Consider the following 72,089-nt stretch of genomic DNA (forward strand, 5'->3'; position numbering starts at 1 on the left):
TTTGCAAGAAGGGATGGATATTTCTCGAATACAAGCCCATGCCCAGAACTTAGAGGGACAACAACAACCACAAAAAGGTGATCGCAACGGTGATAGAAGACAAAGCAAAAGGGCTAGATCTATGGGCACAGGCAGAGATTATAGAGGGGGATCGAGGCAGACCTATTCCCGACATTCAGGCCAGTCAGCGACTAGTGCGCCTCCACGATTCGCGGATAGGGGATTTGATCACTCTTTTCCTTCAGGACAGGGTCAGAGTTCGAGAGCTTCGGGTTCTCAGTTTGGGGGTGATTACAGTCAGAGGAGACCACCTGTTCCACGATGTAGTCGGTGCCGGAAATTGCACTCAGGGCCATGTCGCCAGGACACAGATGCTTGTTATGTTTGTGGACAGACTGGGCATTTGATGCGAGATTGTCCCTCGCGGTATGGTAGAGGTGGGGTTCAGCCCACAGGCTCAGCAGCTGGTTCTTCGTCAGTACGCCCGGTAGGGCAGACCCCCCAGGTGTCAGCAGGCCGAGATAGAGGTAGAGGGGCAGCATCTACTTTAGGTGTCACTCAGCCCCGTGTATATGCTTTAGCCGGAATGTGGTTACAGGTACATTGTCTATATTTTCCCGTGATATGTATGCATTGATAGATCCGGGTTCTACATTCTCTTATATTACTCCATAGGTTGTTGGTTGTATTGGGGTGAAACCTGAGCCAATCAAACCTTTTGAGGTATCTACTCCGGTTGGTGATCCCGTGATAGCAAGACAAGTGTATAAAAATTGTGTAGTTGTGATATGTGATCGCCAGACCACAACTGATTTGATTATGTTGGAAATGATATATTTCGATGTAATTATGGGCATGGATTGGTCGGCGTCATGCTATGCTAATGTTGATTGCCGATTAAAAGTGGTTCGATTTCGATTTCCGGGAGAGCCTGTGTTATACCTCGCATTTCCAGTGCATGAGTATGGCATGTACCTCATCGTAGTAATGGGGTATCGGAGACATCCCAGGATGCTTTGAAAGGCACAAGCCATGGAAAGTACGTAACAACGAAGAAAACGGGTGAATTACGATCTCGTAAGTCGTAATCGGGAAAAAGTACTTTGAAACACGAGAACATGGTCATTATTAGTGTAATAAGTGATAAATACCATGTATGGATAATTTCTGAATATTTCGAGATCGAGCAAATTGAAGAAAATAAGTTCGACGAAAATTTCAGAAACGCGAGACGGGTTTTAGTCAACTTTGGAGGCGCATACCTCATAGTATATGTGGAGTTTTAAGGTATTTCAAAATCCTAAAATGAAGTTCGTTGAATCTAGTTTGTAATGCAACAAACCGTTCATTGATAGGACATCAGAATAGGGAATTATAGACGTTACAAACTGAACTGTCGATGCAGAAATAGCATTCCCGCGGTACCGCTACAGTACTGCAACAGTACCGCTACAGTACTGCAACAGTACTGTAGCTACAGTGAAACCGACTTCAGCATTCCTTTTTAAGGGACAAAAATCTCATTTTTTTCAGCACAAAAGTTCCCAATATTTCCAGAAAAATTCAGCAACAAAAGATCATTTTTTTATCTTGTGGATAGAGAATTGAGAGAGAGGTTCGGGCACTGTTCACGGCGGGGCACTGTTCACGGCGAACTGTTCACGGGCTACTATTCATGACGGGGGTACTGTTCACGGCGTCACTATTCACGGCGCTACTATTAAGGTAAGGTTTAATATTTTCCTACATATTTTAGAAGATGATTAGTCTTTGTATGAATTGGTGGATGTGGAAGAAATTGCAAGAGTTGTGTATGTTGATATGGAAGTGGAGTTTGAGACGTATGGGGCCAATTTAAACTAGCTATGGTAAATGAAGTTTAATTAGCAGTGTGGTTGTTATTATCATGGATTATATGGCGAAAAGATTAGAAAGTTAAAGTTGGAATTTTGTTGATGTGAATATGATGTTGTTTTCGTTGAATTGAAGGAATTGAAGATATGATTGTATCCGTATGTTGTTGTTGGTATTTCTGTGTCAACAGGAGGGCGATTGAAAATTTTGGATAGGCGAATGTATAGGGGAAGTGCTGCCGGATTTTCGCTAGATTTTTAGATAATAAAAAAACCCTAAATGGGGATATATAAACTAAGATATAGGTTCAATAAGAAATGGGTTATAGAATTGTGGACTAGAAAATATAGTTACTAACGATAACGTTACTTTTATATAAATAGGCTAAAAGGGCGACGAGGCGAAAAGGATCCACGACTAAGTCACTGACAGGTATGTAGAGCCTACCTTTCTTTCTTTTGGCATGACCTTTATGAAATGAACAAATAACGTATATGTATGATTCTAAGGAAAATTCTATTCTTAGCGCCACTAGGATGGCCGATGTCTTTGATTTCCATAAGTACTCCATATGGTTTGAGATGTATATACATGACGTTCAAAGATTTTAGTGGGTATATTTCCGAATGTTGTTCGAAAGAAAATCGATATGACTAAAGTCTTTGATGAATATTTTGATACTTAAATATGATCTTAAGGTCCCTATTTGATTTGGTCCAAAACATTATTCAGAAGTTTCCTAATATGAATAATACTTGAATTTCGAAATATGGCTTAGGAAATGTTTTTAGAAGGTTCCGTACTTCAAAAGCTCGTAACTTTCGTAGACTAACTCGGATTTACTTGAAACGTGTTTGTGGTTTACTAATGATTTCAAGAAAACTAGTTTTGTACTAAAGGAAACATAAAGTCGATTTTCAAAACCACTCCGAAGGGAGTGCGAGATTTTATTATTTAGACTTTCCAAAAACCACTCCGAAAGGGGTGCAAGATTTTCAAGCCTAAGTCACTAGATGACTTCATGACGTAGCTAAGTGTGCTATATGATATATGGCCTCAGCTCGTGCCTGAGTGAGCTATGGCCTCAGCTTACACCTGGGTGCGCTATGGCCTCAGTTTATGTCTGAGTGTGCTATGTGACACATGGCCTTAGTTTATGTTATGGATTTTCTTTAAAAGAGATTTCCATACATTTGCATATTTACATTCATGCCCGAAGGGGCCACTATTGATGTTGAGCCGGAAGCGGCTGCCCGAAGGGGCCATTATTGATATAGAGCCGGAAGCGGCTGCCCAAAGGGGTCATTATTGATATAGAGCCGGAAGCAGCTGCCCGAAGGGGCCATCATTAATTTTCCGGAAGCGACACGTGTGTTGCATTGCATTATTCACTTAAAGGAGGTGTGTTAGATTACATTACTTATTTTGAAAATGTTAGTTAGATTGCAATTATTTACTTGAAGCCTGCTTGAGATTTGCGTACATATTTACGTTTCTTCCAGCGAAGGCTGCAGGTATTGGGCTGGTTATGATTTCTTCTTTCCTAAATTATGCGATGGTTATCATTTATTCCCGCTTTACATATTCAGTACATATTCCGTACTGACCCCCTTTCTTCGGGGGCTGCGTTTCATGCCACGCAGGTACACCCAGGTGAGTAGAAGATTTTGCTAGAAGGTATTCCAGCGGGATTGGCGAGCTTCATCTCAGTTCGGAGTATTGCCGAGTCGAGTACCTTTGTTATGGTGTTTTGTATGTGTTAGAGACTTTGCAGACAGTGTCCTGTGGATAAGGCGTCGAGAAGTGCGAATCATTTATAGATGTTAAAAGAGTATGTATTTTTAGATGATTTCAGTTGGTAAAAAGTACGTAATTGATTGAAAGTTTTTTTTATAATTTGTATAAAGATAATGACCTCTATTTGGAAAAGTTTCATGTGCTTAAAAGTTTTTGAAATGACAGGTTTTCGTAAAGCGAATGTTTAAGGGTTCGCTCGACTCTGAAGGGCGTCGGGTGCCGATCATGCCCTATCAAGATGAGGGTGTGACAGCCTGTGCTTGAATGGCAGGGTAATGCAGCATCTCCAAAGGGTAGGTTTATTTCCTACCTTAAGGCAAGAAAGATGATAGCCAAAGGCTATATTTATCATCTAGTCCGGGTTCATGACACCGAGGCAAAGTCACCAACTTTCGAATCCGTTTCGATAGTGAATGAATACCCGGATGTGTTTCCAGACGAACTTCCTGGTCTTCCTCCAGAAAGAGAGATTGACTTCGCCATTAATGTGTTGCCGGACACCAAACCTATTTCTATTCCTCCGTATCGAATGGCTCCGGCAGAATTGAAGGAGTTAAAGGCGCAGTTGAAAGACTTGCTTGAAAAGGGATTTATTAGACCCAGTTCATCACCGTGGGAGCACCGGTCTTGTTCGTGAGGAAGAAAGACGGATCTCTATGAATGTGTATCGACTACATGCAATTGAACAAAGTGACAATAAAGAATAAATATCCTCTCCCAAGAATTGATGACTTATTCGATCAATTGCAAGGTGCCAAGTGGTTTTCAAAAATAGATTTGAGGTCGGGTTATCATCAAGTGAGAGTTAGAGAAGCGGATATTCCCAAAACGGCCTTCAGAAGGAGATATGGCCACTATGAATTCCGAGTGATGTCGTTTGGTTTGACTAATGCTCCGTCCGTGTTTATGAACTTGATGAACAATGTATTCAGGCCTCTCTTGGACTTATTTTTGATAGTATTTATTGATGATATTCTGGTGTATTCTCGCACGAAATCAGAACATGCAGATTATTTGCGAATTGTTCTTGGCATTCTTCGAGCCCGAGAATTGTATGCAAAATTTTCAAAGTGCGAGTTCTGGCTAAATTCTGTGACATTTCTGGGCCATGTTATTTCAAATGATGGCATTCGAGTCGACACTCAGAAAATTAAAGCTGTGAAGACTTTGCCAAGGCCTACAACGCCTACAGAAGTTCGCAGTTTTCTGGGTTTGGCGGGATATTATAGAAGATTCGTAGAGGGCTTCTCATCTATTTTATCCCCATTGACGAAGCTAACCCAGAAATCAGCCAAATTTCAGTGGAATGATGCTTGTGAGCACAGTTTCCATGAGTTGAAGGGCAGATTGACCTCAGCTCCAGGCTTAATACTTCCAGAAGGGTCAGATGGCTATGTGGTATATTGTGACGCTTCCGGTGTCGGATTAGGATGCGTAATGATGCAGCATGGAAAGGTTATTGCATATGCTTTGAGACAATTACGGAAACATGAAAAGAATTATCCAACTCATGATCTCGAATTGGCTGCAGTTATTCATGCCTTAAAAATATGGAGGCATTATTTGTATGGTGTGCATGTTGATATCTATACAGATCACAAAAGTCTTCAATATATTTTCAAGCAAATGGAATTGAATCTGCGGCAGAGGCGGTGGTTAAAACTGTTAAAAGATTATGATGTGATCATTTTGTACCACCCTGGAAAAGCGAATGTAGTAGCCGATGCGCTTAGTCGCCGATCAATGGGCAGTTTATGTGAAGTCTCTCCGGAAAAGAAAGAGATAGTTCATGAGCTCCGCCAACTAGCTAATCTTGGAGTGCGTGTGATTAATTCAGGTAATGCAGGGATTGGCATTAATGATCCCACAACTTTGTCCTTGGATAAAGAACGACAATATGAAGATCCCCAATTGAGTCGTTACAGGGACACATCTCATGGAAAAGAGAAGTCTTCATTTGAAGTTTCAATGGATGGAATTCTTAGATACCGAAACAGGCTATGTGTGCCGAATGTTGCAGAATTGCGCCAACAAATTCTAGATGAAGCACATTGTTCTCGGTATTCTATTCATCCAGGTGCAACCAAATGTATCATGATCTCAAGGTGATGTATTGGTGGAATGGCATGAAGAGAGACATAGCCGAATTTGTAGCACAGTGTCCAAATTGCCAACAAGTAAAAGTTGAACATTAGAAGCCAAGAGGCTTATTGCAAGCAATGGAAGTCCCTACTTGGAAATGGGAAGTGATCAACATGGATTTTGTTGTTGGGTTACCTCGTTCCCGTGGCAAGTATGATTCCATATGGGTGATCGTGGACAGGTTGACGAAAGTAGCCCATTTTCTTCCGGTTAGAACTACCTACTCAGCAGAAGATTATGCGAGGTTATATCTCAAGGAAATTGTGCGACTTCATGGTATCCCATTATCTATTATTACAGATAGAGGAGCACAGTTTACATCCAAGTTTTGGAAGTCCTTCCAAAAAGGTCTAGGCACTCAAGTAAAGCTTAGCACGGCATTTCATCCCCAGACCGACGGACAAGCCGAGCGTACTATTCAGACCGTGGAAGCTATGCTACGAGCCTGTGTGCTGGATTTCGATGGTCGTTGGGATGATCATTTACCGCTAATCGAATTTGCATACAATAATAGTTATCATTCCAGCATTCAAATGGCTCCATATGAAGCTTTGTATGGAAGAAAATGTAGATCCCCAATCGGATGGTTCGAAATAGGGAAGCACAACTAGTAGGCTGTCACACCCTAACCTTGCTAGGGTGTGATGGGCACCCGACCCCATATTCGGAGCCGAGCGAACCCGCTAACTCTTATTACATACACAATCTCTTTGAACTCTTAAATCAAATAAGAATGACATACATAACAATGCTTTCAGAAAATTTCTTTTTCATCGTTCTCAAATCAAACAAAATCTGTAATCATATAGGATTTATATCATAACACAGAATGACACATCGGCTAATGGAGCCGCTTACAAAACCGACCTCCTATATCCACGACTCTGTCTGCAAAGTCTCTAACATCAATCAGAAATCATAGCACATATACTCTGACTCGGCAACACTCCAGGGCAAATGGAGCTTGCCAACTCCGCTGAAACATCTTCTGTAATGACTTCTACTCATCTGGGTGTACCTGCGCGGCATGAAACGCAGCCCCCGAAGAAAGGGGGTCAGTATGGAAAATGTACTGAGCATGTAAGGCAAGAATCACAGTAAAAGAATCATAACTAATATAAAGGATGCAGAAACATATACAATATCCAGAATATCAGAACTCTTGCCTTTAGAACATCGATCATACATATCATTATCACATAGCGTACCCGGCCCGTTATGGGACTCGGTAGATAAAATCATGTCATCATACTTTCATATCATCATGCATGCATATACATATACATATATATATATATATATATACCGTACCCGGCCCTCTAGTGAGGGACTCGGTGAATGAAATCATGTCGTACCCGGCCCGTTAAAGGACTCGGTGGATAGAATAATGCATGTGAACATCATATATCATATACATACCGTACCCGGCCCTCTAGTGAGGGACTCGGTGAATCAAATCATCATATGCCCTCTTGGCCACCATAACATATCATCATATACATATACCGTACCCGGCCCTCTAGTGAGGGACTCGGTGAACAATGCAGTGGAGTGCGCACGATAACATACCCGGCCCGGGACTCGATGAAAGACATATTGAGGCGTGCACGAGCAGAGTAGTGAGAAACTATATGCATATAAATCAAGACTCGATAGATAAGCATACTTACCACCACCTGAAAGCTCAGAAACAAGTTTCGGGTCAATCCGACTTAGTATAAGAAAGTTACGAACGTTTGAAGTACAGAACCTTCTACGAATGTTTCAGAAGCCATTTTTGGAAAATCAAAGCAACAATCATATCAAGTACCTTTCGGATATCGTTATGGATCAAATCAAATATAGCTTTTGGAATCATATGTACACCTCAAAATATATCAAGGACTCAATGGAACAATCGAACGTGCTAGCATTTGAAGATCAAAACTTTAGTCATATCAATTATCTTTCGAATGCCATTCGGAAACATATCAAACAGAACTTTGGGCATCATAGATACGCATCCAAAACCATATGAAAAAGCTTATGGAAGTCAAGAATATTAGCCATCCTAGTGGCTCTAAGAATAGGAGTTTCTTTGAAATCATACATATGCGTCATTTGCTCGTTTCATAAAGATCATGCCAAAAGAAAGAAAAGGGTAAGCCTTACATACCTGTCCCACGTCCAATTAGTTACGCTTATTCATCCAAACTTGCTAGTCTACATTTAAGAGAATTGACATAATCATTAGACTCATCGACATATACTTGTCTTAGTCTTTCAAATGAATTCGTTTATAATCTGCCGAAATTTCGGCAGCATTTCCCCTGTAAATACACCATCCCCGAGAATCTAACTCAGCCAATTTTATCAACAACAATCCGAGAATTCAACTCGGCCAAATTATCCACGACAGTATCAACAATCACATCTCCAACTTCAACAACTATTTCAAAATATATTCTAACATTAACAACCTTCGTCACACAATTCAACGACATTCCATTTATATTCAATTCAATCACATATAATCAAGCCAATACCAATGATCTCATATTCAAGTGTTAATCCGAGATCATTCTAACATAATTCAAGAATACTTCGAACCATTCACATAATGTTCCAAACAACCCAATCAACATTTTACATCGCCCGAAACCTTCCAAATTCAACAAGAACAATAACAACACATTTCTTTTTTTCAAATTCAATTACAACAACCCAACTTACAATCTTCCAAACACATGTCTCCCCTTCAAATTCATGAATTATATTTACAACCTACACATTAGCAACTCTATTCTTATAATTATAAGGAACCATACTAATATCACATCAACTTCTTCCATAATCCACAAACGATTATAACTTCATTTCCAACCATTAAATCCTCATTTTACATCATAGAATCTACCACAACAACAATTAAAATACTAAGTAAAATCAATTCATCACATCTCACCAATTCAACCCTTATTCGGCCACATCCATACACATGCATATTTCATGAATTCCATCCATTTCTACATACAACAACATGCATAAACCATCCATAACATACATAAAAGAAGATTGAACCTTACCTTCCTCTACTTGTCTTCTTACTTGACTAGGGTTTGTAAATCACCCAAATGAATGCTTGGCTTGCTCCAACAACCATTCCATGTTAAAGAGGACCTTCCAATTGCTTGGAATACTAGGAGAAACAATTTTTCGCAATCAATTTCCATGGAGCCAATTTTCTTGGCTAGGGCCGAATGCCCTTCTCTTCTTCTTCTTTTCTTTCTTTCTTGAAGTTTCTTGATTTGGAAGGATGAATATGCCTTATTTGACCACTTATATATATATAAGGCTCCTATAAATAAGAATATGAACACATGGCCATGGGTGGGACCCACTCCCTTAAGCCACACGGCCACAATGGTCCATTCAAGAACTTTCTTGAATTGTTGTGAAATTCCCATTTTGCCCCTAGCCTTTCCACAATATTACCATGAACCATTTTGCGAATTTCCCTTTTTACCCTTAGCCTTTCTCAATATTTCCATACCAATAATATTCATAAGCAACTTGTGTATTAAACAAGATCAAAATATAGCCTTGCCCTTAACTTCTCGCAATTATCTTGGATTGTCCTATAACATCCTTCCCCCCTTTAGAACATTCGTCCTCGAATGTTCAACTGATCTTATGGGGTGTCATAATACTTCGGGAGGGTTCCTTCTCATAGTTGTCTTTTTCTTCATGCTCATTCTTTATCTTTTACCCTATTTCCTTTATAATCGAACTCCTCGGTCTTTACATGAGTCCCCATGCCGTGTCATGGGTTTTCTAATCCGCTGCGCCAACTCATTATCCTTGTCCTCCCCAGATCATCTCTCCTCTATTATTGTTTCGTCATCACACCTTAACAGAAGCCATGTCTTTGGCGCACAATCTTCACTTCACGATCCAATATGGCCACAGGCTATTCCTTACTCTTATTTTATCTACAGTGTTGCGGCCTCACTTACCATGCTATAAATGTCCATCGGCTTTTGGTGTTCACTTTTCTTTGCCCCCTGTTTCTTTATGTCTTTGTCACTATCCCTTTTAATCTTTCATTCCAAATATTTGTCCAAAGACGTATGTACGTAATGTTTCTTTACCATTTATCATCCTTCGCAGTTCAGTTACCCTTATGGTAACTTATGATCCGATTTCACTTAACTTCTTGGTTTGCAACATCTTTGAGTTCTTACTACAACTTTTTCTTTACTTCTTTCCCTCACATTTCTCGACACGAGTACACTTGTCTTTGATTTCTTTGTATTGGCGCTCGTTTCATCCATCGTCCATTGTCTCCTTGTATGGATTCCTTAGAAATATGATCGAGCATCGCTTCACATCGATGATTCATATAAGTTCATAGCGTATATTATCATGCTCCGTATAATTAATGGTCCATGAACTATTTTCTTGTATCCAATGAACTCTTTCATTTCATTCATAGACACTGCGTTCTTTCTTTCTCTCAAAATTCCCAGGCTACCAGTCGTTGATACTTTCGTTATAATAGTCATTGTCGTCCGAAATATCCTTTGAATCTTATCATTTTCTCCGTTGTCCTTTATGAACTTAGCTCGTAGCCATTTTCTTGCTCTTTTCATTTCTCTTTAAAACATATCACTGCGTACTTAGGAACGGCGCTAGTTTGCCCGATATGAGGGATTCAAATCATGGTATAAACATATCATGATTCACGTTGGCAAGAAGAATTCTCTTAAGGTATCTTTCATCCTTTCACTTTATGTCGGCCTCACGGTACACTCATTGTCAATTCGTTTCTACTTCTTCCATATATCCTTTTGATGTGCCGACATGTTTCGAACTCTGGTCCCAAGCTAATAAATTTCCTTTCTTGGCGCTTGAAAATGTTGTGATTCCTTTTTAGGCCTAATATAATATGGTCTCCCCCCCCCCCCCCCCTTTAAGGGGGCTCCTTATACGCCAACAATCCTTTTGTGGAGTCTTCATTTATACCTCATTCCTCATCTTTCTTTCCAACCCTGTGCATAACATATCTAAACTTTTTATCCTAAGTTTTTCTTTTACTTTCTGTCTATATCATCATTTTGTCCACATTTCCATACTCTTTCACCCACTATTAATCCTCTCACCCATTTAATTCACATACTCGTAAGTCTTCTTAACTATGCATTAGTGTTACAGTTGTGCATCCATGTTTTTCGAGCGTCCCGCTATTTTTGCTCTTAGCACAAAATCCTTACGGTTTATACTCTCTCTATCCTTGCTCATTGAGCCTTTAACTATACTTATGACACTATGACCGAGCGGTCTTCCATGCACATTCTTTATTTTTCATTTCATTTCCTCTAAGATCAAATCTTTCAGACCTCACATGAACCCTCATTCCCTATCATTAATTTCCTAATCCACAATGTCGTCCCATCATCCTTATTCTTCTCTCAATACGTAATCGAGTTCCTATTATTTTACTCCCAAACATTCTCTTCTTCCTTCGACTATCTTTCGACTAACCCGTTAGTACACTCTTCCTGCTTTCATCCTTACCCTTCCTTGGGTTTCTTCCTCCTCGAACACTCTTCTCCTTTTGCCGTTTGTGGCATCGGCTCTGAAGTTCATGAAGTTTTACTTTAAACTCGCAAGTTCGTTCTATTCTTGGGTCATTCCTTCGGTAGAAAGCCCCCCTTCATGCCCGAGGCAACCACATTAGTTTTACCATACATTTATCCCTTTATATACTTCTCACCTTATCATCATCGCAAGGCCTAAGCATTCTTTCTCTTACTTCACATCCCTCGTCATAGTCACTATTCCATTAGCCTCACTTATTGAAATTGGTTCTCGAACCTCACACATTCTTCTTTTGTTCCATATGACCGCACTTTATCCTTTTCACATGCCTATCTTTGAAGTTTTACCTAAATCGTCTCGTGCTTTGCCTGTAGTTTCTTTCAGGGACTTCGCTCACTGAGGTTTCTTACCTTTCACCTTTTTCCGACATTCTGATCTCGCTGCCTTCCATTTACTCACACTCTTTCCTTTCCAAATATCATTGTATTAAAATTGCCAATCTTAACCTGTAGTAAAAATAATAGCAGCTTATCTTATAACGCTGGTGCCATTTATTTTTTTCTTGTTACTTGAACTTCGGTACCCTAACTCGATTGAAGCCTTCCATACCGCAGCACCGGTCGCTGGGACACATATCACATGCCCACCAATACATTCACATGTGGGATATCGTACGCATTCATACACATATATATAACTACTACCAACTTGACCACAAAATACTTCCAAACGCTATTCAAGCCTATCCTAATTCCAAAGCTGTGAGGTACTCTCTATCTTTTCACCAGTCTAGTCTGCCTCGTCCCCCGCGACCTCTTATGGTCTCCAACCATCCCATATACTCTAATTTCCCTCAGGCTATTCTAGCTTTTCATTTGTCTCTTATGTCTCAATCTATAGAATTTCTTGCACACTTTCCAGGGGGTCACCCATCCTAAATTTTCTCCCACCTTGGCACGCTTACCCCCGAAACTCCGATGGAATCCGGTACCTTAATGCTAATATAATCGCGCCCACTTCTTCGCATGACCTTTATTACATGATCTGGAGCGAGTCGAAGTCTTACAGATTCCGAGACATTTTCGTAACACGTCCTTTCCTTTTACAATTACTATTTTACCCTTTTCGATCCTCAATATTCACCTTTCACCTGTGAGTATGGTTACCTTTTATCCCAGATTTCCAGATTCCCGATGGTGGGGAACATACCTTCGTCGCCATTACTTATAAGTACTCAGGTATCAGTCTGTTCAGATTTCCACTCACCATTCTTACCTGATGATCCACAGCAAAACTGATTGTCGACTTTCTCTGAATTCTCTAGCAGACATTGCTCTTACTAAACCTCGAATGTTATCCATTTTAATCCTTCAGACCGCTAATCATCTTTCTCACAATCTTTTTTTTTTCACGCCATGCCCAAAGCCGTAGTTCCTCTAAAATATTACATCCCGCTTATTGTCTATTTACGATGTTTCCTTTCCACGCTCTTCCTGTTAGGTGTTCCAGATCAAATAACCTGATTTTGAAAAATTCTGACCAGGTCTCCTTTACCATTCTTACTATTCCGAATCTGTACATAGCAAATATCGACAATGCCTCACAGGGCATACAGTCATACGACATATTCCAGCCACCCAGAGCCTCCCAATTCCAAGTAACAGAACAATTATATCAAGGCTTACCTCTATGACCTTCCATATCGTTACTCGCCTTCTTCCGTCGTATGTAAGGCTTATATAAGGAATCTCATTTTTCTTATGACTTGGCTCTATCGCACGATCTAAGACAGAAAGAAGGTCAACAATCCCTAGATGCCCCGCAGCCTCCTGTTTATAAATGTGGCCGGCTTCACACCCATAAATAGGACTCTACTGGACACGACTTTGCAGACAACCCCCAGGACAACCTTCTCTGATACCACTTTGTCACACCCTAACCTTACTAGGGTGTGATGGGCACCCGACCCCATATTCGGAGCCGAGCGAACCCGCTAACTCTTATTACATACACAATCTCTTTGAACTCTTAAATCAAATAAGAATGACATACATAACAAAGCATTCAGAAAATTTCTTTTTCATCGTTCTCAAATCAAACAAAATCTGTAATCATATAGAATTTATATCATAACACAGAATGACACATCGGCTGATGGAGCCGCTTACAAAACTGACCTCCTATACCCACGACTCTGTCTGCAAAGTCTCTAACATCAATCAGAAATCATAGCACATATACTCTGACTCGGCAACACTCCAGGGAAAATGGAGCTTGCCAACTCCGCTAGAACATCTTCTGTAATGACTTCTACTCATCTGGGTGTACCTGCGCGGCATGAAACGCAGCCCCCGAAGAAAGGGGGTCAGTATGGAAAATGTACTGAGTATGTAAGGCAAGAATCACAGTAAAAGAATCATAACTGATATAAGGGGTGCAGAAACATATACAATATCCAGAATATCAGAACTTTTGCCTTTAGAACATCGATCATGCATATCATTATCACATAGCGTACCCGGCCCGTTATGGGACTCGGTAGATAAAATCATGTCATCATACTTTCATATCATCGTGCATGCATATACATATACATACATATATATATATATATATATATACTGTACCCGGCCCTCTAGTGAGGGACTCGGTGAATGAAATCATGTCGTACCCGGCCCGTTAAGGGACTCGGTGGATAGAATCATGCATGTGAACATCATATATCATATACATACCGTACCCGGCCCTCTAGTGAGGGACTCGGTGAATCAAATCATCATATTCCCTCCTGGCCACCATAACATATCATTATCTCATCATATCATCATATACATATACCGTACCCGGCCCTCTAGTGAGGGACTCGGTGAACAATGCAGTGGAGTGCGCACGATAACATACCCGGCCCGGGACTCGGTGAAAGACATATTGAGGCGTGCACGAGCAGAGTAGTGAAAAACTATATGCATATAAATCAAGACTCGATAGTATAAGAAAGTTATGAACGTTTGAAGTACAGAACCTTCTACGAATGTTTCAGAAGACATTTTTGGATAATCAAAGCAACAATCATATAAAGTACCTTTCGGATATCGTTATGGATCAAATCAAATATAGCTTTTGGAATCATATGTACACCTCAAAATATATCAAGGACTCAATGGAACAATCGAACGTGCTAGCATTTGAAGATCAAAACTTTAGTCATATCAATTATCTTTCGAATGCCATTCGGAAACATATCAAACAGAACTTCGGACATCATAGATACGCATCCAAAACCATATGAAACAGCTTATGGAATTCAAGAATATTATCCATCCTAGTGGCTCTAAGAATAGGAATTTCTTTGAAATCATACATATGCGTCATTTGCTTGTTTCATAAAGATCATGCCAAAAGAAAGAAAAGGGTAAGCCTTACATACCTGTCCCACGTCCAATTAGCTACGCTTATTCATCCAAACTTGCTAGTCTATGTCACACCCCGACTTTACTAGGGTGTGATGGGCACCCGACCCCATATCTGGAGCCGAGCGAACCCGCTGACTCTTATTACATAGATAAACTCTTGTATCAATTAAGAAATAAATACATGGTAAGCCCTCCAATATTTTTTTTCATAAGTAATGTCTATCATCATATGGGACCCGCGACATGAAATGTAATAACATTGTGACGGTTGAAGCCGTCTACCAAGCTGACACTCTATACTCATGACTCTGTCTGCAAAGTCTCTAACATTGAACAAACACCATAGCTCATATACTATGACTCGGCAGCACTCCAGAACAAGTGGAGCCCGCCAACTCCGCTGGAACATCTTCTATGATAACTGTGGCTCAGCTGGTGTACCTGCGCGGCATGACCGCAGCCCCCGAAGAAGAGGGTCAGTACGAGTAATGTACTGAGTATGTAAGGCATGAATAGTGACATAATAAAGGAATATACAGTATGAATAATAACGGAATAGACATATGGAGCTTATCTTGGGACAGAAGTAACCTGTACATATGAATGCCTTTCAGGCAGATGCCATGCATACTTAGTCTTTTTTTCAGAAAACAGTACTTCTTATTTACATGTACAGAAAACATAACATTTCATAAAACGGTGTTCTTTATTTACATTCACAGACGCCGAGTGCATCGGCTCTCCCACCCCCCTCCCCAACAGTGTCCCAACATATTATATATATATATATATATCACATATACAGACGCCGTATCCGGCTCTCCCATATCCCGCGTCCGGGCATCCCGCGTCTGGGACGAAATCTAGCTGAATCAGGTGGTGATGTAACAGTGGCCCTTCCCCTTTTCCTCATATACATATACATATACATATTCACATTCATATACATATGTCATACAATTGGCATGCATGAGAGCCCAAAGAAAGTCATGTGTCCATCGGAGTGACGTAAGGTCGGTGACCTCCGATTACATTATGGAATAATCATGATCGCCTTGTCTCACCTTGAAGGAACGAGTATTTTAAGGCGAGACTATCAACGGAGAATAGTGTTGAAAGAAACATAGAATGAAATCATGGACGTCATAGAAATCAATTCATCGGCTTTGGAATCTTTAGAGGATGGTGTCATAACCAAGGAATAGAATTGAAATCAAGAACTAGTTTGATACTTTCATATTCATATTGGGTCCTTAGCTTAAGACTCTTAGTCATGGAATCATTCTTGTCATACTTATCATAGACGTATTCTCTTCCTTAGCATCATCGTTATCATGGTCATCATAGACATATTTCCATTAAAAATAGTACAGTACTTATCGTTTGATAATTGGAACAAGGATCAAAAGCTTCCTTTGGATTCTACTCCAAAATGAGTCAAACGGAGCAATAGGGAAAATCCGGGAACAATGGGCCCATCTCGGGCCGAATGAGGTAGCGTACACCATTTGCATATATTACAGGTCATGGCGTTACTTGTGAGGGTTTCAAGGTAGTCGGGTCTTATTTATGCAAGTCCTAGAGGTTTAGGAAGTTTTTCCAACATTTCACACAATTTTTAATTCAATTCTACTGAATGAAAAAGGGGAAACTTTAGGTGCGGATTCCGGAGAATAGAGTTGTCCCCAAGGCTCGTATCCGACCTATTACATCTAAGACATGCCATAGAAGGAAGAGTAAAGCCTTACATACCTTTTCTGCTTCTTATGCGACTCCAAATTCACGTTCCAAATCCGCCAAAATCTACAAATTGGTCATGTTTACCAAAACTTGATTAGAGCCTTTAGAAGTTGATTCTTTAAAGTAACACTTTGTCTGCCGAAATTTCGGCAGCATTTCCCCTGTAAATGTACCAACCCCGAGAGTACGGCTCGGCCCCAAATCGATGACAACAATCCGGGAATTTGACCCGGCCAAACAAACAACAATACTAGCAATTATCCCGGCAACAATTCAATCAAATTCACTTCAATTCAATTCAATTCAATTCAATTCTCATAATCTTTCAACAACTTAATCAACATATATAATCAATCCAAAACCATACAAACATGATTCCATAACATTTCCAACAATCCACAAAATTTTCCAACACAACCCGAAACCTTCCAAGTCCAAGGAAATATCACAACACATTTCTTTCTTCAAAATTCACAAACTACACCAACAAACCACACTTTAACAACATTATTATCATAATTACAAGAAACTACATTTGATTCAAATTGGCTTACAAAAACAGCCCGCAACAACTACGACACCAACTTGGATCATTAAACTCTCATTTACATCACATAATCCACAACACAACAACCCAAACATACTAAATAAAATTAGTCCATTCTTTGACATGCAAAACAGTCCATTTTCGGCCACAACAACTACACCCCTATTTTCATGAATTTCCATCCTTTTCCATACATTGCAACAACAACTAACATACTACATAGAATTAATCCATTCTCTTCCAAATCACACTATGACCACACTGCCACAACTATATATACACGAACAACTATTCAACATCCATATTTTCATAATTTTCATGAGTTTCATTCGCTCCTACACACCACAACATACACAACCATACATAACATATAAAAGAACATTAAGTTCTTACCCTTTTTCTTCAATTTCCCACTTGGCTAGAATGTTGATCTTGCAACAATAAATGTTCTACTTGTTCCAATGACCTCTTCTCCTTGCTAAGGACCTTCCAATTAGTAGAGAGTAATTTTTTGAGAAATTTTTCCAAGGTTCTTGTTTCCTCCAAGCTTGGCCGAAATTGGCCCTTTATTTTTCTTCCAAAGTGTCTTTTTTTTTTTCTTTGTTTCTCTTGAAATTTCTAGAGTTGTAAATGATAAATTGTCTTGTTTTTTCAAGACTCATACATATATATATATAGTTATAGTGGCATGTGAGGGGCACATGCCTCTCTCTAGATTTTTCTCTTCTTTTCTTTTTTTTTCCATTTTTCCTTTTCTAGAGTTTTCTTGAAAAAGATGACTTGGTTGGCTTCTCTTGCAAGCTTTGTCCATACATGTACATAATTAACCCCCATTAAATAAAAATGTGGACATATAGGGGCATGCCACACGGCCAAGGGCCCTTCAAGAACATTCTTGATATTTTTTATTTTTTTTTGTGAAATTCCCATTTTGCCCCTATTCTTTCCGCAATTTTACCATGAACCCTTTTGCGAATTTTCCTTCTTACCCTTGGCCTTTCTTAACATTTCCATTCTAGTAATGTCCATAATTGATATTTATAACCAACTTGTACATTAACATAATTTTTGAAAATAGCCTTACCCTTAACTTGCCACGACTACCTTGGAATATCCGAACGTTTAAAATACGGGATATAACAGTCTACATTCAAGAGAATTTACATAATCATTAGACTCATCGACATATACTTGTCTTAGTCTTTCAAATGAATTCGTTTATAATCTGCCGAAATTTCGGCAGCATTTCCCCTGTAAATACACCATCCCCGAGAATCTAACTCGGCCAATTTTATCAACAACAATCCGAGAATTCAACTCGGCCAAATTATCAACGACAGTATCAACAATCACATCTCCAACTTCAACAACTATTTCAAAATATATTCTAACATTAACAACCTTCGTCACACAATTCAACGGCATTTCATTTATATTCAATTCAATCACATATAATCAAGCCAATACCAATGATCTCATATTCAAGTGTTAATCCGAGATCATTCTAACATAATTCAAGAATACTTCGAACCATTCACATAATGTTCCAAACAACCCAATCAACATTTTACATCGCCCGAAACCTTCCAAATTCAACAAGAACAATAACAACACATTTCTTTTTTTCAAATTCAATTACAACAACCCAACTTACAATCTTCCAAACACATGTCTCCCCTTCAAATTCATGAATTATATTTACAACCTACACATTAGCAACTCTATTCTTATAATTATAAGGAACCATACTAATATCACATCAACTTCTTCCATAATCCACAAACGATTACAACTTCATTTCCAACCATTAAATCCTCATTTTACATCATAGAATCTACCACAACAACAATTAAAATACTAAGTAAAATCAATTCATCACATCTCACCAATTCAACCCTTATTCGGCCACATCCATACACATGCATATTTCATGAATTCCATCCATTTCTACATACAACAACATGCATAAACCATCCATAACATACATAAAAGAAGATTGAACCTTACCTTCCTCTACTTGTCTTCTTACTTGACTAGGGTTTGTAAATCACCCAAATGAATGCTTGGCTTGCTCCAACAACCATTCCATGCTAAAAGGACCTTCCAATTGCTTGGAATACTAGGAGAAACAATTTTTCTTGATCAATTTCCATGGAGCCAATTTTCTTGGCTAGGGCCGAATGCCCTTCTCTTCTTCTTCTTCTTCTTCTTCTTCTTCTTCTTCTTCTTCTTCTTCTTCTTCTTCTTTTCTTTCTTTCTTGAAGTTTCTTGATTTGGAAGGATGAATATGCCTTATTTGACCACTTATGTATATATATATATATATATATATATATATATATATATATATATATATATATATATATATATATATATAAGGCTCCTACAAATAAGAATATGAACACATGGCCATGGGTGGGACCCACTCCCTTAAGCCACACGGCCACAATGGTCCATTCAAGAACTTTCTTGAATTGTTGTGAAATTCTCATTTTTCCCCTAGCCTTTCCGCAATATTACCATGAACCATTTTGCAAATTTCCCTTTTTACCCTTAGCCTTTCTCAACATTTCCATACCAATAATATTCACAAGCAACTTGTGTATTAAACAAGATCAAAATACAGCCTTGCCATTAACTTCTCGCAATTATCTTGGATTGACTGAACGTACAAAATACGGGCTATAACATAGGCCCCGAATTGATTCAGCAAGCGGTGGAAAAAGTTAAGGTGATCCGAGATCGATTATTAACAGCCCAAAGTTCACCAAAAATCTTATGCAGACAATCGCCGATGAGACTTGGAATTTCAAGTTGATGATTGGGTATTTTTGAAAGTATCGCCAATGAAAGGGGTGATGAGATTTGGCAAGAGAGGGAAGCTAAGCCCTAGATACATTGGACCCTATAAAATTATCCGCAAGGTGGGTCATGTAGCCTATGAATTGGATTTTCCTCCGGAGCTTAAATCAGTTCATCCAGTCTTCCATGTTTCGATGCTCTGCAAGTGTGTTAGAGATCCCACGAAGATTGTCCCGGTAGATGATGTGCAAGTAACAAAAAAGCTAACCTATGAAGAAGTGCCTATTGCAATTCTAGACAGGCAAGTGCGAAGGTTTCGAAATAAAGAGGTAGCTTCAGTCAAAGTCTTATGGCGAAACAACAATCGGGAAAAAATGACTTGGGAAGCGGAAGCGAGTATGAAGTCCAAGTACCCGCATTTATTCCAACCCCCAGAAGAGACTCAAGATGGCACGCCAACAATATAAGGTAAGTATGCAATAAATGAAGTGTAATAATTAGAGTATCTGCACACCCCTATTTCTATCATTACTGAGATATTATATCCCCTGCTTTCGAGAACTTTCGTAAGTCTTTCTTAGAATTTTATTGTGTTGTGGCCTTGTGAAGCAATGATATATTGGGTTGTTGTGACAGGATGGTAGCGCCGTATTACAGGGGAAACTCTGGCGAAATTTTCGTAGAATCCCGAGTGTTTAACATTCGAGGACGAATGTCCCAAAAGGGGGGAAGAGTGTTACACCTCGGAAATTTCCCCGTGAACGTACCACGAAAGTGAAATACGGACCGTAAAGTGGTATACCGCCCGTAAACCACCATGTCGTATTTCAACTCACAATACTTCAACTTTATGTCAAATGTTTAAATGGTTAAATACGACTTGGAATACGGACCGTAAATTGAAATACGGCCCGTAAACTGCGATCGTAAATCACCATGATCCTCAGCATACTTTTCTGGTTTTGATATGCTTAAATACGACCACGATATACTGCCCGTAAACTGGAATACGGACCGTAAACTGGGTTTACGATCACTGTGCACTTCAATCACTGTTCATTCCGGATTAGATTTTAAGTCATTAAAAGGAGACCTAAGCTCATTCAATTCATTTCATTTCCACGATATTTCTCTCTAGAAACCTCTAGAATGCTCTCTACTCTTCATCACAAGAAAACCAAAGGAAATCCATGATCAATAACACCAAATCCATGAAATAAAGTGTATGAAACCTAGCTAAAGTTCATCTCTCTCAAGAAAACCCAAAGGAAGTGAAGTAGGGTTTTGATGCTAGAGGAGTAATTCCATCCAAGGCTTGTTCAACCATCATCTAAGGTGAGTTTCATGACTAAGCCATGTTGTTTAAGGTATTGGAAGGTTAAGATACTTGAATTGTAAAAAGACATAGGAAATGGGTCATTCATGAGTGAATAGTGTCATGGTTGGATGGTAGTTGGGTTGAATCATGAATGTTGGGGTGTTGTGATTATGAATGCATTATAAATGACATTTAGACCATGAAACAAGTATTACACATGAGAAACGCGATAGTAAGATATAACCATAAATGTGGAGGAATTGAAGAGAAATGGTGGATTGTGGTCAATGTCTATGAATGATGATTGTTGATTGCGATATTGTGAATGTTGTTGTGAACGTGTGGGAGTTGATATAGAATATGGGAAAAGTAGTATAAACAAAGGAAGCACTGTCCAATTTTCCCTAGAAATAGTAGCGCGTCCTTATAGTCGAATTAACTAACGTTGGCACGAATTCTCTTGAAGGTGGAACGTGACATTGAAGGAGAACAAGCGAACGCTAGGCTAAGTAAACGACAAAGGTATGTAAGGCTTATCCCTTCCTTCAAAGGCATGAATCTTTCAAGCTTTCCATGATTCTCCTATATGATGGAGCTTATGAGTCCGTAAATATACCAAATTACATACGAGCATGATAATGATGATAATGAGTTAAAATATAGAGATTCGATAGTTCATGATATGATGATCCCATAACGCTGATAATGTCATTCTTGTTAACACTCACCTTATTTGTTATTTCCTTCAAGGTGAGGCAAAGTACTTATAAATGTTCATAATATAATCGGGGGTTTACGACCTTACGTCACCCCGACATAGCTATGGTTGTCTTCAAAGTCTAATGTATGCTTCTAATACTAAATGTGAAATGATGTAAAGTCATGGTATGTTTATAAGATGATCAATAATGCTATATTATAATATGCCTATGTTATGTAATGAATATGTCAAGCTATGATAAGATTGTGATACGTTCATGGGATGTGCAATAGTGATGGGTAATAATTGATTTTGTGATGATGAGATTCCACCGTGCCTAGATGGCCGGGCATGTCACCGCTAAGGCGGGCAGCATTTGGTTCCACCGTGCCTAGATGGCCAGGCATGTCACCGCTAAGGCGGGCTGCGATGTTACACCGGGCCTAGAGGGCCGGGCATGATCACCACTAGTGGGCGGCATATGATGGTTATCCGGAGGCGGGATAACGACGAGATATGTGATGCGATGAGATATGTGATGTGACGAGATATGTGATGTGATGACATATGTACCATGATTATGTAAAATACGATATATGTAAAGAAATGTATTTGCTTATGGCACTCTTGCAGGGTATATCTTTCTCTTATGGCTCTTGATCCTCCTATCATGTTTATTTCATTCTTGTCTTACATACTCAGTACAATATTCGTACTGACGTCCGTTTTCTTTGGACACTGTGTTCATGCCCACAGGTAGACAGGGAGGCGAGCTCGAGCCAGACTCGTAGGAGCTGTTAGCCGATTGAAAGCACTCCTTTGTTCCGGAGGTGCTTGGTTATTATTTTGTGTATATTTGTATATGTTGGGATCGACGGGGTCCTGTCCCATCTATGCGTTTTGTACTTCAGTAGAGGCTCGTAGATACACGGTGTGGGTTATGTGGTCTGATAGGGTCACTATGGTATAATTGTATATATATTATTTTGATAGCCTAGAGGGCTTATGTATATAAAACTATTTATGTTTACAAATGAAACATGACTTTCTCATGATTCGAATGTAAAAATCGATAAAAGAGTAGTTAATGAGCATGATGAGAAGTAGAACGAGTGGTGCTCGGTGGTTAGCCCCGGGTACCCGTCGTGGCCCCTAGCTGGGTCGTGACATATGCATTTGATGATATTTTGAGTTGTGAATTAACTTGAGTTATAATTATTAGCATGTTTTGAGCATAATCTTGTTATGAAGGATAATAATGATGTTAAGGAATTGTCGTATACAAGTGTATAAGGGGTTATATGAAGTTGGTGTTATGGATTGATTATGAAAACAAGTTTTGGGATTGAATTGAGTATAATTTGAATGTAATATTTTGATTATGGAATTGTTGTTGTTTTATTGTGGTTTTGGGAGTTGGTTTGAAGATTGGAGGAAGTAGAAGATATAGGGGAAATGCTGCCCAAATTTCGTTAGTTCGTTAATTGTACTAGTTTGAACTTAAGAATGTTTTCAAGACTTAACCTTAGTATGAATCCTCTTGAATGTAGATTTTGCGGACTTGGGAGGAGAACGTTAAGTAGTTAAGAAGACATAAAGGTATGTAAGGCTAACCCTTTCTTTCTAAACACATGACTCCCTTATTGTGAACCCATACATGATATCCATAATGTCCTATTTCCCAAAAATTGCTAGAAACTCATAATTCTCAAGGTTCCTATGGTAATGTTAATAAGTGTTCTCTATGATGATGATGATGATGATACCATTTCTAAAAATACCAAAGCTTATAGTTCTTGATGTTCTCGTGATATTATTGAACTTGTTTCATGATTATTGATTTTATTCATTGTTGTTGATCTCATCTTATAATAATTGTTCTTTCAAGGCGAGATATAGCGATGAATGATGATTCCATAATAGAAATCGGAGGTTTACCAACCTTACGTCCCTCCGATAGATTTATAGCTTTTATTTGGGCTCTCATGCATGCTTTATATATATATATATATATATATCTGTGTGTGTGTGTGTGTATTTTCTCACACCACACCGCGTTATAGTTGGTTGGGCAGGCATGTAGATGTGCACACCACTTCAATGGCAGGTTATGATGATACCCCGGACGCGGATGATATGATATATGGATCGCGCTGCACGTTCCACAGCACTAATATTTATGGATTGGGTTGCACGTTCCGCAACACTAATATTTATGGATCAGGCTGCATGAATGACATCCGCCTTAAAAAGGCATTCAGAGGCACAAGTTGATCTCTTTTATATTATGTTATCTTCATACTTTCATTATGTTGTTACTCATGCCTTACATACACAGTACATTATGCGTACTGACGTCCTTTTTGTTGCGGACGCTGCGTTCATGCCCGAGGTAGACATGGAGATGGACCAGACCCCTAGGTTGCTTCATCAGCGATATTAAGGAGCGCTCCATTTGTTCAGGAGTTCTCCATTTGTTCTGGAGCTACAGTTCAGTTGGTATTGTTCTTTCGTGTATATATGTATGTATGGACAGGGGGAGGGGTCCTGTCCCGTCCTTATTATGTTATGCACTCCAGTATAGGGTCGTAGACAGATATGTACGGTTAGAGGTTCTATGATCATCTTAGTCTATACTTTGTTGTACCATCATATTTTGATAGCCTTGTCAGCTTATGTACTTGAGATCAGTTTGATGACATTTATACATATATAGTTTTGGGCTTGTGTCCCTTGCAGATTATGACATTTACGAGTTAGCTTTACGGCCCACTAATATATGATTATGAGATGTAAGTTTTGAGGTGCTCGGTAGGTTAGCTCCGAGTGCCTGTCATGGCCCTCCGATTGGATCGTGACAGCCTTTGAAAACATTGTTTGAAACTTGGTTAGCAAGTAGTAACACCTTATAATATTGTCTTGTAAATATTAATAATGTTAGCATTTTAAATTTAGAATTTAAATTAAAAGAATTGTCAAAAATATATATTTTTGGCCAACCTGTTTTGATAGTTCTAAATGAAATGAACTATCAGGACTAAATCCTTACGAATTGCACATGTTAAGGGTCATGTTAATAATTACTCTGGGTGTTTGCTTTCCTGGTACAATTTGTGAAGACGCACGATGATATCTGTACTCATTGCTCTACTGATTAGTTGTCACAACAAAAGAACCATAAAAGAGGGATGAATGAAATAGGGATACTTTCTTTTTTTGGTGCAATAATAATAATGATAACCTTTATTAGAAACTAAAGGTACTTGCTACTTGCTAGCCCTTTGTGGTGAGTGATCTCACACTTGCTGAAACAAATTAGAATGGAAGACGGGGGTGAGGAATGCAGCGACCGCAGCCAAATTTCTAAAAATAAAAATAAAGAAAGGGTTTTTATCTAGGATAAGAGACAAAATATGTTAATTTCTTACAATTTTTAAGGATATTTTAATGATAAAAATAAGAGAAAATAGTCAAATGCCCCCTCAATGTATACTCGGATTAATTATGACGCACCCAACCTTTGCGGGCAACCTATTATCCCCCGGGCCTTATTTTTTCTGTATCTTTGTACCCTTTTTCAGCTGAGGTGACACAAAAAAGTTAGATGACCAGTTGCACAAGGGAGAGTGTTGCACACTCTCCGCCACATCGGCGCCACGTCAGTGCCAAGTTGGAACTTTCTAAATTTTATTAAACAAGTATTAAAATTTTATTTTTAATATATCTTTTTATAAATATACTCCATCTGTTTCAATTTGTTTGAACCTATTTCTTTTTTAGTCCGTGCCAAAATGAATGACCTCTTTTCTAATTTGGAAAAAAATTCACTTTATGAATGATTTACAGCCACACAAATTTTCAAATCTTATTTTGAACCATAAGTTTCAAAAGTCTTCCCTCTTTCTTAAATGTCGTGCCCAGTCAAATGGGTTCATATAAATTGAAACGGAGGGAGTATGTATTTTTAATTAATTTTTCCTTTTTTTTTCTATCTCATTTTTTACTTTTACTCCCTCCCTCTCTTCTTTCATCAAGAGCCGCCGCCGCCGGACTTCATCGCCGGCGAGCGGCCACTGTCCCAACGACCCCCCTTCCTTCATCTCCTTCTCTCCACTGCTTGCACCACTGCGCCAATGACCCCACCCCTCCTTCCTTCGTCTCTTTCTCTCCCTCCTGCGCCGCCACCACCACCGATGAGCAGCCACTGCCCCAACACCGCATCCGGAAGTTGGTGTTTTTTAAGAAAATAGAAGAAGCAGGCCCGTGGAAAAGAAATTTTTGAACCCAAATAGGTTGATTTCTTGAAAAGGTATGTATGATTGATGATGAAATTGAATGTGTGTGTGTTAATGGAGCAAGAAAATGGGTTAAATATGTGTGTGTTAACGGAGGAAGAAAATGGGTAGGTTAATTTCTTGAAAAGATATGTATGATTGCTGATGAAATTGAATGTGTATGTGTTAATGGAGGAAGAAAATGGGTTGAATGTGTGTGTGTTAATGGAGGAAGAAAATGAGTTGGTTGCTATCTTGAAAAGATATGTATGATTGATGAAAAAATTGAATGTGTGTGTTAATGGAGGAAGAATATGGGTTGGTTGATTTCTTGAAAAGATATTTATGATTGATGATGAAATTGAATGTGTGTGTGTTAATGGAGGTAGAAAATAAGTTGATTGATTTCTTGAAATGAAGAAGGCGAAGAAGGGTTTAGTCATGAAAAAAGATAAAATTAATGGAGGGTTTCATGGTTAATTAGAGGTTAATTAGTGTAAATATAATTAATAAAAAAAATCAAATGAAAAAAAGAAAGGAAAAGAATATAAAATTAAAATTTAGAAAGTTCCAACGTGGCACTGACGTGGCGGAGAGTGTGCAAAAATATAAAAAAAAATAAGGTCATGGGGTAATAGGCCCCCCGCGAAAGTTGGGTGCATCATAATTAATCCGAGGGCATTTGACTATTTTCTCATAAAAATAATAATGTACTCCATTCATCCCCAAATAGTTTTCAGATCTCACTTTTGAAGAGTCTATTTGATTAATTTATGGTGCTAAATTAAATTAGATTAACTCTATATTTTAAAACTAAAATTTACTATACGTTACATTTCTTCTAATACTATTATGGTGAAAAAATAATTTTAAAAATGTTGGTAAAAAATCATATAATTTGACTCTCAGAAAACAAAACGTGACAGATAATTTGAGACGTAGGAAGTACTTCTAGTAATATGTACCATTAGTCAGTCTATGAACATCTACAAGTTTTTTTTTTTTTTAAAATAAAATAGGCTTACTCCAAAATTACTCAATTTTGTATATATATGCTTAATAAACCAAAATAATTGGAATTGCTTGTTGCTCCCTAGAATCTTTTTATATTCTTCAAATATCTCTCTCTCCTCCTTAGTGCCATTGAAGTACTTTAAAGGGCATGTAGTGATATTTCTTTATTGAACAGTTCAGCCAACAGTTATGGCAATAGTCTAAAAATTTGTTAGGCCTCATGATGAAATTTGAGCTGATTGAACTCTAGAAATGAAAAACAATGTATCTCCATGCTCCCACAAACCTACAGGTCCTAGTCATGTCTCATTCCTTGTCTATGTAAAATAAATAAAACAAAATATCATCTCAATCTATCTTTTCAGAATATTTGGTACATTCATCAATATTCTTTTATCCAATTTTCATAACTTAAAAGAATTTCAATTTCATTTAACTATTCAAACGTTAAACAATGATATGATGTTTTCTCTATCAAACTAATATTCTAATTAGTACTTAATACTCATTCTATTCCATCTTATGTGATACTATTTAATTCCTTATTAGCTTGGTTCTAAAATAATACTCCCTTCATTCCATAATAAGTGGTGTTTTAGGCTTTTCATTTGTTTCAAAATAAGTGGTGTTTTAGGATATCAAGAAAAAATTGATCTTATTATTCCAAACTTACCCTTATTTATAATCAAGAATCATTAAATAGCTTTTTTTTTCTAGGCATTAATTAGGGATAAGTAAGTAAAAACACTAATAATTTTTTAAGAGTAAACAATTTCTTAAGGGGTGTGCATAAGCTAAAAACACCACTTATTATGGAATGGAAGGAGTAATATATTATCGTATTTGAAAGTAATATATCAAGAAGAAATTGATCTTATTCTTCCAAACTTACCCTTATTTATAATCAAGAATCATTAAATAGCTTCTTTTTTTTCTAGGCATTAATTAGGGGTAAGTAAGTAAAAACACTAATAATTTTTTAAGAGTAAGCAATTTCTTAAGGGGTGTGCATAAGCTAAAAACACCACTTATTATGGAATGGAAGGAGTAATATATTATCGTATTTGAACGTAATATAACTTTAAAATTTTCATTTTCCCTTAATGACGTATTACTTTTATAGCTATAGAAATTTCATGGCGTATAGTTCCAAATATATCTTTTTCTCCTAAACTTTCATTCTAAGATCAACAGCTATTTAAGGTGGATCTAGGATTTAAAACTTTGTGGGTTTCCACAATGATATCAAGTTAAAACAGAATAATAACTGGATTCATAATCGAATATTATGATTATTTAGTGTATTAAATTATATATGTATATAAAGCTTGGGCTAAAGCTACTGGGTTCTCGTGAACTCGTATATTGTATTCTAGGTCCGCTCTGATTGTTAAATATAAATGTTAATGACGGGAATATAATTCTTGCACTAGTATAATTGTAATCGTACTGTACAAGTCATGAACTTAATACGTAATTTAAACTCCGTGGACATCCAAAAGGGGTTTCCTAAATAAGTGTAAAATGGTTAGAAGTTAAGAAAAACAAAATACTTATTTGCAAACGTGTTCATGAATATAATTTGTTCGAACTGATGTGATATTGAATTTAGAATGGACACTACCTGTAACTAGATCTAGTTATCTATTTAATTCAAAATTGTTTTTACCCTGTCAAATTATATGAACTTGCCACATTAATTTGAACATTTGCAATGTTTGAAATAGTTTTCAGTTAAACATATTAAGTGAAAATAGATAGTAAGTAGTTATTTTTTATATCAATATATGATCTCAATCTTGAAAGACAAATATAGTAGTAGTAATTATTTTTAAGTTGTACACCTTTTTGTTCTTTACGAGTCTATTGTTTAATTAGTCCATAATTTATAGGAGAGCTATATATGCATAGATGCATCATCATATGGCCATGAAAACAAAGCAGACATTCTATTAAGCAAAACAAGATTAGCTAGTTACAAGAGGACACGTCAAAAAGCTTGATAATATAACATGATATCGCTAGAAGTGACAACTTAATCTTGCATGATTGAAACTTGAATCCCTCTTGGAAGACATGAACCTTTGAAACCACTCTCATGATCATTAGCTCCCACCATGTCAGTACAAAGCTTGATAATCACATTCTCTTTCTCTTCAACCATTTGCAAGCTCGTTTGAAAAATGTCTTTTAGCCATTCATCAAACAAGCTGTTGAGAAATGAACGACATCCCTCAAATACCTTCTCCAGCACCATTTCCTCCAAGCAAAAACTCTCAACTATTTTCTTACTCCCACATACTTCCTCCAATGACCTTCTCATCTTGAACATGAACACCTCTCTCATTCTCTTGTCTTGAAAAGAATCGCGCTTCAAAACAAGGCGGTTCTTGATGAGGTCGAATAAACCAAGTGGTGGATTTTGTTGATCAATGGCTGTATCGCGAGTCAAGTCACTTGAAATGGGGCTAAAGTCCTCAGTTTTAACTTCGTTTTCATCATCCTCGTCGTCCTCTTCCTCATCGACCTCGTCTGCTTTGATGTTGAGGTCAAGGGTGTTTGAGCTCAATTGCCTTGTGAATTCCTTCTTCATCTTCCCATTTTGAGCAGCAATATTTGAAGAGACATCTTCCATTACATTGTTTCTTGGACTCTTGGTCTTGTTAGGCAAAGACAATTCCCACTCAGCTTTTCTCTTATGATCAATACATACTGATCCAGGATTCATGACACTCCTTTTGCTTACCATTAGTTTCATCTGAATTACAGACTCTTTGTAGTACTCTTTTCCATCATTGAAGTGATCAGTTGCATCACTAGTCCTTGCTAAGATGAACAAATGACTAGAGCTCCCATTTTCATAGGCATCTATAAGAAATTTCAACAAATCTGAATCAGCAAAATCAATATCTTCCACTAGGACAACAAGCTTTTCATTATTCCTTAAGGACTTGTTGAGCAATTCAACATGAGACATGTTTTCCCTCTTTCTCATGTCGATGCACAAGAGCAAGTCATCAGAACCAAATGCTGATTTTGCTATCACTCGAGCCAATCTTTGTTTCCCGATCGAGTCATTCCCCTGAATCACCAACCAATTCTTCTGCTTCTTCATTGTCCTGAAATCCATCAATGCATCCACAATAGCATCCATGTTTTCCATTTGCCAAGGCAAGTTCTCTTGCAACATTTTGATCATCTCTTCATCAACGTTACCGATATCAGAAAGCTGTGAATTCCCAAGAGCAAGTGTGATTTTCACTTCTTTCCCTTCCCTGATTTTAAGAGAATCCAAGTTTGGCTCAATTTTTGAGTTCCCATTGCTGAAACTGAATTCGATATGGCACGACTGTTGTCTTCTGAACCTTGGCACAGTGCTGGCTCCCTGATTAGGCTTCAAATTTGGAGGATCACTAAATGAAATTGATTTGGAATCTGTTATTATGCTGTTCTTGTTAGGCCACCATGGGTACAATGAATTATAAGAGTAATTCTTCCCACTGCTATTGTATTCATTGCACAAAACTGAACTTGTTTGTCTTTGATTAGGCTTCCCTTGATGAAGATTTTTGCACAACCTGCTCCACTTTCTTTTCAACTCAGCCACATCATCCTGAAAACCCCCATAAAGAAGAAAATGGACAATAAGATAATGTATTCACACCCACCCACCCCCCCCCCCCCCAAAAAAAAAAAAAAACAAACAAAACACACACAAAATCAACACATTGTTGTCCCATTTTATATGACAATATTACTAGTTAAACATGCTCCCTATAGAGTACAATTGTTTCAAATATTTTTATTGTGAATATTTTAATTTATTTAATAAACTTGTGACTTGAAATATATGTTTGTTAGTTTCTATATACATAGATTTTATTTGAAAATTGCTGAACCAATATCTGAGTCAATGTTATAAATTACATGCTTTGACTCGTCATTATTCTTTTGACATGAGGGGAGCAAGATATATATATATGTGTGTGATAATCAAAGTAAAGGATAAATTGGAATAATTGTAGGCTAATAGGTGACAATTGTAAGATGTGTACCTTGTTAGTTGTATCAATGTCATGTGGTTTGAGCCAATCAGGCAAACCCTTGTCAGAGTCCTTAGTGTCACATGTGATAGAATACAATGTAGAATTTTTGTGCTGGCCAAACTTTAACCTAGCTTCTCTTTCATAATTGGAGGTGCATTCTGCACAACAGGTGACTGCATCTTGTTCCTCCTTGCTAGGAATTGGCTTTTTCTCAAACATTTGTTGAGAGAATGGTATTCTTGGTTCATAGACACTGCAAAATCAGGAGAATAGTTGTTTAATAGATGTATCAATATATGTGATATTTTTCGTTTTTCGAAATTCAAAGTACGTAAACTTTGACCGACATTTTATAATGTATTTTTTCAAACATATTCACATGAGAAAAGATGCAACTTCAGTAATTTTCATATAGTTTTTGGATTAATTTTAAAATATTAAGTTGATGTAATCCAATTTAGAATAACTCCCGGGAAGCCAAGTGTACCACGTAAATTGGGAAGAGGGAATACTTCCCTCATTAAAAAAATGACATTATTTCTTTATTAATCCGTTAAAAGAAAATTATATCTTGTAAATATAAATTAACTTTTGAACTTTTTTATAGAGGGTGTAATAAGTTTAGGGCAGTTCAAATCTCCACTAAATTGAAGTGGAAGAAAAAAGAAGGAATTAATTACATGGTGCATGACAAAGCTGTAGTATTTGAATTAACAATCCCGGACTCCATCATAAAAATTAGTGTCACTTCTTTCCATATGAAAAAGAAGTCAAAAAAGGAACATAATTCCCTTGAAACCTGAAAAAGGCTACCACCAACACTACAAACATGGTTGGGACAAAAACCCACATACTGCAACATCACCTGCTAAACACTGAGTAAAGGAGGTAATTATTTACTTTTGTATTTCAAATTTCATCCTCCCCCCTTTTGCCTTTTTCACATTATGAGTTAGAGCATTACAGCATTTCCAGCAAAAAGAACAAAGAAAAAAAAAAAAGAAACAAGAAAGCATGCTCCTAAGTCCTGCTAGCTTTTTGTTCAGTATTCAGACCATGAAAACACAACAAAAACAAATAAGGAAACAAAATAGTGCATCAAAACTAACCAAATATAGTGCATTATCAAATTTATGATTATCGAGAAAGAAGACAAAAAACTCACCTTGTACTATTGAGACTTAAGCCTAGACCACCAGATGGAAGAGAAATTGGTTGAAGAGACCATTGAATATCAAGAGGAGGTTGTTTCATTTGACACTTCATATAAGTTTGATAATTTGCTGTACCCACCAACCAAACCTTTGCATTTGAACAAGAAACCAACCTTCCTATCTCAGCTACAAGGTGATCAACTGGACTATAATTATTAACAAAACTAGTCTTAGCAATAAGACTTTGATCAACTGTCCATTTCAAGTCACCTGTGTAGATAATGACTCCTCCTCTACTTCCTGTAAGAGATTCCACTTTCCTTTTCAGGTCTGATATGTTCAGTTCCACTTCCTCTCTTTTCATTAGCATTAGTGGTGCTGATGAGAACTGAAATTTGATAAAGTGAACTTCTTTCAGTTCCTCAGGCACATCTCCTCTTTCCACTTTTCCCATCAGTTCTTCAACAACCCCTTCTGTACCTGAATCACCTACTATCACACTGTTCCTCCTTTTGTTCACCAACACATCTATTACCAACTTAACATCTGATGAAGATGCTGTTAATGTGTTAAACTTGTGAGGTGAAAAGAGAATAGGGTTTTGGTGGGAATTCAAGAAACTATTTATAGTAGGTGGAGAGCTAGGTGTGGAGTAAATTCCACCACTAGAGCTACTATTATTGTAACACTGAAAGACTGAAGAATTAGCTGATTCCTCTATGTTGGTTTTAATAACAGTACTCGAGAAACCAGCTTCTCTCATAACCCTACTAACACTAGGGTCATCTAAAATAGACAAAATAAGCTGGTCTAACTCAACCTTAATAGCTAAAAGAGGCTGCTGTTGCTGTTGCTCAATGCAGCCTCTTCTCTGATGCGCCTGCGCTCTTTTGAGCGCAGCGATTAAAGCATTAGACAGACAAGGCTGGCCATGAAGTAGTGGACCAGGACTTGTTGGTAGCCTATTAAGTGCCACATTAAAACACAACTCAAGTGCTCTACACTGAAGTGGATGATGAGAAGAATAATTTGGTTGTGATTTGAGACAAGCTCTTCTAAGAAGACTGACTCTTGAACTTAACAAAATAGCAGCAACATGAAGAGGTGTGACTTGTGCATGGCCTCTTCTTCTGGCCAAACTAAGAGAATGCTTCAATACTGAAGCAGCCTCAGTTGTGAGGGTCTGTTGCACTGCACTACCTGCTCCTGTTCGCATAACTTAACCCTAACCCCACCCCCCCTACACCCCCCCTCGTATATTACAAGGTAACCTATCTTGCCTGAGAAAAAACACACTTTCTTTCTATACACCCCCTCTCCCTCTACACCCCACTCTAATGAAAACTTGGTTTTGTTTCCTCTTACTATTTGTTTTCTTGTCACTTCTTCTTTCTCTTAAGAAGAAGTATATATGCTTGAAGTAGCTAAGCTTTGTTTGAGTTTTGGTTCTTTTTCTTTTCGTTTGAAGTGAAAAGATATACAAGGGCACAAGGGTTTTATATAAAGAAGCCAAGACAGATCATATCTTCGCCTTTAAACTACTAGTTGTACTATAGTAGGTTTTAGCTTTTTCGTTTCTTTTTATTTTATTCCTTTATCTAAAGGCAATTTAGTTGCGTTTTTGTTTTTCCAGAGTCCGTTGCACTAATATTTTAAATTAAATTGAATTCGATCAATTAAATATTTCAAAACTAAAATTTAGATATTAAAAAAAATTTAATACAAAAAGTGTTACTATAAATTTTGGTCAAAGTTTACATAGTTGAACTTCAAAAAACAAAAAATGCCGCATAAATTAGGACAAAAGGAGTATTACCCATCCATTTAACTTGGAAGCTTTTGATAGGACAAGCTTGAGCCATTTTTATTCAATTTCACATAGTTTGATGGCATTTCTGACCCTTTTCCCTATTAAATATACAATGATATTTGTGACGTAGTTATAAAATCATGTTATTAAACGTAAAATTAAAAATGAAGTTATTTTTAAATAAAGTTTTTCTTAGAACGAATCTAAAGTTTCTTAATTATATTTCTTTCTTTTTTTCTCTCCTTAGACCATTTTCCTTTATTGAAGCTCTACTTTGCTACTTTTTCTTTCAACAGTTGTTAGTTCTAAGCTTTATGACCGAATGGGCTGTACTGTTTCTAAAGATAATTAGCATGAAAGGTTACTTTTATTTAATCATTTTTTGCATGGGTATAGGGAACTGTGTCAAGTAATTCTATGCAGTAATTATTTTATAATTAAGCTGCGTTTATCAGAGAATTTGATACTCACAAGATCAAAAGCTGCAGAAAGAGAAAACAAGATTTCGATCGATCTCTTTATGTGCATGCTTTTCTCTCTACCAAGAATGAGACTATATTATAATCCTTCCCAATTTATGTGTATCTATTTGACTGGACACGAAATTTAAGAAAATAGAGAAAATTTTTAAATTTGTGGTGTTAAATGAGTCACATGAATATTGTGTGGCTTTAAATCATTACATAAGGTAAATTGCTTCCAAATATAGAAAGAAATCATTCTTTTTGGTATAGACTAATAAGGTAATAGATTCACATAAATTGAAACGGAGAGAGTAATATAAACAAAACCTTCAAGATATACAAGGAGTTTAATTTCACCTCTTAATTATACATAAATTAGCTAATGAAATGGTAAATTTAAAAAATGTCTTGAAGTGGGAGCCTAGCTCTTTCAAACACTATTTATTCTTTGAGTAATCTATTTAAAGAAAAACTTTTTTTTCTACTTGAAAGAGGGGAGAGAAAGAGAAGGGCAGGCAGAAATTCAAATAAAGTAGTAAAGGTGAAAAGGTAGGAAACAAAGAGGAAGAGTATGTGATGAACGATAAAGGTGAAAGTGATGATTTTTCGCCTTTTTCATGTTTATCATTTGTTTCCTTGCATATAAATGAAATCAAAAGTGCCTGATGAATTAATTGAAATATTTATTAAGGATTTATTATATTTAAAACAGATTGGAAAAGAAAGAAAGAGAAAAAGAGATGTCACGCCAATCCTCGTAGAGAGACAGCGTTTTATTCCCCAAGTACCCAAAAAGCAACCCTCTGTCTGCTATCCTACCTAAGCATTATTGCTCTCTTTTTCAGTCCCTTTCTCCCTCTCTCTACTTTGCATGACTGATATTAATCCTATTTTGTCTTCAACAACCCACTTCAAACACCATTTTTTTTTTTATTAATCACAAGGGCAAACAATGTATCTTTAGGGTTCATTTCGTTGGTGAGGTAAAAATAATAATTTCAAAAAAATGCGAAATTATTTTATGTCACATTTGATTATGAGTACTAATTAGTTCCAGGACTATTTTATCTCCTTATTTGTATTAAAATGTGATATTACTATCCCATATAAAAAGTGGGATCAAATAATTTCATAAATATCTCGATTGGGAGAAATGGATTGTTGGTCCTTTATAAACTTTATTTAGTTTTACGATATTTTTACAAGAAATCTTCATTTTTTTACACATAAGAAATCTGAATAAAAACACATAAGAGATTTAAAAAAGTCATTTTTTTCAATGCAAATTGTAAAAGGGTAAGAGATCCTATTTTTACATAAGGGAGAGGGGACATCTTGTATAGTTTCTTGTGTTTTACTGAGAACCGGTCTTCCAACAAAAAAAAAAAAAAAAAGGCATGCATAGTAGAGTTACGAACTTAAGCTAACAATAAATGTCTTTCTTGGCCCATCCTAATTGGTTATCATTTTTTTTTTATTCAAGAAATTGCTCCAGGAGTCTCCTGAGGGACTTCGTTATTCATTTTTTGTTCCCGTTTTTTGTATATGGTGCGAGCCGAGGGTTTATAAGAAACAGCCTCTCCCCTATTTTTACATAGGGGAGAGGGGACATCTTGTAGTAGTTTCTTGTGTTTTACTGAGAACCGGTCTTCCAACAAAAAAAAAAGGCATGCATAGTAGAGTTACGAACTTAAGCTAACAATAAATGTCTTTCTTGGCCCATCCTAATTGGTTATCATTTTTTTTTATTCAAGAAATTGCTCCGGGAGTCTCCTGAGGGATTTCGTTATTCATTTTTTGTTCCCGTTTTTCGTATATGGTTCGAGCCGAGGGTTTATAAGAAACAGTCTCTCCTCATAAGGGTAGGGTAAGGCGTGCGTACATCCTATCCTCCTCAGACCCTCATTTGTGGGATTACATTAAATAGACGTTTGGTCCTGCGATTTGAAATCATAATTTAATATTTTGATTTTAAATTAGCGTTTGTTTATGAAATTTGCACAAATTTCAACTTCAACTTCTTATCATGATTTCAAATTCCAAATTTCAAATTTTCCAAAAAGCAGAATCTGAGATTCCAAATAGCCAAACAACTGAACTATTAAGATGCTCCTTATTTTTAAATATATATTGCTATTGACATTTTTACCTTTCTACTCTTTCGCTTCATTTCTAATCCGTTTTCATCTGCAACTTCTTACCAATGTTGCTACTACGCATCTAATCATCAACTCGATCTCTAAATTGCGCAAGATTCATAATTGAAAATTTGTCCAAGAGCATCAAATGGATTCCTCCGTTACAAGTGAATTTCACCAAGAATATCCTAGTTATTCAATTTTGGAAACTTGAAACTCTTGTTGGAGTTCCCCAATAAAGAAACTATTGTCAAAGTGTAGTGTCATATATAGTGCCTATCCGTAGGTTTATTTCCTACCTTAAGGCCAAGAAAATGATTGACAAGGGGTGCAGCCTTGCTTATTTTGCAAGAGTTATTGATATAGAAATTGAGGCACTAACTCTTGAGTTTGTGCTGGTTGTTAATGAATTTCAGTTGTCTTCTCGAATGAATTTCTAGGTTCAACCAAAAAGGTTATAGATTTTGGCATTGATGTACTTCCAAACACACAACTCATTCTCCTACAAAGCTAAAAGAACTAAAGGAATAGCTAAAATATTTTCTTGATGTAACACTCCGTAAAATTCGGGCTAGATTTGAAGTCAAATTTCATAATGGATTGACCCGAACTATGTTAATTGTATGTGAATATGTGGGTAAGTGAATCTTAAGCATGTATCAAGTGTACAAAAAGGTTGGAGTTGAAGAGAATCAAAATTGAAAAACTGGGTCAAGAAATGGTTGACTTACAGACCGTATATCACTATATATAACCGTATATCAACTGTATCCACCATCTGTTGAAAGTACTATAAGCTGAAAAAGTTGGGTTGAACCGTAGGTCCAACATACGAAACGTATATTCCACATACGAACCATATATTAGTCGTATATTCCAGTAATCAGTCGTATATTTCACTGAGAGCCGTATATCATCTATATATCATATGTATACCTATCGTCCTAGGCTTTAAGGTTTCCATACGGCCCACATAAAAATCGTACATCCCCTATAAATCATAGCTGGTGGTTGTAGGTAAAAAATGATGAGAACTCTATAAATATGAGAACTTTTGGAATTTTTCATTCCACTTAATTTTTGGCTAACTTTTGAGAGAGAAAACACCCTAGAGCTTCCTGAAATCATCTATGGTGAGTTCTTACTCAATTCTATTATTAAGTTGAACCAACAAGGATTAACGCTAGAATCATCATTCTAATACTTAGATTTCAAGAATCGAATTCAAGAGCGATTGAGGGGAATCTTCAAGAGGTAAGTCAGTTGGTTAATTACTGCTATTAGAGGATTAATTGGGGTTCATCTAGCCTATTGAAAGGCGTTGTTATCATTAATTGATTCTCAAATTTTGGTATGAACATGAATTTGACCTAAAACCTAGTTCTTCGAAATGGGTGAGAATTCATGTAAATTGATCAAGGTTCTAAACTTTATCATCATAATTTATCATAGAGCTATCGCTGAGTGTTGTGGAACACGTTTAGGGAGTTTTTAGCGGGATTTGATGTATGTCTCTTTTTAAAATACTTTTGACTACAAAGTTAGTTTGAATAGGGCTTTATGCGGGTGCTGGACAAGCTCGCATCGAGCCTTCATACTTTGATTTTATTTACTATAATACATGTATAAACACTTGTTTTTCCTATAAACGGAATTGTTGAAATCTCATTTAAAGTAATTATCTTTAACATGCTTTTTGCTCTATGAACGAGCCATTGACTTTAAACATGATTTTAATAACCTTGTAAATGGTTTCTAAAGTGATTCATGGTTTTTGATATACCCCTATTTACGGGATGATGAAAATAATTAATGATGAACAGTTCGGCTATCATGCCATGATTTATGATTCGAGTTTTATTCCATGATTGTTATTATTTATGCTTGGACCTGTATTGACAGCCTTTCTATTCGGGAGGATGGATAGCTGTTATAGATCCTAACGCATCGCCTTCGGATAGCCTTGCCACTAGGGAGGATGAGTGGCCTCCATGAGTTGGTTCTTCAGTGCATCACTTTTGAGCATTACTTGGGCCTATATTGGCATTATGAATTGGGCCTGTATTGGCATAATTGATTTCATTTTCCATCTGGTGGCATATGAATAACTACTTGACTTGATATTTTCCTTGATTGACATGATAAAATGCTTTTGAACATGATGAACATAAATTGACTAATTCTTTTACTGAATTTCATGATTTACTTGTCACGCCCCAGTTCTGGAGGGGCGAGATCGACACCCGGTGTCTTACTTGATCGAGTGTACCAAATGCAACTCAAAGCTCTAGACGCAATCAAGCATACTTAGGCCCATAAGGCAAAGCTGCAACTCAAACTATACCAACGTAGGCCGACAAAGCTGTACTTAGAATAAACTGCAAATAGTGACTATCTCAACTACAATGGAAAAAACTCCAAAACATATATAGATAAACGGGCCGAAGAGGCCACCATGAGTGCTGTAAAAGTACAACTCAAAAGAGACATTTTAAAGGGTCGGCAAGGCCGCTAAATTGACAACTGTTTTTATAATAACAAAATAGGTCTACATGCCTTTTAGGATAGAAATTGTATTGTGGTTGGGACAGGGCCTCGGCCTACCCATACTGCCTGTACAACAAAATTCTGGACTTGGCAACTCCGAATGAAGTGGAGCTTACCAACAAGTTGATGCTCGGCAGGCCTACTGCGGGTGTCTCTTTCTCTGACCATCAGAACCTGCGGGCATGAAATACAGCGCCCCCGGCAAAGGGACGTCAGTACGGAATAATGTACCGAGCATATAAGGAAACTAAATAACTGAAAGCTAAAACTGAACTGATATATGTAACAACTGAAAGTACTGAAAGTAATGATAATCCGAGTATGTACTTACCTACTCCTGTCTCAACTCACACACCAATGCAATGCAATACATATATAGCTACCCGACCGCATATAGGGTTCGGTAAGTGTGTGACTACCTGACCACGAGGGCTCATTAAGTGGCTACCTGACCATGTAGGCTCGGTAAGTGTCTGTCCGACCATGTAGGCTCGGTAAATGTCTACCCGTCCATGTAGGCCCGGTAAGTATCTACCAAACCTTTATAGGCTCAGTAATGCAGTGCACTGTGTAACTGTAAACTTATGAATGCATTCTCCTCTGTATCACTAAGCAAGGAATAAGTATGAACTGAATGTACCCTCTCATTTCCCACTGTCAAAGAATAAGTATGAACTAGAATGTACTTCCGATAAGGGACAATCATAATACATCTCTAAAAGAAAGGGACTTGAATAGAATATAATACTTTTTGCTGAAAACTCTTCTTTAAAACACTTCTTTTTGAAAAGTCGTTTTGGAACTAAAGTCATGCCAAAAGAGAGAATGAATAGCCTTTACATACCTTATAACAATCTGTCCAATAACCATATTGAAATCAACTCGTCGCACCTTAATCTACAACAACGATAATGACGCTATTGTTAAGCTATGAAAGATACAACTATCGTACAACTAACGATAAGCTTATTCTATATTAAAACTGGTAGCATGTCCCCTGTTTATAACATTTCCCACTTCCTATATTGTAGCAACAACCCAAACAACAACCAGTAGCTACACAGAATACAACCAATGCAAATGATACGTCGAGCGGCACGATCCGTTCATGTCTAATGAGACTATATTTTCAGACCTTTTCTCCTTACCTTATTTTTAAGGAGCAGGTTAATAATAACAACAACAATATACTCAGTTACTCCTACTAATTTTCACCCAGAATGCAATAACAAAGCGACCTCATAATAGCCCAACAAGCTACAACCACTCGTAACTAATTTTTAGGTTGTTTCTGCACAATTTCTTACTCCCACAACTTAGCTAAGACTCAAACAAGCTCAACCACAATATACTTGAGTCAATCCTCAGATGTTCCAGCCATACAACATAATAAGAATCACTCTAAAACAGTGTGTAGCGCCACAACAACCCCAACCTGATTTCCAGCCTCCTACTTCATAAGTTCTTTACCAAACAGCTTAGCTAGGACTTAGATAAGCCTAAATACATGAAGAAGAGCGGATTCCTCACCTACTTCAGGTTCTTGATGAGTAAAAAATGGCAGCAACTTGCCTATGAGGAGAATCAGTCTCCTTTACTTAGATTCTTCAAGCTTGGAGATAGTCTTTCAACTTGAATTGAAGAAAGGAAAAGAATTACTTGAGAGTTATTTAGGGTTTGGGGCTTATTTATGTAGATGGAGTTGGAGCTTCCATGTCTTCTCTTAGGGTTTTCTTTGGCTTTTCTATGTTCTGAAAATTGTGTGGAGAGAATGAGAGAAATCATCCCTTTAGAGGTGAGACAAATCATCCCTTTAGAGGGCTCCTTTGGCCTCCCGACCTCTTGCCTTTTCCTTAGAATAAATGGTGGCCTTTCCTTTTAGAAAGTAGGTGATGCACCTACTTGCTTAGTTAGGTTGATACTTGCTGAATCTTATCATTTTCAAACACGTGTCTCGTCTTTGCTTGATAATTGTGACACGGGTTAAGCTCAAGCAAGTAGGACGAGTAAGCAAGTAGCTCATTTTTATTTGTCCAAAATCCCATTTCTCCTCCAAGTCATATTCACCTTGACTCATTTATAATTTCAAAGATGATCTCATTTCTAAGCTTACGTCAAATCACTCATGATGCAACTTAGTGTATGAAATTACGGGATGTAACATCCTCCTCTCCTTAAGAACATTCATCCTCAAATGTAAGGGTATACATGAGGGAACTAACTCTTATGAAATTTTCTAAAAATTTTGACAGAGTCTCTTCTAAAATACTGACTGGGTGGACTGCCTTTAGCTCTGAGGGTAGATCTTGCTCGTAGGCTACTTGGCCTATTCTGCGAATGATTTTGTAAGGCACGATATATCTTGTGCTTAACTTTCCCTTCTTGCTAAATTGCATTACGCCTTTCATAGAAGAAACTTTTAGGAACACCTAGTCATCTACACAAAATTCTAGGTCATGATGACAAACGTCTGAATACAACTTCTAGAGACTCTGAGTTGTCAACAGTCGCTCCTGAATAAGTTTCACCTTCTCTACGGCCTTCTAGACCAAATCTGGTCCCAAAAGCTCTGTCTCACTTACCTCAAACCACCCAGTAGATGATCAGCACTTACGTTCACAAAAGCCCTCATAAGGAGCCATCTTGATGCTTGAATATTAGTTGTTATTATAGTAAAACTCTACTGGAGGTAAGTGGTCCTCCCAACTTCCTTTAAAGTCTAACACACACTCTCTCAACATATCCTTGAGAGTCTAAATTGTGTGCTCTGCCTGGCCGTCTGTCTGGGGGTGAAAAGTCGTACTGAGATTCAGCTAAGTCCCAAAACCTTTCTAGAAGGATCTCTAAAAGTTAGCTGTAAACTGGGATCCTCTATCTGATATAGTGGACATTAGCACACTGTGGAGCTATACTATTTCCTTGATATACAACTTAGCATAATCTTTAGCCGCATACGTAGTCTTTAGTGGCAAGAAGTGGGCTGATTTTGTCAGCCTATCAATATTCTCCCATATAGAATCAAACTTCCGATAGAAACAGGGTAAACCTATAACGAAGTCCATATTAATAGCTTCCCATTTTGATGTTGGAATCTTAATATTCTGAGTTAGCCCACCAAGCTTTTGGTGCTTAATCTCACCTGCTGACAGTTGGGACACTGTGCCACAAACTTAGCAATATTTCTCTTATGTCATTCCGCCAATAGACATCCTTGATGTCGTGATACATCTTGGTTGGTCTTAGGTGGATAGAATATCAAAAATATGTACCTCTGCCATAATTTGATCTTTAAGGCCTAATACATCAGGAACACACAAACGACCTTGGTATCTCAGTACTCCGTCTTCTCTTAGCTCAAAATGTGACTTCTCGTTCTTCTGATCTTGTTCTATGTACTGTACTAGCAAGGGGTCCTTATACTGCCGCTCTTTCACCTCTGACACTAAAGATGATACTGCTTTATTTTGAACGATAACTATCCATTATCTGAATCTGACAATCGGACTCCTAAGCTTGCTAACTGGTACAACTCATGAGTCAACTCTTTCTTATCTACTCCCAAAGAGGCTAAACTGCCCATAGATCTGTGGCTGAGGGCATCGGCTATAACATTAGCCGTCCCTTGATGGTATAAGATATCAATATCAAAATCTTTTAGCAACTCTAGCCATCGTCGTTGTCATAAGTTCAACTCTTTCTGATTAAAGATATATTGGAGGCTCTTGTTATTTGTAAATATATCAACGTGAACCCCATAAAGGTAATGGCGCCATATCTTAAGCGCATAAATAACCGTTGCCAACTCTAGATTGCAGGTCAGATAGTTCTTCTTGTGCTTTTTTAACTGTCTTGATGCATAGGCAATCACCTTGCCATGTTGCATCAGAAGACATCCTAACCCCATGCCCAAAGTGTCACAATACATTGCATAACCTTCTGGGCCCTTTGGGAGTGTTAACAAGGGTGCTGAAGTCAACCAGTCTTTCAACTCTTGGAAACTAGGCTCGCAAGTGTCTGGCCACTGAAACTTAGCTTCCTTCTGGGTTAGCTTGGTCAAGGTTTCTGAAAGGGATGAAAACCCTTCCACAAATCTTCGGTAATACCCTGCTGGTGCATTTGTTAACCAGAAAGACATGACAAGAAACTCGAAATGACCGTATCTGGTCTTGAAACTGTCTTTGGGATATCTTTCTCCCGAACTCTAACCTGGTGGTACCCGAACCTCAAGTCAATCTTAGAAAATTATTTGGCACCCTGTAACTGATCGAACAGGTCATCACTTATCAAAAGAGGATATTTATTCTTGATAGTGACCTTGTTCAGCTAACAGTAATCAATGCACATTCTAAGTGAGCTGTCTTTCTTTCGCACGAATAAAACCAGTGCGCCCCATGGCGAAGTACTAGGCCTAATAAAGGCTTTCTCTAACAAATCTCTCAAATGCTCTTTCAACTCCCTTATCTCTGCTGGAGCCATTCTGTAGGGAGGAATCGATATTGGCTGGGTATTTGGCAGCCCATCTATGATGAAGTCAAGCTCTCGCTCCGGTGGAAGACCTAGGAGCTCATTTGGAAACACATTGAGGTACTCCTTTACCACCGAAACTGACTGAAGGTTTGGTGGTTCTGCTTCCGCATCTTTGATTTGCACTATATGATATATCAACATTTTGCTTCTGCTTCTGTATTTCCTTTACACTCCAAGACTGTCTCGCCTGGGAAATGAAACCTGAAAATCTTTGTCCAGCATTCAACATTAGCATAAGAAGACGCTAACCAATCCATGCACATGATGGCGTCAAAGTCAACCATTTCTAACTCTATAAGATCTGATGAGGTCTGATGGCTATGAATCTCTACAGTACAACCCCGATAAGCTCTTTCAGCAACAACAGACTCACCCACTGGTGTAGACACTAAAGATAATCTACTCAATGACTCAGATACTATATCAAACTTCCTTATAACAAATGGAGTGACATATGACAGGGTGGATCCTGGATCTAGGAATGCATAGACACTATATGAACAAACTGTCAATGTACCTGTCACCACATCTGGCGAAGACTCTAAATCCTGATGACCTGCCAAGGCATAGATACCGTTCTGTCCACCACCTGAACTGGAGGCTCCGCCTCTATGTCGACCTCTACTAACAAAAAACTGGGACCCACGCATTGTAGAATGCCCAGAAGAAGATGATCCTGCAATTGAACCTGACAGTTGTGCCATTCTACCTTGTCCTTTATTCAGGCAATCTCTCATCATATGACCCTGCTGCCCACATGCATAACAAACATTCGACCCCAGCTGAAATCTTTCGTAGTGACCATGTTCGTTGTTATCACATCGCAATAAAGGTGGCCCCATCTGGCCTGAACCCCTCTGCTGCTGAGACCCTGAAGCTCGGGAGCTCTCTCTGGATCAGATGGAATAATATCGATTAGATCTATATCCCTGGTATCGAGGTGTCGGCCTAACAATTATGGCCTAGAATCCCTCTGAAACCCTCCCTGATAACTAGCGGCGCTCACTCTCTTGTGTTGCTCCCTCTCTATCCTCTCAGTAACCCTCTACTGGTGTCTACGCTCCTCCAGATCTGCACGAAGCCTAAATCCGAGATATGTCCATATTATATTTTAATGTACCGTGCTGCAGTCCTCAATATAATTTGGGTGCAGTCCCGCTATGAACCGGTGAATCCTAGACCTCATCGAGTCAATAAAAGATGGATCATACTTGGCCAGAGAATCAAACTGGAGATAATACTCCCGAACACTCATATGGCCCTGCTGAAGGCCTAAGAACTGGTTAACCCGAATCTCCCGAATCTCTGAGGGAAAGTAATAGTCCAAAAAGGCCTCTAAAAAGTCAGGCCACTCTACTACAGGTGTCTCAGGTCCTCTGGAACTCTCCATCCCTCATACTAAAGTATGGTTATATCTTACAACCTGAAAAACGCTAGCTCTACTGCCTCAGTCTCCGAAGCATGCATCACTCTGAAAATCAGGTGAAGCTTATCAACAAAGTTCTGTGGATCTTCATCCTGCCTAGTCCTAGTATGCTCTGAAGGGTCCAAAGCTAGAAACTCATGGACTCTCGAACTACCGGACCCCTCAAAAGGCCCTACACTAGCCAGTGCTCATGGCTACCTCTGTGTTGCCATTATATGTGTCAATAACTACATTATATTCCTGATATCTTGATCAGATGGCACAGAAGGGGGAACTTGTCACGCCCCAAAACCCCCCCTAGACGTGACCGACATCAAACGTCATGAACAACATCGGAATAACCTAAAAGATGCAATAATAACACCTGAACCCGCCAGGTTCAATATTCACCTCTAACAGTCTATAAAATAAATACAATCAAATCATGATATATGAATTAAATCAACGGAAGCCTTTAATATTATAAACTTAATCAAAATATGACGACCGCCCAAGAGATAAACAAAACTCAACAACTACCCACAAGAACGTGTACTATGGAGCTTCTAAGATAAAAGAGTAATTGTCTGACACATCGGAAGCAGCCCAAAAAAACTAGACTAATAAATAAATATGATAAGAGGTGTCCCATGAATGAACATGTGGGCTCACCAAGTCAGCAACAACATCAAGTCCTTCCTAAGCGTTTTGAGTATCAAGAACCTGCTCTCTTCCGTTACCTAACATACCATAAAAAACAACAATGGTATGCCCGAGTATTTCGTACTCAGTGAGTGCCTCGGGGACAACAAGTAATATGAAAATAAAGTACAATAATACTTAAAGAAATTAGTTCTTAGGATAGTATGAAATAACGTGAAATCAGTTATTCAGCTTGTGTATCTTAATAAGAATTATCAAAACTGATTATAAAGCCTTTTGTCAAGTTACAACTTTCCAATATGCTTTTTAAATTGATCATGATTATCAACAAAAGATCCATAAAAGGATAAGGATATCACACTTGCCAAAATAGGCCCAAGAATCAATAACAGCGAAGGGATGACCTTAGAGGTTCCCTAAACACAGTGCACCACACCGGAACATGTAATTCGCGATGGCTATCTTTCCTCCCGAATAGCTAGGCATAAATCACACCCCGGGTGGTGAACCCGGCAGTGGCCACTCTTCCTCCCGAATGGCTAGGAATTACCACACTAGGATCTATAATGACTACCCTTCCTCCCGAGTAGCTAGGCCAACACAACAACCACTTTCAATGCATAGAAGCCGATTCTTTATTCGTTTCAAGGTAGTCACATCATCAATGGTCATTAAGGTTCATTATTCCTTATCGTAAAGATAAATCATTTCAAAGAATGTCTTGAAAACATTTACACTTCTTTAACCAAGATTTCTATGTCATAATTCAACATGAAAACATCATTACCAACCCTTAGCCATCATTATTGATAATCTCTTATAGAGGAAAAACATTTATAAACTTATATATGTACGTAAAGCATGATACAAACTAGGTTTAATGTGGGTTTGTCCCCTCATGCACATTAACCACAATCAAAGCAAGAAATAGAGTTTCAAATCATGAAAAGTTTACCTTGTTATTCAATAAAGAGCCCTTGAATGAAATTTATACTTCCAAGATTAGTTTCAAAAGGAGACATACATCCAAAACCAGCTTTCAAAAGAGAGACATACCTTAATTATGCTTTACGTATCTTAATAATTCACATTCTTAGCGAAGAACACCCAAAACTCTAGCTTTGAATCACTTAGGAAGCATTTACCTTGGAAATCCTATGTTTTGGTCGAAGAATCATGTTACTAATCATGAATAATTGTTGGAATTATTTAGGAAACGTTAGAGCGATCTTACCTTGACGTGGGAGGATGAGGAGAGGAGGAAAATGGCTGCTTAGGGCTTTAGAATGAAGTTGTAATGTCTAATAACTGAAATTTCGAGTTAAGTGTTGAATTTATAGCATAGGGCATTTTGGACCCCCTAACTCACCGAGTGCGGTCTATGGCTTGCCCCTACCTCTCTTTGGGGCAAGCTCGGCGAGCTCACTTGTCCATTTTACACTTAGACGATTTTCATGAATTTTTCCCGCTTTTGGACACCTAACTCGCTGAGCGCTGTCCAAGGCGAGCCCTTGCCTCGCTTTGGGGCGAGCTCGGCGAGCTCTCTGGTCACTTTTATATTTAGTCGACAGCGTTCTGTAAAATGGGCATAACTTCTAGTACATACATCCGTTCGAGCTCCAGAATAAACCGTTGGAAATAAATTTCAAAGGGCTATGACTTTCATGTTTTAAATTTTCTCAAATTGTTAACACATTTTCACGAAAATGGCCAAGAAGACAGACCTACCGAAGCTTAGGCGAGTTTAAGAGCCCTTAAGAACTTCACTAGTTGGTTTGGCTTCAAAACAACTACCTACCATCCGAATTCATCCCGAATGGATTCATATAGATAAAATATCATCTTAGCACTAGTTGTACATATTCACACCTAACCCGAATTTACTGAGTGTTACATTATCCCCCCCTTAGGATCATTCGTCCCCGAATGAATGTCATGGCCTAAGATTTTCACTTATCCTCAAGTCTTAAATTTGTTTGCTAGAACTCGATAACTCGAAGGTTCAACACATACTTGGAATAGGAAATAGGTGAGGGTATTATGGCCTGAGCATCATTAACAGAAACTAGATGGTAACTACACCCCTTTTGATTTTACTTTGTGAGTCCTAAGATACGGAATAAGTCTACCTCGATGTTTAGCAATCTTATTCTTCCACTCTATAATGGGTTCATCAAGAAATTCAAGCCTAACTATTTCTGATTGACAATTATAGTTTCATACCACTTGGAAAGTCAGTCTATTCTCATAATCACATCAAGGTTCACCACATCTCATTCAAAACAAACCACCAGTAGCCTCATGACCCTAAACTACACTACACAGACTCAATTGATTCTAAGAGTAATAATGAAGACAACTAGCAGGGCTATTTGTCATGACCCAGCTAGGGGCCATGACGGGTACCCGGGGTTAGCCACCGAGCACCACTCGTGCTACTACTTATCTTGCTCATTTAATGGTCTGTTATCAGCTTTATACTCAAATTGTGGGAAAATCATGTTTTATATGGAAACATAAATACTTTTTTAAATACATTTGCCTCTCGGCCATCAAAATAATATATACATATAATAGCATCTCGTGAGACCATCTAACCCAGACTGCGCATCTACGAGCCTCTACTGGAGTACTAAACATAACGACGGGACAAGACCCCGCCATGCCCAAAAATACATATACATGAATATGCAAAGAAGAATCGGCATAAGCACCTCCAAACAAAGGAGTGCTTTCGATCGGCTGACCGCTACTGCTGGTCTGGGTCGAGCTCTCCTCCCTGTCTACCTGTGGGCATGAACACAGCGTCCAAAGAAAACGAACGTCAGTACGAACATTGTACTGAGTATGATAGGCATAAACAAATAAATAGAACAATGACATAATGGAAATATCAATATGGAACATCTATATCTAACGGTCATGCATAAAGAATTAAGTCATGCTGTCTTACTCATACTCATCATCATATCATGTATGCACAATGTATAAGCTACCCGCCCATATCGGATTGGTGTGATAAGCTGTCTTTCTCATACTCATCATCATATCATGTATGCAAAATGTATAAGCTACCCGTCCATATCGAATCGTCCAGGCCTCCCGCGTTCGGGGTATCATCTCATGCCGCTCATTAGTGGTGTCTGCCAAAGCCATTTGGCCATGGTGTATCGTATAGCTGCCCGCCTTAGCGGTGACTGCCCGGCCAACTAGGCGCAGTGTTATATCATCATCATACATACTCATCATAATAGGCTTATCGTAACATACTTATCATAATACATGCATAGGGTTTATAACCAACTTTACTCTATCAGGGTGACGTAAGGTCGTGATCCCCCGATTTCATTATGAAGCAATTATCGACATCCTGCATCACCTTGAAGGAACTAACATATAAGGTGAGTGTGAGCAATAAATAACATCATGCCATTTTAAGATCATCATATCATATCTCTTATCTTATATTACCATTCATGGATATAGGCTTTTAGCTTTCCAGAATATAGGGACTCATGAGGAAGAGGAAAATTATGCTATGAGATTCATGCCATTAGAAAGAAGGGACTAGCCTCACATACCTTTGACGTTTAACTAAGCTATCGTTCTCTTGCTCTCCTTCGATATCGCGTTTCTACCTTCAAAAGAGAATTCGCCTTTACGTTAGTTAATCGACTATAAGAACGCGTTACTAATTCTAGGGAAAATTTGGGCAGTACTTCCTTTGGTTATACTACTTTTCCCATATTCTATATTAACTCCCAAACGCTCACAACAACGTTCACAATATTGTATTCAACAATCATCATTTATCTACGTTTACCACATTCCACCATTTTTCTCCAATTTCTCCACATTTATGGGTTTTAGATCATCATCACATTTTCTCATACATCACACCTATTTCATGGTCTACACGTCATTTATAACATGTTTATACTCCCAACTCATCAACATTCATAATGCAATCCAGCTATCATTCAACTATGGCACTATTCACATTTTATGACCCATTTTACTACACTCTTCTATAATCCAAGTGTTTCAATGTATTAATGCTTCAATCATCATGAGAAGGTCATCAAACTTACCTTGGGTAGTGTTGGAACAAGCCTTGAGCAACAACACTCTTTTATGCCAAAAACCCTATTTCACTTCCTTTGCAATTTCTTGGTGTAGATGAACTCTGATGAGCTTCACACCCTTGGTTCCATGGATTTCATGTAGTGGACCACTAATTTCCCTTAAATTCTTGAGGATGAAATGTTTGGAATGTTCTAGAGTTCTCTTGTGTTGTGTAGATGAGAAATGAAATGAAAATGAATGAAAAAGGGTCCCTTATATTAATCACAAAAATCTGATTTTTATGAACAATAGTCGAGATGCACAGTGGTCGTAAACCCAGTTTACGGGCCGTATTCTGGTTAACGGTTCGTCCTTCACGACTGTATTTAAGCATATCAGAAACAAAAAGGTTTGCTGGAGTCATGGTGGTTTACGATCACAGTTTACGGGCCGTATTTCACTTTACGGTCCGTATTCTGAGTCGTATTTAACCATTTCGTCATTTGGCAGAAAGTTGAAGTTTTTTGAATGTTGAAGGACGATGGCAGTTTACGGTCAGTAAACAACTTTACGGGCCGTATTCTATTTTACAACCAACTGGGTCGAAGTGCAGATCTGTAACTTTCTCATTTCCAAAATTCATAAATAGTTATTCCCTACTTAGTAAAACATCACACACTCATACACTTCATTGGTCTACTCGTTGTACGTTCACGGAGAAATTTTCGAGGTGTAACATTCTCCCCCCCTTTTGGAACATTCGTCCTCGAATTTTAAGTCATCGGGGATTCTAGAAAAATTTCGCCAGAGTTTCCTTTGTAATTTGGCACCATCAATCTGTCACAACAACCCATAATATCATCGCCTCACAGGGCTACATCACAACCTCGACATATCTATGGCCACACACGACCAAAAACCTGAAAATAAACATACATACCTTATATCGCTGGCGTTTCCTCTTGAATCTCTCCTAGGGGTCGAAATAATTGTGGATACTTAGACCTTATACTCTCTTCCGCTTCCCAAGTCATTTCTTCCCGGTTATCGTTTCGCCATAAGACTTTAACTGAAACCACCTCTTTGTCGAGGATAACAATAGGCACTTCTTTATAGGTTAGCTTTTCTGTTACTTGCACATCATCTATCGGAACAATCTTTGTGTAATCTCCAATACACTTGCGGAGCATCGAAACGTGGAAAACTGGATGGACTGATTCAAGCTCCGAAGGCAAATCCAATTCATAGGCTACTTGACCCACCTTGCGGATAATTCTGTAGGGTCCAATGTATCTAGGGCTTAGCTTCCCTTTCTTACCAAATCTCATCACCCCTTTCATTGGCGATACTTTCAAAAATACCCAATCACCAACTTGAAACTCCAAGTCTCGTCGGCGATTGTCCGCATAAGACTTTTAACGACTTTGGGCTGTTAACAATCGATCTTGGATCACCTTAACTTTTTCCACCGCTTGTTGAATTAATTCAAGGCCTGCTAGTTGTGCTTCTCCTATTTCAAACCACCCGATTGGGGATCTACATTTCCTTCCATATAAAGCTTCATACAGAGCCATTTGAATACTGGAATGATAGCTGTTATTATACGCAAATTCGATTAACGGTAAATGATCATCCCAACTTCCACCGAAATCTAGCATACACGCTCGTAGCATATCTTCCAAGGTCTGAATAGTATGCTCGGCCTGTCCGTCAGTCTGCAGATGAAATGCCGTGCTAAGCTTCACTTGAGTGCCTAGACTTTCTTGGAAGGACTTCCAAAACCTGGCTGTAAATTGTGCTCCCCTATCTGTGATAATGGATAATGGAATACCATGAAGTCGCACAATTTCTTTGAGATATAACCTCGCGTAATCTTCAGCTGAGTATGTAGTCTTAACTGGGAGAAAATGGGCTGCTTTCGTTAACCTGTCCACGATCACCCATATGGAATCATACTTGCCGCGGGAATGAGGTAATCCCACAATAAAATCCATGTTAATCACTTCCCATTTCCAAGTAGGGATTTCTGTTGCTTGCAATAAGCCTCCTGGCTTCTGATGTTCAACTTTTACTTGTTGGCAATTCGGACACTGCGATACAAACTCGGCTATGTCTCTCTTCATGCCATCCCACCAATACATCATCTTGAGATCATGATACATTTTAGTTGCACCTGGATGAATAGAATACCGAGAACAATGTGCTTCTTCAAGAATTCGTTGGCGCAATTCTGCTACATTCGGCACACATAATCTGCCTTGGTACCTGAGAATTCCGTCTATAGGAGCTTCAAATGGAGATTTTTATTTTCCATGAGATGTGTCTAGGTAGTGACGCAATTGAGGATCTTCATATTGCCGTTCCTTCACTTCTACGTCCAAGGACGAAGTTGTGGGGTCATTGATGCCAATCCCTGCATTACCCGAATCAATCACCCGCACTCCAAGATTAGCTAATTGGCGGAGCTCATGAACCATATCTTTCTTTTCTGGGGGGGACTTCACATAAACTGCCCATTGATCGGCGGCTAAGCGCATCGGCTACTACATTCGCTTTTCCGGGGTGATACAAAATGTCCACATCATAATCCTTCAATAATTCTAACCACCGCCTCTGCCGCAGGTTCAACTCCTTCTGCTTGAAAATGTACTGAAGGCTTTTGTGATCCGTATAGATATAAACATGCACACCATACAAATAATGCCTCCATATTTTTAAGGCATGAATAACTGCAGCCAATTAGAGATCGTGAGTCGGATAATTCCTTTCATGTTTCCGTAATTGTCTCGAAGCAGATGCAATAACTTTACCATGCTGCATCAATACGCACCCTAGTCCAACACCGGAAGCGTCACAATATACAACATAGCCATCTGGCCCTTCTGGAAGTGTTAAGATCGGAGCTGAGGTCAATCTGTCTTTCAACTCTTGGAAGCTGCGCTCACAAGCATCATTCCATTGAAATTTGGCTAACTTCTGGGTTAGCTTCGTCAATGGGGCTGAAATAGATGAAAGGCCCTCTACGAATCTTCTATAGTATCCTGCCAAACCTAGAAAACTACGAACTTCTGTAGGCGTTGTAGGCCTTGGCCAAGTCTTCACAGCTTCAATTTTCTGAGTGTCGACTCGAATACCATCATTTGAAATGACATGGCCCAGAAATGTTACAGAATTCAGCAAAAACTCACACTTTGAAAATTTCGCATATAATTCCCGGGCTCGAAGAATGCCAAGAACAATTCGCAAATGATCTGCATGTTCTGATTCCATGCGAGAATACACCAGAATATCATCAATAAATACTATCACGAATAAATCCAAGAGAGGCCTGAATACGTTGTTCATCAAATTCATAAACACGGCCGGAGCATTAGTCAACCAAAACGACATCACTCGGAATTCATAGTGACCGTATCTCGTTCTGAAGGCCGTCTTGGGAATATTCGCTTCTCTAACTCTCACCTGATGGTAACCCGATCTCAAATATATTTTTGAAAACCATTTGGCACCCTGTAGCTAATCAAATAAATCAACAATCCTCGGAAGAGGATATCTGTTCTTTATCGTCACTTTATTCAATTGCCTATAGTCGATACACATTCGTAGAGATCCGTCTTTCTTTCTTACAAACAAGACCGGTGCTCCCCACGGTGATGAACTGGGTCTAATAAACCCCTTTTCAAGCAAGTCTTTCAACTGCGCCTTTAGCTCTTTTAATTCTGCCGGAGCCATTCGATAAGGAGGAATAAAAATAGGCTTGGTGTCCGGCAACACATCAATAGCGAAGTCAATCTCCCTTTCTGGAGAACGTCCTGGAAGTTCGTCTGGAAACACATCTGGGAATTCATTCACGACCGGAACTGATTGGAAAGTTGGCGGCTTTGACTCGGTGTCATGAACCCAAACTAAATGATAAATGTAACCCTTGGCTATCATCTTCCTTGCCTTAAGGTAGGAAATAAACCTACCCTTTGGAGATGCTGCATTACCCTTCCATTCAAGCACGGGCTCTCCCAGGAATTGGAATCGAACCACTTTTGTGCAGCAATCAACATTTGCATAATGCGAGGAAAACCAATCCATACCCATGATTACATCGAAATCTATCATTTTCAGCTTATTCAAATCAGCTCTGGTCTAACGATCACATATCACAATGACACAATTTTTGTACACTTGCCTTGCTATCACGGGATCACCAACCGGAGTGAGTACCTCAAAAGGTTTAATTAGCTCAGGTTTCACCCCAATACAACCAGCAACATATGGGGTAATATAAGAAAAAGTAGAACCCGAATCTAATAGTGCGTATACATCACGGGAGAATGTAGACAATGTACCTGTAACCACATCCGGGGAGGACTCAAGATCCTGCCGTCCGGCTAAAGCATATACACGGGGCTAAGTGGCACCTGAAGTAGATGCTGCCCCTCTGCCTCTACCTCGGCCTGCTGATATCCGAGGAGTCTGCCCTACCGAGCGCACCAAGGAAGAACCAGCCGCTGAACCTGTAGGCTGAACTCCAACTCTGCCACTCATCGACGGGCAATCTCTCATCATGTGCCCAACTTGGCCGCAAATATAACAAGCGTCCGAACCTTGGCGACACTGTCCGGAATGCAATCTACCGCACTGGCTACATCATGGTACTGGGGGTCTCCTCTGGCTATAATCTTCCCTGATTTGGGAATCTGGGGCCCTCGAACTCTGGCTCTGTCCTAAGCAGAAGGAGCGATCAAATCTCCTACCTGTAAATCGAGGAGGTGCACTGGTCACTAACTGGCCTGAGTAACCAGAATATGTCTGCCTTGATCCCCTTCTATAACCACTGCCTTCTCCCATAGATCTATCCCTCTTTCCTTGCCTTCTTTCGTTATCGTGGTCACTTCTTGGTGGTTGTTGTCGCCCCTCTAAATTCTGAGCATGGGCCAGTATTCGGGAAATATCCATCCCATCTTGCAAGGACGCCGTCAAACAGTCTCTGAATAAATGTGGCCCTAGGCCACTCACAAATCTATGTACCCGATCTCCCATGTCGGCCACGATAGCCGGGGCATATCTAGCCAAAGAATTAAATTGCATGCTATACTCCCGGGCACTTATGTTTCCTTGCCTCAGATTTAGAAACCTATCCGCTCTGGCTCGGCGGACCTCGGGTGGCAAATAGTGACGAATAAATGCATCCACGAATTCTTGCCAAACCGGAGGAGGAGCATTCTCTCCTCGTGACATTACCCAGTTGTTATACCATAAAACAGCCACATCTCGGATTCTATAAGATGCCAACTCCACGGATTCAGTTTCGGAGGCATGTACAATCTTCAATGTCCTCAGTACCTCATCTATGAAACCTTGTGGGTCTTCATCTGGCTTTGACCCAAAAAACTCCGGAGGATTTAGGCTCATAAAATCACGGGCTTTGGTACTTGCTGCCCGATCACTCGAACTCACACTTTGTCGTTGTGCCTGGGCGGCAACCAATTGCGTCAATAAATGAATGGCCTCGGTCATTTGTTGGCCCGAAGCAACTGGAGGAGGGATTGGAGCTGGAGCTCCTCCTTGATCTTCCACATTCGGCGGGGTAGAAGAGGTATTAGACACGACCTCATTGTGTGATTCGCCTTCTTCTATGTTCATCGGAGGCTCCCTTTCTACCCGCCTCTTTGCCGTAGTTTTTCCCTTCTGGGCGGCTGTAGCCTTCCCCTTTGGCGGCATTCTGAAATCACAACACACTATTAGGGAGGATAAAATCTTATACATGGCTCTATCGCACGATCTCATAGGAAGAAGAATGGTCATTTTTCCTAAATGCCCTGTAGCCTCTAGTTTATTGATGTGGCGCGCAACACACCATAAACCAGACTCTACTAGACACGGCTCATAGACACCTCCTAGGACTGAACCGCTCTGATACCACTTTTGTCATGACCCAGCTAGGGGCCATGATGGGTACTCGGGGCTAGCCACCGAGCACCACTCGTGATACTACTTAATGGTCTGTTATCAGCTTTATACTCAAATTGTAGGAAAATCATGTTTTATATGGAAACATAAATACTTTTTTAAATACATTTGCCTCTCGACCATCAAAATAATATATACATATAATAGCATCTCGTGAGACCATCTAACCCAGACTGCGCATCTACGAGCCTTTACTGGAGTACTAAACATAAGGACGGGACAAAACCCCGCCATGCCCAAAAATACATATACATGAATATGCACAGAAGAATCGTCATAAGCACCTCCAAACAAAGGAATGCTTTCGATCGGCTGACCACTACTGCTGGTCTGGGTCGAGCTCTCCTCCCTGTCTACCTGTGGGCATGAACACAGCGTCCAAAGAAAACAGACGTCAGTACGAATATTGTACTGAGCTGTTATAGCCCGTATTTTAAACGTTTGGATATTTCAAAGTCGTCGTGGGAAGTTAAGGATGAAACCATTTTCAAAAACTACATTAATGCGCAAGTCGTTAAGAATATCATTTATGACCATTATTAGTATGAAAATATTGTGAGAGGCTAAGGGCAAGAAGAGAAATTGCAAAATGATCAATGGAAATAATGTGGAAGGTTAGGGGTAAAATGGTCATATTGAGAAAAGTCGAGGGACGAAACGGGAATTTCACAAAAAAATTCATGAAAGTTCAAAGGGTCATATTGGCCATTTGTTGGAGAACATAAGGGTCAAAGTGTGCAAGACAAGACTTGATTCATCTTTTAATTGAAGGAAAAGTTTCAAGAAAATATAAGAAATTTCTAGAAAGGGGCATGTGCCCCTCACATGATTGAATTATGTGGATATATATATGTGATCATCTTTCCAATTCAAGACCAAGAATAGAAAAATAAAACACAAAAAAAAAAAAATAAGGTGAGGGTTCGGCTAAGGGGGCTGGCCGAAACCAGCCCCTCCAATTTGATCATGGAGGATTATGTTCTTCTAGTTTTCTTGCTATATGGAAGATGCTTTTTAACATGGTGGAGTTGTTGAAGCAAGTAGGGTATTTATTCTTGCAAAAATATGGCTTAGCCAAGAGATGGAGGAAGATGAATGGAAAGGTATGGTTCAATTCTCTTTTACTTATGTTATGGGTGATTTGGGTATGTTGAAGTGTGTGGAAATGGATTTAATTCATGAAACATGTGTGTGTAGTGTGGCTAGCCGTGTGTGTGTGTTGTAATATGGAAAGATTGGATTAATTCCATGTAATGTGTTACTTGTGGTTGTAATGCATAAAAATAAATGAAAGTTGCATGAAAATAAGCATGTGGTTATTGAGACCGTGTGGGTGTGTATGTAGTTGATGTGGCCGTATGGTGTTGTCTATTGGAGAAGGGAGGAATTAATTTTAGTATATTAGTTGTGTCGTTGTGGATTTTATAACGCAAAAAGAAGTTTAATGATTCAAAGTTGAGATTATAGTAGTTTATGGTTTGTTGTGGAAACTAATGTGAGCCAAATATAGTTCTTGTAATTTTGATAATAATGTGGTAAAAGTATGGTTTGTTGGTATAGATTGTGAAATTTTGGAGAAAGAAATGTGTTGTGATGGTTCCTATGGAAGTTGGAAGATTTTGGATTCTATGGTGCGTTGTTTGAATTGTTTGAACATTTTGTGGGTTGTCCGAAGTGTTTTTGAATCTTGTTTAAGTGTTTTGGATTAGCACTTGAGTGTGCGAATATTGATGTTAGTTCGATCATATGCAGTTGATTTGAGCAAAAACGGAATATTGCCAAATTGTATAGCAAAGAGTCACTAATGTTAAAAATGTGTTTTGAACCTCTTATTGGTGTTGTTAGTATCTTTGTTAGTTTGGCCGGGTTAAATTCCCGGATGGTTGTTGTTGATTTGGGGCCGAGCCTTATTCTCGGGATTGGTAGATTTACAGGGGAGATGCTGCCGAAATTCCGGCAGAACATAAGTAAACGTGTTTGAAAGGTTAAGACAAGTATGTGACAACGAGTCTAACGAATGAATGAATCCTTTTGGACGTAGATTGACAAGATGGATAAACTCTCTTGCATGTAAGCAAACAAGTTGGATGCGTAAGCGCAACTAGTTGGTCGTCACTCAGGTATGTGAGGCTTACCTTTCTTTCTTTTGGCATGCCCTAGAGCCATGTAGGATATGATATGATATGTATCTTGAGGTTACTCCATTCTGTAATTCTGAGTCTGTCTGTGATCTGTATGTTTTCCCTAACTTAAGTGTCAAATGAGCCTGATAGGCGAATCGTGATCTAAGTATTTTGATGTAAACCTTCTGGGCTAATCATGCCAACACAAATGTTCTGACGTAAGTATTTGGCATAAGTGTTCCGATATGAGAAATTCCGATACAAGTAGGTACTCTGATCTGAACATTCCGATATAAATATGTGGAATTAAGTATCCTGGCATAACTCTTTTGATATATTTATTCTGATTTAAGTGTTCCGACGTACGTATGATTCCAAGAGTTCTATTTGGTTTGATCCATTATCATGTCTAAAAGGTAGTTAACCTAATTACGGCTTTGGTTTTCCAAGAAAAGCTTCCGAAATGATTATAGAGCGTTCTGTACTTCGAACGCTCGTAACTTTTGTATACTAACTCCGATTGACCCGAAACTCGTTCTGGACACCCACATGTCTATAAGCATTCCGTCATAACCCTTTTGATATATGTATTCGGACATAAGTAGTCGGTTATGGGTAATCCGATGCAAGCAATTGGGAACATGTACTCTGATTGAGTAAAAGCGATAAGTACTTTGATAGAAATATTCTGTTAAAAGTAATTTGACATAAAGTATTCTGTAATAAGAAATCTGTTATGGATATTCCGAGAATATGTTTGAATAATCTATAAGTAATCTGTAATAAGTGATCTGTATGGACATTCTGAGAATGCGTTTGATTAACTTATTGAGCTTGAGTTATGCGCATTTGATTCTTCACGACTCTGCTCGTGCATATGTTATGACTTCTTTCGCCGAGTCCCGGGCCGGTATGTATCGTGCGGATGGTTCGCCGGGTCCTCTGTTGGGGGCCGGGTTCCATATATGAATTCCGAAGTATGATGTGTCCGGTTCCGGGGTACTGTGTTATATGTCCGTCCCCGGTTACCGAGGTTATGTTACGAAGTATGATGTGTCCGGGCTCGGGGTGCTGTGTTATCTGTCCACCCCGGGTACCGTGGTTATGTTGTGATGTGTGACGGAGATCGGAGAAAAACTTCTGGAAGATTGATGTGTTGTGGCGCCAAAGGCAGGAGTGGCAGCCATGTGCCTATGTTATCGTGCGCATTCATTGGCACTGTCCATCAGTTCCTCGGCGTGTTATCTGTCCCCGAGGCCACCATGCATATGATATGATGTGACTGTTCCTCGGAGTATTATTTGTCCCCGAGGTTATCGTCTGTATGATATGGTACTTGTCCCGGCGTGTTATTTGTCCCCGGGGTTGCCGCGTATGTGATACGATATCCGATTCTGATATGCATGACTTATGTGGGAAAGTAAGTATTCTGACCTTCCGTACATTCTGTATTCCGTCTGCTATGTGATGTCATCCAAGCAATTTGTACGTTCTGTAATCTGTCTAGTATACGAGATGAGTAAGTATGATTCGTGTCTGGAAAAGAAAAATGATAAGCGTTTGATATTTCTGAATAAGTTTTTGTATGTTGTTCCGTCTATATCAGTCATGGTTTCGTTTTCTGTACTTATGCCTTACATACTCAGTACATATCCGTACTGACCCCCTGTTCTTCGGGGGCTGCGTTTCATGCCGCGCAGGTACTCCCAGACGAGATGGAGACATTATAAAAGCTATTTCACTGCTGGCGAACTCCAATTGCTCCTGGAGGACTGCCGAGTCAAAGTTTGACATAACATATACATTATGGATTCTGTATGATGTTAGAGACTTTGCAGACAGAGTCGTGGGTGTGGTATGTCAGTTTAGTAAGAGGCTCCAGCAGCCAATGTGTCGTTCTGTGTTATGCTATGACGTCTGTGGGAATTACAGACCCCTTTTGATTTGAAAGCTAAGGAAAAAAAATATATGTGTATTTTCTGTAAGATTTGCTATGTATCGTGTTTTATGAAGTTTAAGAGTCCGGAAAGATTATGTACGAATGAAAGTCTGTGGGTTCGCTCGGCCCCGGATATGGGGTCGGGTGCCCATCACACCCTAGGGGAATCAGGGTGTGACATGAGCATGATAGGCATAAACAAATAAATAGAACAATGACATAATGGAAATATCAATATGGAACATCTATATCTGACGGTCATGCATAAAGAATTAAGTCATGCTGTCTTACTCATACTCATCATCATATCATGTATGCACAATGTATAAGCTGCCCGTCCATATCGGATCGGTGTGATAACCATATCATTAGCCTGCGTCCAGGCCTCCCGCGTCCGGGGTATCATCTCATGCCGCCTACTAGTGGTGTCTGCCCATGCCATTTGGCCGTGGTGTATCGTATAGCTGCTCGCCTTAGCGGTGACTACCCGGCCAACTAGGCGTGGTGTTATATCATCATCATACATACTCATCATAATAGGCTTATCGTAACATACTTATCATAATACATGCATAGGGTTTATAACCAACTTTACTCTATTGGGGTGACGTAAGGTCGTGATCACCCGATTTCATTATGGAGCAATTTTCGACATCCTGCCTCACCTTGAAGGAACTAACATATAAGGTGAGTGTGAGCAATAAATAACATCATGCCATTTTAAGATCATCATATCATATCTCTTATCTTATATTACCATTCATGGATATAGGCTTTTAGCTTTCCGGAATATAGGGACTCATGAGGAGGAGGAAAATTATGCTATGAGATTCATTCCATTAGAAAGAAGGGACTAGCCTCACATACCTTTGACGTTTAACTAAGCTATCGTTCGCTTGCTCTCCTTCGATATCGCGTTTCTACCTTCAAAAGAGAATTCGCCTTTATGTTAGTTAATCGACTATAAGAACGCGTTACTAATTCTAGGGAAAATTTGGGCAGTACTTCCTTTGGTTATACTACTTTTCCCATATTCTATATTAACTCCCAAACGCTCACAACAACGTTCACAATATTGTATTCAACAATCATCATTTATCTACGTTTACCACATTCCACCATTTTTCTCCAATTTCTCCACATTTATGGGTTTTAGATCATCATCACATTTTCTCATACATCACACCTATTTCATGGTCTACACGTCATTTATAACATGTTTATACTCCCAACTCATCAACATTCATAATGCAATCCAGCTATCATTCAACTATGGCACTATTCACATTTTATGACCCATTTTACTACACTCTTCTATAATCCAAGTGTTTCAATGTATTAATGCTTCAATCATCATGAGAAGGTCATCAAACTTACCTTGGGTAGTGTTGGAACAAGCCTTGAGCAACAACACTCTTTTATGCCAAAAACCCTATTTCACTTCCTTTGCAATTTCTTGGTGTAGATGAACTCTGATGAGCTTCACACCCTTGGTTCCATGGATTTCATGTAGTGGACCACTAATTTCCCTTAAATTCTTGAGGATGAAATGTTTGGAATGTTCTAGAGTTCTCTTGAGTTGTGTAGATGAGAAATGAAATGAAAATGAATGAAAAGGGTCCCTTATATTAATCACAAAAATCTGATTTTTATGAACAATAGTCGGGATGCACAGTGGTCGTAAACCCAGTTTACGGGCCGTATTCTGGTTTACGGTTCGTCCTTCACGACTGTATTTAAGCATATCAGAAACAGAAAGGTTTGCTGGAGTCATGGTGGTTTACGGTCACAGTTTACGGGCCGTATTTCACTTTACGGTCCGTATTCTGAGTCGTATTTAACCATTTCGTCATTTGGCAGAAAGTTGAAGTTTTTGGAATCTTGAAGGACGATGGCAGTTTACGGTCCGTAAACTACTTTACGGGCCGTATTCTATTTTACGACCAACTGGGTCGAAGTGCAGATCTGTAACTTTCTCATTTCCAAAATTCATAAATAGTCATTCCCTACTTGGTAAAACATCACACACTCATACACTTCGTTGGTTTACTCGTTGTATGTTCACGGAGAAATTTTCGAGGTGTAACAGTATTCATACACAAGGGTTCTAACAATTATTCTCGTTCCACACCAAAGAAATCTAGGGAGAGGTAAGGAGTCACACAAGAAAGATTCGAACCCGGATCGATCAACGAATATGCATTAATAGAAGAAATAGTTAGAATTCCTACCTTGAAACATCAACAATCATACCTTACAATCACCACCAAACACCTCCTCCAGAATTCCAAACGACTCTGTACCATCCATCAAAGTGTACATCACAACCAACATGCACTTTGTAGCACCATTGTTCACCAGTTTAGAAACTGCAACATGAATTAAAGTTATCTCTATAAAGCACGAGTAATAAACACGTCAGAATAATCCTAAAGGAAGTTCAAGCTCAATAGCACAATCCAGAAATAAGAAGAATGAGAATCACCGAAAATGTCCTGGTAGTCATACATCCATACAGGTGGCCAGTCTGTATGAAGAAGACTCCACTAGACACAGCTCCATAGACACAGACACATCCTAGGACACGTATAAACCTAAGCTCTGATACCAAGCTTGTCACGCCCCAAAACCCATCCTAGACGTGACCGGCATCCGACATCATGAACAACATCGGAAGAACCTAAAAGATGCGATAACAACACTTGAACCTGCTAGGTTCAATATTCACCTCTAATAGTTTATAAATAAATACAATCAAATCATGATATATGAATTAAAACAGCGGAAGCCATTAATATTACAAACTTAATCAAAACATGACGAACACCCAAGAGTTAAACAAAACTCAACAACTACCTACAAGAATGTGTACTATAGAGCTTCTAAGATAAAAGAGTAATTGTCTGACACATCGGGACGCAGCCTAAAAAAAGCAGAATAGTAAATAAATATGATAAGGGGAGTTCCACGAATGAACATGTAGGCTCACCAAGTCAGCAGTAGCAACAAGTCCTTCCTAAGCATTTTGAGTATCAAGAACCTGCTCTCCTCCGTTACCTAACATATCATTAAAAACAACAATGATATGCCAGAGTACTTCGTACTCAATGAGTGCCTTGGGGACAATAAGTAATACGAAAATAAAGTACAATAATAATTAAAGAAATCAGTTCTTAGGATAGTATGAAACAACGTGAAATTAGTTATTTAGCTTTTGTACCTCAATAAGAAATATCAAAACTGATTATAAAGCCTTTTGTCAAGTTATAGATTTCCAATATGCTTTTTAAACTAATTGTTACACCCCGTACCTCCGTACCTCGGAGAAGCACTGGTTAAATTTGAATGTAAGTATGTCGAGTTACGACTAGGTAAAACAACTTTGGAGTATGAGGAATAAGGCATTATTAAGTATATTGTTTAACTAAAGGATGATTACTATCTCGTAAGTCGTAATCGGAAAAGAGTATTTTGAAACGCGAGAACATGGCCATTATTAGTATAATAAGTGATAAATATCATGTATGGGGAGTTTCGGAACATTTCGAGATCAAGCGAATTGAAGAAAATAAGTTCGACGAAAATTTGAGAAATGCTGGAAGGATTTTTAGTCAACTTTGGAGGGGTATATCTCCATGTATAATTGGAGTTTTAAGGTGTTTCAAAAGCCTAAAATGAATTTCATCGAGTCTAGTTTATAATGTAACAAACCGCTCGTTGATAGGACCTCGGAGTAGAGAATTGAAGACGTTACAAACTGAACTGTCGCGCAGAAACAGGACTGCTACAGTACTGCTACATTACTGTAGCTACAGTACGTCGGCCCACCCACTATAAAAGGGCTAAAAAACCCCATATTCATCACAAAAAAATGCTACAATGTTCCAGAAAATTCAGCCATTAAAAAGGCTCTTAATCTCACATAAAAGTGAAGATTTTGGGAGAAATTTCGAGCTACGAAGTACTAATCGAAGTCCGGGCAACGCATAGACGCGAACATGATTACATTTTGGAGTTGGAGGAGCTTGGGAGCAAGTGAAATGTTGAAGATTTGGCTACCTTCATAAAAATAAGGTATGAATCATTAAATCTCTTTCTTTATCAATTTTGAATAAGGAATATTTGCAAGAAATAAAAGTTTTAGTTGTTGTGTTGATGTTTTTGATTTATGGATTGAGGGTTGAAGAGAAATTTGGATGGAAATACTTATATTTATCTTGTAGGATGTTGGGGATGTTGTTATTGATGTTCTTAGTGTTAATTTCAACTTCCTTACGAAAGTAAAGATTATTGAATAGTCGTATCACAAATGGGTTAGTTGAGAAATTTAGGAAACATCGTGTGGGATGTTTATATTGATATGGAAATGATTGTATTGATGTTGGTATTGTCATTGTTGTGTTGGTTGTTGAATTGAGAATTTCGGGCTAGGCATATAAACAGGGGAGATGCTGCCCGAATTTCAACAGAATCTAAAAGGACTTTCATTTAGTGTTTAAGAGCGTATGACGATGATCCTAATGATGTTATGAATTGTTATATATGTAGATTACGAGACTACGAATAATTCTTAAGAGAGGTGCAAGACGGGAAGTAAGTTAGAAGTCGAGAATTTTCTTCCAGGTATGTTAAGGCTACTCCCCTTCTTTCTAAAGGCATGATCTTTCCGTTATAAATCTCTGTGTCGTATCCATAATATCGTTGTTCCCGCAAATTCTAGAAGCCTGCGAATCTCGTGATCCTTATGAGGTTCTTGAATTTATAACAGCATGATTCTTTTCCTACCAAACTATGTATGAATCCCATAAAAATTTTTATTTCCAAAAACGTTAGAAATTCATGATTCTCAAAGTCCTTATGATGGAAAAGATGAATAATTCCTTATGATAACCATGATGATGGTTATCAGAGATTTATTTATCCAAACTCCAAGGCATACGGATTTCATGCTATTATGAGATAATTTTTCAGTCATAGAGATTTCCATGTACATGAGCTTTACATTATTATGTTGACTATGATAAGAACGACTTTATGTTCAAAGGTTCCAATCTTATGATTTCAATGACGATATAAGAATGTCGAGCTATTTATTGATTTCTCAACTTATTCATAGATGGTGACTTTATTTCTAAATCTTCCAAAAATACATGACTTGATGCCTTATGAGATTTACGATCCTATTCTATGATTTCTCTTAATTCTATTCTTCATCGATAGTCTCACCTTAAAATAATTGTTCCTTCAAGGTGAGACAAAGCGACAATGAGTATTCCATAATATAATCGGAGGCTACCGACCTTACGTCACTCCGAACAGTTGTGGCTTTTGATTGGTCTCTTATGCATGCTATATATATATATATATATATGTATGTATTTTCTCACACCGCGCCGCGCTATAGTCGGCCGGGCAGGCACGTAGATGTGCACACCACTGCAGTGGGCATGTTATGATATTTCCCGGGACGCGGGAGGCCTGGACGCAGGCTAATGATGATAACACCGAGCCTTAATGGCCGGGCATGTTACTATTTATATATCACACCGCGCCTTAATGGCCGGGCATGTTACTATGTATATGTATAAAAATGTTTTTTGTAAAAGACTAAGCATGCATGACATCCGCCCTACAAGGCATCCAGATGTATAGGTTATCTCTCTTATTCCTTGTTATTTTTCATATCTATATTATGTTGTTACTCATGCCTTACATACTCAGTATATTATTCGTACTGACGCCCCTTCTTGTGGACGCTGCGTTTCATGCCGCGCAGGTGCATACAGATGAGTATAAGACATGGCTAGAAGATGTTCTAGCGGGATTGGCGAACTCCATTTCTTTCCGGAGTGTTGCCGAGTTAGAGTATCCATGTCATGGTATAATGATTTATGTTAGAGACTTTGCAGACAGAGTCACGTATTTAGCCTGCCAGTCTTGTATGTGGCTATATAAGTCGATGTATTCATTATGCATCACTTTACAGATTTATATGATTACAAATTTTATTTGATTCGAGAAAGATAAAAAGAATGTTTTTGTTAAAAGCCTTCCCTATGAATTTCAGTTCATGACTTAAGGACTATGAGTACAATGAGATCCAGTGGGTTCGCTCGACTCTAAGTAAGGGTCGGGTGCCCGTCACGCCCTATCGAGATTGGGGTGTGACAAGTTGGTATCAGAGCAGGTCGTCCTAGGGATTGTCTGAAAAGTCGTGTCCAGTAGAGTCTTGTTTATGGGTGTGAAGCGCGCCACACTTATGAACAAGAGGCTGCAGGGCATTTAGGAACTATTGACCTTTCTTTCTTATCTTAGATCGTGCCATAGAGCTAAATCATAGTAAAGACATCCCGGATTCTGACTGAATGCTTTGATCACGGATAAGCAGTTGATTATGTCACTATGAGAAAATTGCTTCGAATTGAAGTCATTCAATTGAAAGGTATGTTTCCTGTTTCATTAACATGGATAGATGTTGATATAAGAACTTAAGCGAGATATTATGGTATTGGTGATTGCTCTGTAGGGCATTGGATGTGATTTCTGGGCTGTGTGCAGGAATGAGGTAGTAAGAATTATAGAGGAAACTCTGCCGAAATTTTTGCAAATTGAATTGTTGCATGCCAATAGAGAAAGAGTAAAGGGAATATATGACCATTAGCCATTTGGTATGTCATGGTTGAAGGAACAATTATGGGACTTAGAATGGCTAGTGAGTGGTAACAAAGAGATATTGATACGGGAAGAAAGTTAACGAGTACGGGAAAGTTCCATTTAGAAGTATATATAAATATGTACGAGATTAAGATGGGTTTGTACTCCTTGTGGAATGATATACAAAACTTCTAAGTAGATATTGTTAAGTGGCAAGCGGGAAAGGAGCCCCTTTAAGAGCAATGGAAATTTAGGAGGGCCTTCAAGATGAAAATATGAGAAATAAACATACATACGAGCAAGCTATGCTATCGTAAAGGGGAATAAGAAATGATCGATGAAAGAAAGAAAAGGACGTCTAAGAGTGCTTATAAGTTGATTAAAATGTGATGAAAGTATGATTAACGATATATTCCTCGATACATAACAGCTTGGGTGAAGGACAAACTTGATTGCAAGGTATGTAAGGTGTTCGTTTTTTCCCCTCCCCCTTCTTTGGCGTAAACCCGGCTAGAACATGAACATGAGCGTTCCATAAACAATCCAGTCCATTCCCATGCCTTATATTTCAAATCTTAATGCCTTGTCGTTTGATCGATTCTTGAGATATTACTTTACTCACCATCAATTATTCCTTTGGATTCGATACGAGTTCCATAAGCAATTCAGTGGTTATGATCTTGTGTTACTCGAAAGGCCAAGAATCAGATCCATAATTTCTCATTCAAAATCAACCTCAGAACATCGCTGTGGAAGAAAACAGAGTTCTGCGCAGAAAGCTTCAAGGAATTGCGCTTTCCGTCCGCATCGCGGAAGGAAAGCAGAAGGCTTCAGAACTTCCCGCTTTTCGTCCGCATCGCGGAAGAAAAGCGAATCTCTGCACAGAAGGAAATTGCGCTTTCCGTCCACATCGCGGAAGGAAAGCGGAAGCTCCCAGAAAGTTGTGCTTTTATTCCGCATCGCGGAAGAAAAGCGGAACCCTGGGCAGTTAAATTTTTTTCGGACTAGACCACTAATGGTATATACGTATGAATAAATGTAATGCACTATTTTACGGCATAAAGGAAGGAAATGATTTGAATGGTGTCCAAAATATGTGGACATTTGGCTTGATACAAGAATTCAATTAGCAAAAGAGAAACAAGTCAAAATCATGCGATGAGGGTAACTTATATGAACTAGAGGGGTTGAAGGGTCGCTAGGCTCGGCCAATTGACTACCAAAGACGATCAATACTCGAATGCTACTGGTATAGGAGAACCTTCTCAGACGAATTAGAATAATTCCAAGTATAGAAGAAAGAAGTGTACCGGCTTGAAGGAGTCGAAATTTGAAATGAACTAATAAAGCAAGGATGTGCTAAAGAAAAGTGGCAATGGACTAAATGCAAGTATATTATGAGACATACGGGGGAAAGGAGGCATGACAAAATAATGAAGGTTTAATAAATCGAAAGAAATAAGTTTTTGTTGAAAATAATACGTTGTGTCCCGGGCTATGATTTGAATCGCTCATACCAGAGAAATATTTTGTTACAAGTAAATATGCAGTAGATTTACCCCAAAAAGGTAACGCATGAAATGAGAATGCCTACAAGTGATCAAGGATAAGTATTAGGACAGATGGGAATTACTAAAGAAAAATCGCGGCGTTGGAAGAGATGAGAGTTCTAAAAGAGAAATACTTATAAGAACCTCAATGATCGTCAAAGGAAAGAAAAATAGTATGCTTATGGATAGCACGATAGCAGTATTATATTGAATTGCGAGAGTATATGTTACAGGACCATATGAATAATCGTCCTGATAGAATGGCTAGTAAAATGGTGCGGAGACGACGATAAATATTAGAAGAAGAATGGAAGCTCGTCAAATCTCAATTAGCCGCTATTATAGAAGAGCCAAGTACTTAAAGAGGGAAGCACACTTGTATTGAAAGAAAGTTGTAACTAAGTAAGATTTTATTTTAGTCTCATGCTAACGAGTCATCTTGTAATAATGTGAAGATCAGAGGAGAAGAAATTGGAGGAAAGATTCGAACATAGAATTGAAGATATTTTGAATAGTAGATTAGCTTGGGATATGAGCATTAGTATGTTGAGACTTGTAAGCATAATCTTGCGATAGGGGATAACAACGATGACAAGAAAATATTATATACAAGCATATAAGGAATGGTGCCGAGGATTGTAGTATATGGTTGAATCGAGTGTCATTTGAATACAAATCCCTTAGCTATGGTATCTTCGACGCATTGGATGAGTAATCCGAAGTAAAGTAATTAATGAAAATAATAAGCCATTAGCAAGGAAATGCTATTACAAGCTATCTGGGCGCTACCATAGGTGGAATTATGATGACATTGTAAGGAATTAAGCAGTTCGACTTAGGAATTAAAAGGGAGGTGAGATGGTACGTGTGTAAAAAAAAATCGATTAATACCAAGAGCCTAATTGGAAGTAGCACTAGAGAAGCAAGCAAGGAAAAGTGCCGCAGCTAAATAAGAAAGTTGCCAATTAGCAGAGAAATAGAGGGTGGCGAAATAGAAGGAACTAAGTCAACGGAAGATGAAGCCGTGATGAAAAGATCACAAGAAAAGAGTCCGAGGATATGAATAAAGGAGATGGACATTTAAGGAATTATGAGATCCGTTTGATTGGTAAATCGAAATGACAGACAATTGTGCTAAACTATGGGAAAGACTTATTAAGTGATAATTGGGCAAAGGATAAAAGTAGAAGGAGAAACCCAAAGGAAATGATCAAAGGAGATTGCGTTTGATTAGATCAATCGATTGAAAATGAAACCTCCTAGAACAAGCAATATGATGGCTCTTATTGGAAAAGGGACAAATGAAGTTTACAGACAAAAGAGAGCAAGAACTTCTGAATTCACCCCCAATTTATTAGCCGAACTGAGGGCTAGAAACTTTAAGAGTAAATTGAAGGAATTGAATCATCAAAAGAAGAGGTTTGAGATGTTTTCAATATAAGCACAAGAATTTTCGTTAGATAGCCAAGGGCCAGAAGTCCAATTGACGGAAAGAGAAATTAAGCGAGACATTTCGGTGTTAAACCAGTTGAAAGATGAAGTACCGCGAAGATTAATTCAACTGCTATAGAAAGTAAAGGGGGCCAAATGTGATCAGCTTTGAGGTTATTTTTTTAAGGAAGTAAGAATAAGAATAAGTCAACTCCAATGAGATAAAGGCTTGGGATATCTGTGGAACGTAAGAAAAATACGGAGGATTGAAGAGAACAAGAATTTCTAAATAAAAATGGAAGATGGCATCAAAAATTGGATAAAAGTATGTGGTAAGCATGGCATGAAAGGGCATACAAGAATGTAAACAACGAAGGCTGAAGAGATAATGAAAACGAAAAAGCATGGAGAGTTAGTGGACAGACAAATAATAAGAAAAGGGATGACCTTGAGTTTGAGCGTAAATTTGGCCACAAAAGAAGAAGGATAAACTACGTAATTCGAATAAGTTCAGTTTTAAATGAGCAAGTAAGACTGCAAGTAAGTAAAGTAAATACTGACAAATACGGGTAAAAACATTGACATCTACCTCAGAGCGAACTCTACCTCAACATTCGAGGACGAATGTTTTTAAAGGGGGGGAGAATGTTACACGCCGTACCTCCGTACCTCGGAGAAGCACTGGTTAAATTTGAATGTAAGTATGTCAAGTTACGACTAGGTAAAACAACTTTGGAGTATGAGGAATAAGGCATTATTAAGTATATTGTTTAACTAAAGGATGATTACTATCTCGTAAGCCGTAATCGGGAAAGAGTATTTTGAAACACGAGAACATGGCCATTATTAGTATAATAAGTGATAAATATCATGTATGGAGAGTTTCGGAACATTTCGAGATCGAGTGAATTGAAGAAAATAAGTTTGACGAAAATTTGAGAAATGCTGGAAGGATTTTTAGTCAACTTTGGAGGGGTATATCTCCATGTATAGTTGGAGTTTTAAGGTGTTTAAAAAATCCTAAAATTAATTTCATCGAGTCTAGTTTATAATGTAACAAACCGCTCGTTGATAGGACCTCGGAGTAGAGAATTATAGACGTTACAAACTGAACTGTCGCGCAGAAACAGGACTGCTACAGTACTGCTACATTATTATAGCTACAGTATGTCGGCCCACCCACTATAAAAGGGCTAAAACCCCCCATTTTCATCACAAAAATATGGTACAATGTTCCAGAAAATTCAGCCATTAAAAAGGCTCTTAATCTCACATAAAAGTGAAGATTTTGGGCGAAATTTCGAGCTACGAAGTACTAATCGAAGTCCGGGCAACGCATAGACGCGAATATGATTTCATTTTGGAGTTGGAGGAGCTTGGGAGAAAGTGAAATGTTGAAGATTTGGCTACCTTCATAAAAATAAGGTATGAATCATTAAATCTCTTTCTTTATCAATTTTGATTAAGGAATATTTGCAAGAAATAAAAGTTTTAGTTGTTGTGTTGATGTTTTTGATTTATGGATTGAGGGTTGAAGAGAAATTTGGATGGAAATACTTATATTTATCTTGTAGGATGTTGGGGATGTTGTTATTGATGTTCTTAGTGTTAATTTCAACTTCCTTACGAAAGTAAAGATTATTGAATAGTCGTATCACAAATGGGTTAGTTGAGAAATTTAGGAAACATCGTGTGGGATGTTTATATTGATATGGAAATGATTGTATTGATGTTGGTATTGTCATTGTTGTGTTGGTTGTTGAATTGAGAATTTCGAGCTAGGCATATAAACAGGGGAGATGCTGCCCGAATTTCGACATAATCTAAAAGGACTTTCATTTAGTGTTTAAGACGAGCGTATGACGATGATCCTAATGATATTATGAATGGTTATATATCTAGATTACGAGACTACGAATAATTCTTAAGAGAGGTGCAAGACGGGAAGTAAGTTAGAAGTCGAGAATTTTCTTCCAGGTATGTTAAGGCTACTCCCCTTCTTTCTAAAGGCATGATCTTTCCGTTATAAATCTCTGTGTCGTATCCATAATATCGTTGTTCCCGCAAATTCTAGAAGCCTGCGAATCTCGTGATCCTTATGAGGTTCTTGAATTTATAACAGCATGATTCTTTTCCTACCAAACTATGTATGAATCCCATAAAAATTTTCATTTCCAAGAACGTTAGAAATTCATGATTCTCAAAGTCCTTATGATGGAAAAGATGAATAATTCCTTATGATAACCATGATGATGGTTATGAGAGATTTATTTATCCAAACTCCAAGGCATACGGATTTCATGCTATTATGAGATAATTTTTCATTCATAGAGATTTCCATGTACATGAGCTTTACATTATTGTGTTGACTATGATAAGAACGACTTTATGTTCAAAGGTTCCAATTTTATGATTTCAATGACGATAT

At 38.4% G+C, this 72,089-nt stretch overlaps 2 protein-coding genes across 2 annotated transcripts; both read right to left on the bottom strand.

Moving 5' to 3' along the window:
* Positions 1–29,105: 29,105 nt before the first annotated feature.
* LOC132603381 (protein SMAX1-LIKE 4-like) lies at positions 29,106–33,857 on the bottom strand. The gene is made up of 3 exons (XM_060316406.1): positions 32,393–33,857; positions 31,237–31,480; positions 29,106–30,794 (listed from the first exon to the last, which is right to left on the bottom strand). The coding sequence occupies exons 1-3, from the start codon at positions 33,595–33,597 to the stop codon at positions 29,217–29,219; spliced, it is 3,027 nt and encodes a 1,008-aa protein (XP_060172389.1). The 5' UTR covers positions 33,598–33,857; the 3' UTR covers positions 29,106–29,216.
* Positions 33,858–44,001: 10,144 nt separating this feature from the next.
* Positions 44,002–45,257, bottom strand: LOC132601452 (uncharacterized). The gene is made up of 2 exons (XM_060314532.1): positions 45,049–45,257; positions 44,002–44,758 (listed from the first exon to the last, which is right to left on the bottom strand). The coding sequence occupies exons 1-2, from the start codon at positions 45,255–45,257 to the stop codon at positions 44,002–44,004; spliced, it is 966 nt and encodes a 321-aa protein (XP_060170515.1).
* Between the last annotated feature and the right edge of the window lie 26,832 nt (positions 45,258–72,089).

Source organism: Lycium barbarum, chromosome 7 (genome assembly GCF_019175385.1).
Source record: "Lycium barbarum isolate Lr01 chromosome 7, ASM1917538v2, whole genome shotgun sequence".
Lineage (NCBI taxonomy): Eukaryota > Viridiplantae > Streptophyta > Magnoliopsida > Solanales > Solanaceae > Lycium > Lycium barbarum.

Excerpts from the sequence above, each read along its gene's own strand:
- LOC132603381 (XM_060316406.1), bottom strand. The coding sequence starts at position 33,597 with ATGCGAACAGGAGCAGGTAGTGCAGTGCAACAGACCCTCACAACTGAG. Across the intron at positions 31,481-32,392 it reads TTAAGTCTCAATAGTACAAG|TGTCTATGAACCAAGAATAC; the intron begins GTGAGTTTTTTG and ends CTGATTTTGCAG. Across the intron at positions 30,795-31,236 it reads ACATTGATACAACTAACAAG|GATGATGTGGCTGAGTTGAA; the intron begins GTACACATCTTA and ends GGGGGTTTTCAG.
- LOC132601452 (XM_060314532.1), bottom strand. The coding sequence starts at position 45,257 with ATGGAGAGTTCCAGAGGACCTGAGACACCTGTAGTAGAGTGGCCTGAC. Across the intron at positions 44,759-45,048 it reads TCTTTTATTGACTCGATGAG|AGAGAGCTCCCGAGCTTCAG; the intron begins GTCTAGGATTCA and ends CATCTGATCCAG.